The 71,034-nt window shown below is 46.3% G+C and overlaps 3 protein-coding genes across 3 annotated transcripts; all 3 read right to left on the reverse strand.

Annotated features, from left to right (window-relative positions):
• Positions 1-375: 375 nt before the first annotated feature.
• Positions 376-32,172, reverse strand: Ccl5 (C-C motif chemokine ligand 5). Its single transcript, XM_051158710.1, has 6 exons — positions 32,122-32,172; positions 31,946-32,021; positions 5,096-5,188; positions 4,842-4,873; positions 3,819-3,958; positions 376-713 (listed from the first exon to the last, which is right to left on the reverse strand). Exons 1-6 carry the CDS (start codon positions 32,170-32,172, stop codon positions 626-628), a joined length of 480 nt encoding a protein of 159 aa, XP_051014667.1. The 3' UTR covers positions 376-625.
• An 8,078-nt stretch (positions 32,173-40,250) lies between these two features.
• On the reverse strand, positions 40,251-43,526 carry Ccl15 (C-C motif chemokine ligand 15). The gene is given in 3 exon segments (XM_051158725.1): positions 40,251-40,453; positions 40,882-40,990; positions 43,451-43,526. Coding segments are annotated over 3 exon segments (297 nt in total). The 3' UTR covers positions 40,251-40,341.
• Positions 43,527-47,666: 4,140 nt separating this feature from the next.
• Positions 47,667-51,480, reverse strand: LOC127200081 (C-C motif chemokine 6-like). Its single transcript, XM_051158153.1, has 4 exons — positions 51,262-51,480; positions 48,970-49,017; positions 48,537-48,645; positions 47,667-48,203 (listed from the first exon to the last, which is right to left on the reverse strand). The coding sequence occupies exons 1-4, from the start codon at positions 51,335-51,337 to the stop codon at positions 48,089-48,091; spliced, it is 348 nt and encodes a 115-aa protein (XP_051014110.1). The 5' UTR covers positions 51,338-51,480; the 3' UTR covers positions 47,667-48,088.
• Positions 51,481-71,034: the final 19,554 nt, after the last annotated feature.

The following is a 71,034-nucleotide window of genomic DNA, read 5'->3' on the forward strand; positions in this document are numbered from 1 at the left end:
GCATCACGATGCTTAGACTCCAGCCTTAGTAGACAAGTCTCTAGCTACCTTACCAGCTTTGCCTGTCTATGCTCAGTTTTCAGAGGGCGTCTGCTCCCAGCCCTGCTAACGGCACAGGCCGTACCTCCTAAATCCGGTGTTGACGCCAGCAGTGTGCCTGGTATCTGCATGTTTGATACTCGCGGGGAAGGGGTGCTTCTTAGGAAGAAGTCGAACCAGGAGCCAGCTTTGTCCTTGCATCAGAAATTTTAATGAAACATCGATTTCTTGGCTTAGGCGTGCAGAGCCTGTGAGGGCCTGAGATATGAACATTTGCATATGGGATTTCCATTTTCCTTCTTTCCTTGAGAGACACATAGCCTTCTTTATTGCTCCCAAAACCATGGCCTGGTTGAGGAGCCTGAAGCTCGGAGTCTGAAGACTTCCTGTTGGCATGGCAGGGCCTCAGGACACCCCCGGGCTTTAGGAGAGGCCTCTGGTACAATCTCTATGGAATGACAGCATCTAGGGCACCCCAGGAATGAGCGCGTGTGGGGGTTGCTGAGCGACGTCCCCAAGCTGGTTAGCACTAGGGCAGGCAGCGACAGGTAACCTATACAGGGTCGGTATCAAGGGACCCTTTACTCTACTTCATCTCCAAATAGTTGATGTATTTCCGAACCCACTTCTTCTCTGGGTTGGCACACACTTGACGGTTCCTTCGAGTGACAAAGCTGTAGAAGAGAGAGAGAAAAAAAAAAATGAACACTGGGGCAGCTTTTGGTGTGAGGGGACTGAGAAGCGCGAAGGGAAATGGCTGAGAGTTGGGTAGGGCATTTTTGTAGCTCTGTGCTGTTTCTTCCTTTCAGAAGACATTTCTTCTCCTTTGGAACTAAAGGCACCGAGACAAAGGCCGAATTTCATTCGTGTTAATTCACTACAGACACACACACAGATCTGGAAGCAGCACTGAGCAGGCCAAGCTCTGGCCTCCTCTTGGCCCCTTTCTTTGCTCCAGGCCTTATTCTCAGTGATGAATTTACAGAAGTTGAGTATTGATTGTATTTACATCAGAACCTGAGTTGAAGAAACTAAGAGGGAACCCTCAGGCCGGCTAGTCGCTCTTCTCGGCACTCTCCGCATGTCGCCAGGGAGTCAGGATACCAGCTCCAGCTATCAAGGTTGCTCCGGCCTTCATTTCCCCCTCCTTTATATAGTATGTGACACCAAAGGACAAGTTCCCCCTTCCTAAGCCTTCCCTTCCTTCCTCCATTTTTGGGGCCCTCTGCTCATCTGGCTTCCCTTTCCACCTGTCTCTTAAGAGCAGGTGTCCTCAGAGTCACTGACCCATTTGAGTTCTTGTCTTTCTAGGCTCTGGCCCCAGGCCTCCATATAGTTGATGCCTGGTGAACATTAATTGAATTGCACTCATTCATAACATGCTTGTGAGCACACATGCACGCATACACACGCACACAAACACGCGTGTGCACACACACATTTAAATAATGATAATAATAGGCTGATACTTCTTTATACCCATTATGTGCCAGAAGACTGTCTAAATACTTATTATTCTCTCTGTGACCTAGTGAAAGAAGGGCCTTAATCACCCTCTTTTGGAACTACTTCAGGGAGGCCGAGGGACCCTAGTTTACCAGATGACATAACTAGGATTCTAACACAGCAGACCAGCTTCGGAGCCAGGGATGGCCAAGACAATGTGGCCCAGCGTCCTTATACTGACAGTCTCTGGACTCTCTCCTCAGCCCTTTGCTTCCACTCCATCTGGCACCTCTGTGAATCTCGCTGGACCTTTGCTTGGTTTGCACTCCAGACCTGCATCCCTCTCAGCATCATCTGTGTCTCTTCTATCCTTTTTGATCCTGCCTGACTCACTCTCAAAGCTCCCAACTCTTGTTTCTCCTTGCCTCTAGGTACCACTCAGCCAGCAACATGACACACATGGGTGACTTCGACAGCCTCTTGTCCAGACCCCTTCTTCCTTGGCTTTTCCTGTTCCAGGCCGTTTTACTCTCGCCAGCTCTGTTTTTCTTCAGTTTTCTGACACTCAAGGAAAGCTCTCTGCTTTCCTACAAGTGTCTTTACAAACTGAAATAGAAGCCTGTGAGCGTGTTCTCGCACTTTTCTCTACTCCTAATTGCTCCACAAATAGCATCTCTTACAGTGATCACCACTGAATTGCCCTCTCACCCCTGGAGCTAAACATGGCCCCTCCTCTCCTTTGGTAACATTTTCTAGAGCGCTCTAGTCATTCTCTTACTAGATAAACTCTCCAGAGCCAAGGGTGGTAATTTTATTCATCTCTGCCCGCTCATGATATGTGCTCAAGTACTCTTCTAGAGCTAAACTTAGTAATGCTAAATATTAATGTTCCACTTTCAGCTATTCCCCAGGACCCAAGTCCGTCTTTGCCAGGGTTACAGAAATCTTTGGGCTAAAACTCTTGAACTTTTTATTGGCAACTTCATGATTACCCTGCTTTCTTCTTTTTCGTTTGTAGATTATTGTGTATGCATAGCCAGCTGCATGTGTGTTTGTGCACCATATGTGTGCCTGGCACCTGAGGAGGTCAGAAGAGGGTATCAGATGCTCTGGAACTGGAACTGCAGATAATTTTGAGCCATCACGTGGGTGCCGGCAATTGAACCTGGATCCCCCGCAAGAGCAACAAGTGCACTTGACCTCTGAGCCATCTGTCCGGCTCTCTGTTTTCATTCTGTAAATTATTATCTTCTTAAACCTCTTAAGCCTGTTGTCACTAATGACTTTTATTTATTTATTTAGTTAGTTTTATGAGACAGGGTTTCTCTGGGTAGCCTTGGCTGTCCTGGACCAGGCTGGCCTTAAACTCACAGAGATCTGCCTGCCTCTGCCTTCCTGAGTGCTGGGATTACAGGTGTGCACCACTGCACCCGGCCTTGACTTTGTTTCATAACAGGAAGAGGGAACCCCAGAGACAGACCCCCATCCCTCACTGACTGTGCAGCTTTGAGTAAGTCAGCAAGAGCCACGGAGTCTCAATTCTCATTAATTACGTGGAGAGGATTGTGCAAACTGGCCATGGCTATGTGTGAGATGGAGACCATGCACATAGAATGACATGCCACTAAGCACCCCTGTGTGGTGGGAATTATTATAGTTTCCCAAGTCTATACACATGCACACTTAAAGCCGAATCTCATTATAACGTCTTAAATAGATAGGTTTTTTAGATTTCATTTACTTGGTTGAAATTAGGGCCCTGACCTTGACCCATCCTCCCTAGTTCCTCAGAGAATTAGCTGAGCTGGGTTGGGCGTGAAATACAGAAGCTTTGGACTCTTAACTGGAGAGGGGTGACCGAGTGGATGATCTTTCAGCCTGTGCTCAAATAAAAGCTGAACCAGCAAAAGTTGGTGCCCTAGGAACCGTATCTGTCAGTGTACGCTAAGGTCCTAATGAGACCTTTCTAATGCTGTGACCCATACAATTTGTCACGTTGTGGTGACCCCCCAGCGATACAATTATATTGTTATTGCTACTTTGCAACTACAATGTTGTTACTATTGTAAATTGTAATGTAAATATTTTTGGAGATAGAGATTTGCAAAAGGAGTTGGACCCACAAGTTGGGAAGCGCTGCTCTAAGGTGCGGGCGTGGGGGCGGGGGCTAGACTCTAAGCTGGAGATGAGGAGCCAGGGCTATTAGAGGAGCCTAGAGGGTGACTGCGCAAGGGAGAGGAGGCACCTCTTTCCTGGAGGAAGGATAATGGCAGGGCTGTAGTCAGGGTGTGGGAGGGGCTCCCCAAAGAGGAGCCCAAGGGCCTGAGACTCACACGACTGCAAGGTTGGAACACTTGCTGCTGGTGTAGAAATACTCCTTGACGTGGTCACGAGGCAGCACACGGGAGTGGTAGGCAAAGCAGCACGGTGTGGTGTCCGAGCCATCTGGGAGAAGGAAGAGACGAAGGAGACCCTATTATGCACTGCCAGTTACACCGGGCACTGCTGGGCCCTTTACAGGGCTCATCTTGGAAGCACTGTGTGTTGTCTACCTCGGCAGAAATGGAGGCTCAGAGGACACAGCTGCCACAGTAGAGATTTCTACAGAAGCCTGGAAGGATCTGTCCAAACCATATATGGTCTGTGAGGCAAGCCTGTACTTTGTCCTCTGTACCATAACCCCAGGTTGGTATCTTTCTCCTCAGCTCTTCACCTGCCTCTAGCCTTGTTCTTTCAGTTCCCCTAGTAGGTTCAAAGCTTGGTTTCTCTGAGGTTCAGGATATGTTCCGGGAAGCATCCAATCTGAGGCTCCCTAACTTAGTGAGGCTCTTAAGTGGGGCCTGAAAGTGCACATAGCATTCTGGGACCTGGCTGGCCTGCAGCGAAGGGCTCTGAACAGAGAAACTTAGTGGTCGGTTAATTCAAGATGCTACTGAGTGGCACAGTTGTCTCCCATAGCAGAGCTGTGGTGCTTATCTTCCCAGCCATATGGGGCTTGTTGGAATACCAGTTTTCACACACTCTAGCAGTGTGCACGCTTACACATGGATCTCTGTGTCCTTGGGCCTCAGTTTCCCACTGTAAGCCAAGAACAACCACTGAAAGACCAGTTGCATTAAATTGAATGGCACATGTAAAGGAGCGTGCATGGTACCCGACCCATAGCAGGCACTTGGTTCACTTCGTTTTTTGTTTTTTGTTTTTGCCAGCCCCATTTCTTTTCTATCTATGAAATGGGAGACTATCAAACCTCAGACACTTTAAACAGTATTACACATTTCTTAGAAACCGTGCTGGTGACAGATATGAGTAAGTCACTTCAAAGTCAGCTTGGTATGGCCAGCACCAGTCCTCACTTGAGGCGTGCCTGTAGAGTTCATAGTAAAGTCTTAGAAGACACAAAAAAAGTTCACCATGGGGTCCTACCGTAATATGGCTTAGAGATCTAACAGGGGTGACAGGATAGCTGTATCGATGACACATAAGAAAGTACATAATGGGGTTGGGGCAGCATACATGCTATGACTGAAAACTGGGGAAGGTCTGGGGTGGCAGGATGGGGTGGGCATCTAGGCAGAGTGGGCTGAGGTGGTGAGAGCTCTGAACTTACACGGGGAGGCAGATGCCGGAGTGCAGATGGCGGCAGCAGTGACGATGACAGCAAGGGCAGCTACGGAGATCTTCATGGTACCCGAGGCAGAGGCTGTGGGAGACAGATGCGTTGTCTCAGGATCCTCAGCAGGGATGCTCTGCAGCTCAGCCCGACCTTTTATAGGGAGTCAGGGCAGCAGCAGCGTCAGCAGCGCCCCTCCCTCCCCCCCCCCCCACTGGGGGAGTTTCCACAGCAGACACCAAACACTGGCTGCTGTCACAAATGAAAATAGACAAAATGGAAAAGAAAACTGAAATCATCTTTGCAAGTATGACTCTGCCTCTCACTGCCCTCCGGTCCAGATGACTTATCAGCTCCCTCTCTGGCCAAGCACAGTAGTGGGAGGGGATATCTTCCTCCTCAGCATCCTCAGATCTGCCTTCCCAAGCAAGCACGCCCCAGGTAGCAGGGACCTGCTGCCTTTAGGCAAGTGTGGGGGGGGTCAGTTAAGTTATCATCAAGCCATTGATTTTCACTTGGTAACTTCTTAAATTCTAGCCCAGATTTGATTTTCGTCTTCTCGTTTTCTCCTTGGACGGGTGTATGCCATGAACACACTATCTCAGAAACAGAGAGCACATGTGTCATCAGACTTTATGGATAACAAGTTAACAAGGTATGGTGGATTTGCTGACAGCAATTGGCCGAGTAATCCTGATCCCCTTGATAGTCAAATAGATGTAGACATGTTTATGTGTGATGTGTGATCTGAGAGGTACTAGTAATTAAGATAGGAATAAAAGAACTGGGTCCTGTCTGTCCATCTATTATATATCATATGTGTATCACTTATCTATCTGTCTGTCTGTCTATCTATCTATCTATCTACCTACCTACCTAGGGCTGAGGGCTTCAAAAGAGTCTCTGTGTGGGAATAAAGATAAACAACTGTTGCAATCTACTGGAGGGCAAGCAGATGCTGCAGAATCTGCAAGACTCAGGGATACAGTAAGAACATGGATGCTGCAGAGGGGAAAGGGAGGACTGGGGCCAGATGGACAGTGGGCAAGCAAATGGATGGTAGGTCCAGGTGGACAAACTAGCAGATGGTAAACGGATTTGAGCTCAGGTTTCTAGGACAGGCTGGAATTCTCTGCCTGTCAGTCCTTACACACACACACACACACACACACACACACACACACACACACACACACACACACAATGTGGCCAGATGACAAGCTGGTGGAGGCTATTACCACTGTGATGTCAAGTGTTCTCTTTATGGGGTCCAGGTGAGAGTGTCGTACTCTTTCTTCAGTCTGATGTTTAGTAAGTTCTTGGCTCTGTTTGTTTGTCTTTAAGACACACTTATGTGCTCATATTGTTCCAGTTTTCTTTGATAAATTTATGGGCTGTCAGCCATGTATACCTTTAGGAATAAGTTACTTGCCATCTGTGCCCATGCTGGTGCCAGACAGATGGTAGTGCTTGTGTGCCCACCAAGGTGCAGAGTCATGCCATCTCTACGTTTGCACTCAAAATGTAGTCAAAAGCCCGTAAAAAGGAGTCTCTTAGGGAAAGGCACAGCTTGTAGAACTATTGTTTTACATGATCAACTTAGCTAAAATAGGGCATAGTCTGAGTCAACAGTGATATTTATTAGAGGATTTATTTATTTTGTTGTTTTTTGGTTTTTCGAGACAGGGTTTCTCTGCGTAGCCTTCGCTGTCCTGGACTCGCTTTGTAGACCAGGCTGGCCTCGAACTCACAGCAATCCACCTGCCTCTGCCTCCCAAGTGCTGGGATTAAAGGTGTGCGCCACCACACCTGGTTATGAGAGGATTTATTGAGGGGGGTCCTTTAGACATATAGACTCTGAAGGAGGTGGGAGCGCCCACTCTGTGATAGGGCAGTGCATCTGAGCTGGACCCTGGGGAGGCCTGGGTGACTCCTCTAGGGAGTGCTCCTTGTTTTCATCATGACTGTGATATCACTGTGAAATCATCCCACTCACCTGCCAATTCATCTCTGCAGCCTTGTGCACACAGGCTATGGAAGACGGAAACTGTAAGGGGCATCAGCAAATTATCCCTGTGTCCTGTCCAGGCATGACAGTGGAGTCCCGTCCCTCTGCTGCAGAGGGAGAAACTGAGGCCCAGAGAGGAGTAACTTGCTAAGAGCACATTGTAGATGGATGAAAGGATTGGGACCGGAAGCCAGCTGTTGTGCGTCTCATATTGGTCCCCATCTATTAAATATAGCTGGATATTAAAGGATAGGGACTCCTCAGACCACAGGGTTAGAGATGGGAGCCTCCATCCCAAAGGATTACTTACGTCATCAATTCAGAATTACTGACAGTTTTGGCCAGGGGATAGGGGATGAAACTGGTTTCTGAGTAAGAGATAAACATTTAAACAAAACTGGACATTGGAAAGAGTAATCACATACTAAACACACTGCTTGTTTCATCTTTCTTTTTCAGGCAGACAGGTTCTTTCTGTGTAACCATGGTTGGACTGAACTTTTTATATGGACCAGGCTGGGCTTGCACTTGTAGCAATCCTTCTGCCTGGGTCCTTGGATACCAGGATTTACAAATGTGTACTATCACATCTCAACACTTGGAAGGATCCTGAGTTGGAGTCTTTAAGGCAGTCGGTTCAAGTTTAGAGCAGTTGAGTTCATAGCTTATGCCTACAACTTGCAATGGTAGACTTCACTGAATTAGGGATCACTTCATGTTTCTAGAAAAAACGAGCTAACTCTTGTTAAGGCTTTGGGATAAAGTGGGAGAAGATAGACAGACACACAAGTAAATAAATGCTCCTTAATGGTGTGCCACTGTTTCACTGGCCTGGCCTCTTGCCTTCTGTGTTGGGACAAGGCTCACCCTGTGACCCATGTTGGTCTTAAACTTATTTCCTCATTCTCTGTGGTGCTGGCTTTACAGACCACAGAGTCTCTTAACTCTGTGAGCATAGCATCCTTCACAATTTTATTTATTCATTTATTTTTGTTTATGTATATGTGTGTGCACCTGCTCGCCAGTATGTGTATCATGTGTGCTCAGTGCTCTTGGAGGCTGAAAGAGGGCATATTGACTAAGTATGTGGGCTCCCTAGAGTGGAAAATCTGGCTGGGTGTGGTGGTGCATGCTTTGAACCCCAGCACTCGGGAGGCATAGGCAGGTGGATCGATGTGAGTTCGAGGCCAGCCTGGCCTACAAAGAGAGTCCAGAACAGCCAAGGATACACAGAGAAACCCTGTCTTGAAAAAACCAAACCAAACCAAAAAACAAAACAAAACAAAACAAAAACAAAACAAACAAACGAACAAAAAAACTAACAACAACAACAAAAAGAAAATCTGGATCTATTATTTATTTTCTATTTTTGTTTTGTTTTGTTTTTTGAGACAGGGTTTCTCTGTGTAGCCTTGGCTGTCCTGGACTTGCTTTGTAGACCAGGCTGGCCTTGAACTCACGGTGATCTGCCTGCCTCTGCCTCACCTCCAGAGTGCTGGGATTACAGGCATGTGCCACTACATCCAGCTTATTTTTATTTTTTTTTAAAAAAATAAAACAATATATATTTACAGTATATCATGAAGTTTTGGCATAGTGACATGTTTACAGCAGACAGATGTACAGATGTACAGGAGACGCTTGTTTCCTTATATAGCCTCCACTTTGTATTTATGTGGTGTGAGCATCTGAAATCTCTCAGCAGATTTCCGGTATCAGACACAGTGTGACTAACTGCAGTCCCCATGTTGTGTTTTAGATTTGCAGATTTTTCCATCCTGGACTGGTGCAGCTTTGTGTACCCTTGGGCCAGCATCTCTCCATGCCCCTGCCTCCCTGCCCCTCCTCTTATAATGGCAGATTTATTTGCTGCTGTTGCTCTTCCTCCTCTTCCTCTTCCTCCTCCTCCTTTTTGGTTTTTCGAGACAGGGTTTCTCTGTGTATCCTTGGCTGTCCTGCTGTGAGCCCATGCTGGCCTCGAATTCACCAAGATCTGTCTGCCTGCCTCTGCCTCCCGAGTGCTGGGATTACAGGTGTGTTCCACCGAGCCGGCTCTACTCCTTGCTTCTTAAGATTGCACATAATCGTGAGGTCACGCAGTGGCAGTTTTCCCAGTCTGATCTCTGCTGCTTGCTAGTGACTTGGGCAACTTGCTCATTTCCCTCTGTCCTAAGTTGCGTCCTCTGTAAATCAGACCCTGCATAGAATCCGAGTGCGTTAATCAAGCCAGTGAAGATATGATGAAAGCTGTGAAATTTTTTGACTAATTTTTCGAGAACTGGATAGGCACACTTGTCATTTTGTGTATAGAGAGCCCACAAGCCTGGCAGGTTCAGTGGGCTTCTGAGTTTCCGCCCACCAGCTCTCATCAACCCTCATGCCTGTGGTGCATGTTTACCTAAGCCTCACATCCAGTCAGCCTCGTGCTACCCGTTTCCCTATCTTGTCCTGGCTTCGTCATTGTTTTGTTTTCCTTCTCTCATTGACTCTTTTTCCTAAGCTGAGCTGGCTCCCAGCCCAGTCACTCTATGCTGTTAAGAAGCCAGTTGCAGCCAAAGAAACCGAAACCCCGTTTCACACGGATTCCAGTGTTTTAGTCAGACACGGGGTTTCCCCATGACTGTGTGGGTCAGCTCTGGCTCTTCTGGCTACTCCTGTCAAAGGGTCCGATGCGGGGAAAGTCCACAGTCTCTAGGCATCTGGGCTCCCAGGAAAAGCCAAAAGTAAAGGCATTTCCTTCCATGCCTTTAGCGTTTCCCATATGCAAATTGAGCATGCTTCTTAATTGGAAGCGGAGGGCCTGTTGGACAAGGCACTCGAGGGGTGCTGGCATTAGAGCCACAACTCTTGTCTCTGATGCTGCTCTCATAAACGTTCCAACCACATTCGGCCTAGAGACTTGCAGCCCAGCCTCCGCCAGCTCCTCTCACCTTCACCACACAGGACAGTGGCTGAGCACACCCATTTGCTTTCTGCAGCTGGAGACCGCATGTGGTGTGTTTGTTGATGAGAATTGTGCTTGGGTCACCAGGGAGCCCCCACAAAGTGGTTATGGGAGAGAGGCTCAGGAGGAAGCATGCGTTTTACAATTGCTTGTTCACAGATAACTTTAGACCCCCCCCATCTTTCATGAGAGGAATGCATTTTTATTTTCTTCTTCATATGGGCTTGAGGATTATTTTTTGCTTGTTTGTTTGTTTCTTTTGGTATTTTTGTTTTGTTTTATATCCCTCATGAATTTTTTTCTCCTTACTTTTTAGGAAAACTTATTGACAGAGCATGGCTCCTCGGTTCTGCAGTTTCTCCCCTGTAGTCTCTGTGCCTTTGAACAGATCTTTAAATCTCTTCTGGGCTGGGTACACCCAGTTCTAGGACACCCAAGATGACCAAATGGAGGTGATCAGGAAGTGACCTATTTCTGGCTCTAAGTAGATACTTAGAAGACAGCACCCCAAATTCCCAAGCTCCAGCATTCCTTTCCTTACCAATAAAGAGTTCATCGCAGCTGGGCATGGTGGCACACGCCTTTAATCCCAGCACTAGGGAGGCAGAGACAGGCAGATCTCTGTGAGTTTGAGGCCAGCCTGGTCTACAAAGAGAGTCCAGGACAACCAAGGACACACAGAGAAACCTTGTCTTGAAAAACCAAAATAAACAAAACAAAAAGAAAAACAAACAAACAAAACAACAACAACAAAAACAAAAAAAGAGTTCATCGCAGTCAAGACTTTGGAGGCATAGGGTGAGATGTGGTAAAGCTGACAGTGATGTCCCATCAGCCCCCAGTGTCAGGCAGACCCTTGAGAGATTGTTCTACATAGGAAGATACCAGTCACAACTCAAACCAGCCCGGGATACTCCGCCAACCATGACTCTTCTTCCTTCCTGGCACCCCCACAGGCCAGCGCACAGACTCCTTTGAGAGGATTTTGACAGACAGGCTTATAAAGGAAGTGATCAAAGTTTCTGGGTTCTGTCCCTTTTTTGATCTGGCCCCAAAGAGTCCCTTGGTTCCTTAGTACTTTCATCCAGTCTCAGAGATGGGGGTCTCTGATGCCTTGTCTTTCTATGCTGCCTGCCCTTCCTCCACTGCCCACCCCTCAGCCCCTCAGCCTGCAGAGCCCCTCTACCTTCAAAATCTCCCTAGGTCCTTAATGTTAAGAATGCCAGGGTGGGTAGGGAAGTCCCCTGGGGAATTTTGTCAGGGTGAAGAGTGGAAATTCTGCATCTTAGTCATTCCTTCTAAAGCCAGCTCTTGGTTATGAAGAGGGCAAAGGACCCGGATGAATTGGGCATAGATCCTAGTCCCAGTCGAGGGCTAAACCTAGCTGTGAGAAGCTGTGAGATTTTAGCAAACCTCTTGTGACTCTCAGTTTCTTCAAGAGGGAAGTAGAGGTGTAATCGTTATGCCTCGAGGCCCTTTCCTTCTCATTTAAAAGATAAAATAGTAGGTGATTTCTAGTACATTGAAGAGATTTGGAAATGGATTCTCGTTTTCCCTAAAATAGGCCCATGGTGCTCCTCCTGTGGGTAAGGCTGAAAGGTCTTTCTGGGGCCTGGGACTCACTCTCCCACTTGGCTCATGAGCTCCTTCCTTAGGCAGTTCTGTGTCCCTTCATTTACACACTGTGCCATCCTGTCACTCATCCCAGCCTCCACCCATTGGTCCTTTCATCTCTGCATCTCCTGTCCGCTGACAGGCACTGCTGATGTTAAAGCAGCCTTTGCTGACTCAGTCAGGAAGGTGAGGCATTGGGGGCGATGTGCCACAGCTCACAGAAAGGTCAGAACATGGGAGAAGCCGGCTCAGAAGAGGACCAGCTGTCACGGTGCTGTTGTTTAACTGGATGCCCTCTGAGGACTCCCGAGTCTAAGAGAGGAGGTGTGACCTCCCAGCTTTGTCACCTGCTTGCCGGGAGAAGCCATCTGATGTGTAGGACCACTGAGAACAAGTACCTTGGGATGAGGGATGGTTCTACGGAAGGGTGTCAGGGTGAGGGTGAGACCGAAGCATGCATGCTGGGTAGGAAAACTAGACAGATAAACTTACCAATACTCCACTCACTCATCACCCCTGTATCCATCTGCTTGCCACCATCTATTCATCTGCTTGCTTAGCCAAGCTGTATTCTTTTATTGAGCGCCCAGCATGTTCTACAAAACAAGCTAAGCCCTTAGATACAGCGAGTTTGCTCTCTGTTGCCGTGATAAACACCACAACCAAAGCGAGTTGGGGAGGAGATAGTTTATTTCATCTGACAGCTTACAAACCACCACGAAGGGAATTTAGGGCAGGAACTCAAGGCAGGAACCAAAACCTCAGTTTGTTTTCTTATACGACGCAGGGCAACTTTGCCTAGGGGTAACAGCACCCCAGGCCTCCAGTGGAAGATCCGAGGGTTTCTTCATAAGGGATTCATCAGCAGAGCTAAGCCAGAGGTGAGGGCATAGGGAAAGGAGCCTATAGACATGCATCTGTGCACTCGGAGGGGCTGCGTAAAAGCACGCGGTTGGAGACGAAGCCACTTCATTCCAGGTACGGGACGGTAAGAGATGACCGTCTCGTACCACCAGAAGGTTGCTTATCCCAGGGAAGTGAAGAACGAACCTAAGATTTGGCACACAGTAGACAACGTGTGCCTCAGTTTCCTCACCCATAAAATGGGAAGAATCTCTTGTCTCCCCTTAAGCAATGCTGTGGAGTCACTTTCCAAGTGCCCAAAGGAGGAACTGAGTCACCATGGTTACCCACATCCCCAGAGTGCGGTTCCTGTGTTGCTGACTTTTGACACACTCACTGCCCACCACCCAACCGTCACCCTGGAGAGGGTTCGCGAAGTGCTTCTGATCCTACCGCCTCAGAGAAGTGGATGAGCAAGGCTCCAGGGGCCTCAGGTGGGCTGGGGGCAGCAGCTGGGTAAGGATGCAGGTGTGGGATGGGCCTTGGCTTCTTGTGGATTAGAATGGCCTCAATGATTTTGAACTCTGAACCTTGTGTGTGTGTGTTGGGGGGGGGGTGTCTCGAACTATTTCAACTCATAATAGGAAGGAGCTGGGTTCTCCAAGTTGTAGCCAAGTCAACATAGGAGCTGCCATGGACAGGCCTGATAAAGTAGCTGTGAATGAACTCACCAAGACAGGAGGAGGCAAAAGTAGAGTTTGCTAGACACAGTGCAATGCACTGGGCAAAGCAATAGAGGGAAGCTCCTGGCACAGAGGGATTCCTGAGGGCTATTTGTATTTTATTAAAAAATTAAAGGTACACCCTCTCAGTGTAGCCTTGGCTGCCCTGGAGCTTGGTCTGTAGGCCAGGCTAGTCTCAAACTCGCAGAGATCTACCTGCCTCTGCCTCCTGAGTGCTGGGATTAAAGACTTGTATCACTGCACCTGGCTGCTCTTATGGTGTGGTAGGGGAGGTTCTACAAGAGCCATTAGGCAGCATTTCAACATGTCAGTGTTCTGGAATAATTGCAGCTGGACTCTATCACAATTAGCAATCAACCACAGCCTGGGCGGGAGAAAACCAGAGGGCTGTCTTACATCTGAAATGGCTCAGCATTACCACGGGTCCCAGCATGACAGTCATGCTGTGCAGCTAGGGCTTGCTATGATTAGCTTTCTGATGAGAAAACACCTGTTCACACACACCAATGGTCTTGCCCTGAGACAGACTGCTCCTGCAGCAAAGGCAGCCTCCTTCTGAGGCTTGTGAAGCTCCCCACAGCTGCCTGTCCCAGAACAGCAGAAGGCCACTATTTGAGGGGGTGGGGTGGGGTGGGGAGTGAGCATAGTTTCTTAGAGGAATTCTTTTTGGACTTGCAGGACTCCAGCCCTTGACCTTGAGTAAGGCTGTTCACTTCTCTGAACCTCAGTTCTCCCCTCTGTGAAATGGGCAGTTAGATTGTGGTGAACATCCTACTGATGGCCCTGGGTCATCTTCACTAGTTCTCCGATGGGTTTCTTGGCCCAGCCCAAGCCTGCCTGGCCCTACTTAGCTAATTTTGTCCAGCTAATCATCTTGTTTTCCTAGGTAAAGCATTCCCTTGGCAGCCTGTCATTGGTGGTGAGCTGTACATTGATTGCTACAACTTGTGTGGAATTTGGCACAATCTGCTAAAAACTTGGAAAGACCATATTAGTAAGCTCTAGAAATCCTACTTTCAGGGATTCATCTCACAGTTTATTCACATGCCTTCAACTTACTCTTTACAGGATGTCATGGCTTGTGTTAATGAAGAGTGGGATGGGGGGAGCTTAATTGGGCTAATGGAATAACTCTGGCACTCCCATATGGTGGTATGACAGAGCCCACATACAGACACAGAGTGGTCTGTAGGACGCTGTAAGTTTAAGGGTGAAGCACTTGCCGTGGAGGCAAGAATACTTGAGCTCAGGTCCCAGAACCCACATCGAATAGCTGTGTGTGAGTTGGAATGAATCTGTACATGCGCTGGGGAGGCAAAGATGAGCTGGTCCTTGAGGCTTTCTGCCCAGTCAGCCTAGGCTAGCCCACAAGCTCCAGGCTGACAAAAAGACTTTGCCTCAAACAAACACACAAACAACAAAACCACACACACACCAAAAAAAAGCCCCCCTCCCAAACAAAACAAAAACAAAACAAAAAACAAAAAGCAAAAACAAACAAACAAAACAACCCCCCCCAAACAAAGCAAAAAAACAAAAAACCCAAAAAACAAAAACAAACAAACAAACAAAACCAAGGTGGACAGTATCTGAAGAAAGACACCTAGGGTTGATTTTTGGCCTCTATGTACATGCGAGCACACATGTACCCATGCACACGCACACACAAACATGCATGCATGCACATGCACAAACTGAAAATGAGAGGGGAGGGAGAGGAGGAGAGAGGGACCAAATCATCTCTCATTAGAAACGCATGGACTGCCTTCTGGAGTTGGCTAAAAAATCTAGCAAAGGTTACCTTCCTGGGTAGGTAGCGCGGGCCATGGGTAGGAGATTCCCTTCCCTTATATAGCGTTTTGTTCCTTTAGAGCTTCCATCATCTGAAACTGTTGGTGCAAACCTGTGGGCTGGGTGGGAGGATCATGAGCTGAGGCTAGCTTGAGCCTCACACTGAAGAGCCTGTCCCCAAAACCAGCAATAAAAAAGAGAACACCTCCTCTCCCCTCCAAGCTCCCCAAACAAACAAACAAACAAACAAACACAAAAAGCTTCATACCATGTGAGTGTTTGAATGTCTGATGGCTTTAAGAAGTGTTAAAGGAAGAAAGAACTTCAACTTGCAGCTTTACTCAGGCTTCGGAGCTCACGGAATCCTCTGGCCAGAGTGACCTGGATCCTCTCAGTAAAGGCTCTCTGAGGTGACTTGACTCATGCAGGGTTCCTCCATATCCCAGCTCTCTCACTCCACCCCTCACCTCAGCCTTCACTGCATCAGGGAAGTGGGCTTTTAGAACCATGCTTAAAATAAGATGACCTAGCTCTGTGCCTTCCCCTCAAAGAGAAGAGTCAGGATGGGAGGGAGGGGGCATAACTTTCTCTGACTGCATAGTGGAGGGAACAGTTCCCAGAGCTGCATGAAGGCTGGGCGTGGTGGCACAGGCCTTTAACTCCATCACTCGGGAGGCAGAGGCAGGCAGATTGCTGCGAGTTCGAGGGCAGCCTGGTCTACAAAGCAAGTCCAGGACAGCCAAGGCTAAACAGAGAAACCCTGTCTTGGAAAAAAACAAAAACAAAAGAAAAAAGAAAAACCAGAGTTGCAGGAACCTTGGCTCTGATTCTGGTCTCGGCTTTTGAAGCTTCCAAAACTCAAGAAAGTACTGCATTCCTGCTAGACAGTCTTTCATCTGTAAAATGGGCTTGTTCTTCCTTGGTGCCCGGGAAAAGAAATGGTCATTTTATGTGACACTTGGCACACAGTAAGTGTTTAATAGACAAATGCACTTGGGCTCTGTAGCTTCTGTAATACCAGTAGGAGAATTCCCACGGAGCTTCCATGAGAGAGCCAGCTGCTCTCAGCAGAGGCATTCTGAGGTGATGCGACACACAGTGGCTCCTCCCCGATCCAGCCCCTCACCCCAGACCTCACCTACTCTCCCCTGTACTAGGTAATGCAACATCTGAGCACTTCCCTTTCAATCCGCACGTTTAACAGCAGGCAGTATTATTTTCCCTATGTCACAGGCATGCACCCTGGCTTAGTTGGTGCAGCTGCTGAGTCAGCAGCCCGATGTCAGTTTCAGTTTCCGACTGCCCTCTGGGCAGGGACAGGGCTGCTAGGTGAGAAATAGGGACAGAAGGTGACAGGAAGAACCACAGGCTAGAAGAGGGAAAGGAGGTGCAGAGGGGGCTTGGATGATTAAAGATTTTTCACAAGCATGTCCCTGCTGTTGCGAGGCATCCACAGGCAAAACTCAGGCAAACCTGAGGGCATTCTGGAACTTGCCTGGAGGGGAAAGCCTCCTTTTGAAAGGAGGCTGACAGGAACGGGGAGGGGGGTATAATAGAGCAGTGAGACACAGAAGAGGCAGGTGGCCCTCCAGCCAGTCCTGTCACAGCAGCCACAGCAGGGAGAAGAGCAGCAGGCTAGGGAGAAGGTACAGTGGAAGTACCTTAGCTGGCACTTGCCTTCCTTTGTGGGCCTCCCCATCCATGGTCACAGGGTAACAATGACAATGGTGACAACAGCAAATGACAGGCAAGAAAGTGCAAGCTTACACAGAGATTCAGTGAAAAAGATACAAACTATATTTCTTACAATGATTTGGGGGGATATAATGAAAGGGCTGGTGCTGAAGAGCTGACTCAATTGGATGTGTGTGTGTGTGTGTGTGTGTATGTGTGTGTGTGTATGTGTGTGTGTGTATGTGTGTGTGTGCTTATTTCCATGGTGTTTTGAGGGCATGGAAGGACATTCATGTTAGCCTTTCTGGCCCATGTCCAGGCATATGGGGGCTTATGTATGTGTCCAGAGGTTCTTGTTGAGCTATCCTTCCTATGATAAGCATGTCTGTGAGTCTGTCTCCTGGCTTTCTGGTAGCCAGAGCCTCCCTTTGAGAAAGGACATGGCTCATTAGTCTGGGACATCCCTGCAGCCCTTCCTATCTGGGCCTCACATAACAGCTTACTTCATTCCCAGGGGACCCAGTACCCTCTTCTGGCTTCCGCAGGCACCTGGCATGCATGAGGTACACAGACATATGCACATCTGGGAGTTGCAGGTGGTTGGGAGCCATTGAGGACCATATGAGCCATAGAGACAGGGTTTCTCTATGAGACACACTGGCTGTCCTGGAGCTTGCTATGTAGACCAGGCTGGCCTTGAACTCACAGAAATATTCCTGCCTCTGCCTCCTGAGGGCTGGGGTTAAAGGAGTGCATCATCACAGCCAGCTCCATCTGGGGGAGATTCTTCTTGGCCTGTGGATGAGAGGGGGGGGGGGGGAGCAGGCTGTGCAAGTCATGAAAAGCAAGGTAGTATGCAGTACTCCTCCATGGCCTCTGCATCACGTTTGTCCCCAGCGGCTGCCCGACTTCCCTCAGTGATGGAGTGTGACCTGAGAGTTGTAAGTTGAAATGTGGCTTTAAGCTAATGCTTCTCAGTAGGTTTTCTGGTTTAGAGAAAAGCCCACATTAGGTCGAGTTTCTCTTGTGCAGATGTGAATTCCACTTACAAAAGGCTACTTTGACCAGACCACAAGCTTACGTTCGAACTGCAAACCATCAAGGACAGCAATTCAGATCTCAGTTTAGTTCTTTAGCTGCGGAACGCTTTTACCCTAACCAGAGTTTGTGTGGTTCAAGCCAACTGAAGCTGTGCCAAGAATTTGGGGTTCCCCCCGGTTGGCCTGTCTCTTTTCTGTGGTTCCCCTCTATTCTCTAGCGGTTGCTGTTTTCCCAGGCTCCTTCTCTGGCCCACTGTCCAGAAATACCACATAGTTCCTATTAAGGTTTCAATGAACTATATCTGCCCTTCATGGTGGCTTCAGTTGACCTCAAGGAACTAGAGATTTTTTTTAAAGGTCAAAGTTTGGGTGCTGGCCACCCCAACAAGCTCTCAAGGTACCCACTAAAGAGGCAACTCATTTGACTAAGCATGGCTCACAGGGGCTCATAGAGACTCAAGTGACAATTATGGAGCTTGCATGGGTCTGCACTAGGTCCTCTGCATATACGATGTGGTTGTTAACTTGGTGTCTTTGTGGGACCCCTAACAATGGGAGTGGGGGTGTCTCTGACTCTTTCACCTGCTCTTAGGACCTTTTCCTCCTACGGTTGTCTCACCCACCTTAATAGGTCTGTGCCTAGATTACTGCATCTTTTTATGCTGTGTTTGGTGGATATTCCCGGGAGACCTGCCCTTTTCTGAAGGGCAGGAGGAGGAGGAGATCTGGGGGAGAGGGGAGGAAAAGTGGAGGTCGGTGGGAAGAACATCTGTTGTCAGAATTTTTGTTTTGTTTTGTTTTGTTTTGTTTTTAAGAGGCAGGTCATAGTGAAAAGTAGAGAAAAGAGAAAAGGCCACCCTGGGAAAAGGTCAGATAAAGAGACCAGTGACAACCCCTTTCCAAGTCCTTCTTTGGGGGTACTGACGCATGGTTTAGATTTGAGGTTCGGGCAACAGGCATTGGTAGCTAAGCAAGCCTGGTCAGCGTGTGACCTGGCCCATCCCTGGTCCATCACTGGCTCCTGTCTGACCTGCAGCATGGCCTGACAAGTTCTCAGAACTGTATGAAGTCTTTTCAGGGGGACAAAAATTCCTCCTCTGGCAGCACCAACCCTCAGATTCCTCTCCCGGCTGCCTCAGATGCCTGGGGAAATTCCAGTTCTTCATTATTTCTGTAACCTGACAGCCAAAGGAAGGAGTTCTAGCGCACTTCCTTGTTGCTGTGAATAAACACCCTGGCAACAGCGCTTGGGGAGGGCAAGTCTTATGGTAGTTTACAGGCCACCGCCAATCACCAAGGGAGCCACCGCAGACACTCCGGCAGGAGCTTGAAGCAGAAACCAGCGGGGGTAGCTGCTCCCTTCGGTTTCCAATGCCCCTCCAAAGTCTAACTGCTTCCTCAGTTGTTTTCAAAACTGCTCTTCAGATTTTATTGCCTTTCCTCAGGGAGTGATCAGTTAGTTACACACTCTAGGTGCTCGGGCCTCTGGGCGGGACACCTAGTCCAGGGTGATTGGTGAAGCCGAACCTTAATACGGCCCTACTTACGGTACGTTTCTTGCAACCCTGGAATTCTTTTTTTGTTTTGTTTTGTTTTTCAAGACAGGGTTTCTCTGTGTAGCCTTGGCTGTCTTGGGCTCCCTTTGTAGACCAGGCTGGACTCGAACTCACAGAGATCCTCCTGCTTCTGTCTCCTGGAGTGCTGGGATTACAGGCTTGCACCACAGCTCCCGGCGACCTTGGAATTTTTCTCAGGTGGCACAAAAGCATCCTTTTGCAATGTTCACTGACACTCTCATTCTGTCTTAAGGAAGCCGATCCGTACGCATGTTCACTCGAAGGTAAGCGCTATGAGAGCAAAGTTCAATCTCCGTGTCCCCAGGTTAGACCGAAAGCCTCAGTCCTCTGATGAGAAGAGAAGGCAGGGAGAGGAGCGAAGATGCAGGTAAGAAGGGGCTTAGTACTGGACGTTCGGACACACAGATTTGCGAGCCCTTTAAAAAGAAACTAGCCATTATAGCTTTTAACCACTAGATGGCACCAGCCATCTATTTTCCCAGGATTAAATCAGTCCGTGTTCCCCAGGATTGCGTTAGTCCTAAATTAGCTCCAAATCCTTCCCATCCTCCAGGACACAACTTAAACATGCTTGTAGTGACACATCTGGACCCTGACCCCTGGGATGCAGCCCAAATGGCTTTATGACAGTGACTTCTATGTCCCACCCCCAAGTTTTGTGTGACTTGCGATAGTTGTGAGGCTTGCCAAATACCAAGGGCCTTGGCTAGGAACAGTCAAAATGAAAAGAAACAGTTTGTCCCACCTAAGGGAGCCAGGTAGCTGAGTTCCGCCGGCTTGAGTCATGCATTGAATGCAACAAATAGATTCACTTCTCTCCTGTGCACCTAAGAATGGGGACAGGCTATGCATCGTCCTTAGACTAACTGGGAAAGCTGTCTCTCAAATTTCCTGTGCTGGGTGGTGCACAGGAGAAACCTCATGTTTAGGGTCCAGAGGCAGAGACTCCGGTGGTCCCCAGGAGGAGTCAAATTCTGAGTGTGTGTTCAGCGGACAAGGGTGTGTGCTGTTCATAGCACGACTCCTTTTCCACCAACTTACTTCTCTGTTGTCCTAAGCAGTGTGGGAACCGTAAGCTATCCCTTGTGTTCCCTTACCGGGGAGTACCTACCTGCTGGATAAGCTGTCTTTCTCTAGGAAGGGCGCCTGTGAGTATAGACTCCGCTGTGAGTGTGGCACGTAGTAGGCGCTTCACACAGTGAGTCAGTTCCATTCTCCATAAACCTGCTCCACTTCCCAGCAACGCCCCCTGAAGCCTAGAGAGGCCAAGTACGTCACGAGTCAATTTCCATGCATGCTCTCCATCCCCACATCTTTAAAATCCCCCCTGAGCCTAAGTATGGTGCACCGAGCCAGCAATTCTAGCATTCAGAAGGCTGAATGAGGCAGGAGGGCCACCAAGGCCAGCCTGGGCTGGGTAGCAAAAGTCTATCTCAGAAACCAAAACCAAAAGAAACATCCTTCCTCGGAGCCTACATAGGCTTCTGGCTCTTGCCTGAGGTCTCGCTTCATTTCGTAAAAACATCTTAGTGCTGTCATAGTGCCGGCCCAGCTTCCACAGCCCTGTTCTCTTTCCCACTCCTTTGGGCTTCTGTCAACACTCCGCTGAAGCATCTTTTGTCAAGGTCACCGGTGAACTTCGAGTCACTCCTAATGACCACGTCTTCTCTTCTCCCATGTGTCATGGCAGTGCCCATGAGACCCCAAGGTCCCGTGCGTCCTGCCACCCCTCCCTGGCACCCAGGTCACCATACTCTCCTTATACTCTGGATTCCATGTCCTCTTGTCTGTTCTGTTCTTGTGTTGTCCCCGCTGTCCTCCACCACTGCTGGTTCAGATGCTCCCGGGGGGAGGGGGGGTCTGTCACCCACGGCACATCCTTCTTCGTTGTCCCCGGCACTCCCAAACTCTCTTATTCCAGCTTGACTCCTTCCCGGTCCTGTAGGATCACATAGATCGCTCTGTGCTCAATGTACCTGCAGGCACGAGCAAGCACTTTCAAGCTAACCCTGCTTAGACAAAGTTCCTAAGCCCACCCCCTAAAGGGGGTTCCCCTCGTTTCTGTAAATCGCCCCGACACGCACCTAGTTATCGAGGCCCAAGTCTTCCTCAGAGCGCGTTCCCAGTTGTGCCCCTCAGCTGCTTCCCTAATTTGCTCACACTCTCCTACATCACCTCATCCCTCTTTGGTTCAAGCCGCCTTCGTCTGTAGCCTGGATTTCTACAGCAGTCTCCTAACTGGTCTCCAGGGCCCTCATCAAGCCATCTCTGCATGGCTGCCAGTGCTGCGCTGGATATGTTTATCAGTGGATACGCCAGTGGCTTTCCACCATGCCAGAGGTCAGTTACTCACTCCTTGCTCCCACTCAGAAAGCTCCATCTCACCTGCCTTTGGCCTCCTCAGTACTCATGGCGCTGCTGTCCTTCCTGCCCTATGCATTGTGCTCCTAGGTACCAAGTTAATATTCCTGCCTCAGGGCCTTTGCACTGGCTTGACTCTTTTCCAGGAAAGCCCTTTCTTCCTCTGGTTCTCCCACACCTATTACCCTCCTCCCATTTAGCCCTTAGGTTAAAGGTCATCTCCCTAGGAGAGGCTTTTGTTATGAAGTTAGCCAATCACATCGCTGGCTTTTAGGGCCGGTTTGTGATTCTTTTCATTTTCCCGGTTGTAGACCCCAGAGCTTCCACACGATGTCTGCCGGTCCGCAAGGACTTGCATGCATCGCGCTGTCTGATTCCTTGCCTTGGGCTCCCGCTGTGTCTCAAATCATGTGATGCTGGATGCAGGAGTTCTCTCCCCTCTCTCTTTCCTCTATGGCATCTCTGAGGGACCCAGGGAGCAAGGTGTCCTTGCTGTCACTCCACAGCCCCCAGTTTCTTCCCTTGGTCTTTTCACTCACTCCCCTTAGGTCCCAGGGGCTGACAGTCTCCTCAGTTTACTCAGAGATCCGTTTTCTGGTTGCTGCTGCAGTCTAGACCCACACCTTGGGAGGGGAGCTTCTTGTCCTAAGTGTGGTTGCCTACGCGTTTTCTTGACAGGGCTGGTTTCACCCATGGGATCGTGTTTTGGTTTTAGCAGAATGGTAGTGCTTTCCATTTGCTTATGATGCTTGCTCCAGACCCTCTGTGGGTCACAGCACTGCCCTAGGCCCTCTGTGGGTCACAACACCTCTGCGATGGCTCAGCTTTGCGTCTTAGATATGGAAACCTAGCTCAGAGCTTAAGGCCATTGCTGATAAATGCCTGCTCTGGGGGAGAATTGAAAGTTTTTCTTTTCTTGCATTTTTGCCCTTTGCTTCTTCAAAGCCTTTCAGCAGGAATTGGGAACTAGCCGAGCAGAGGCCGCTCCCCAGGCAGCCCACACCACAGGACAGGAGGCCCTGGGCTCAAACTCCATGTGTCCCTTAGTCAGATTCATCCCGTCTCCTTCAAACTCTGAGGAGGCTCAGGTGCGCATAAATCCGAGATTTCTTCTGTTTAAAATATGCTCTCAGGGGCTGGAGAGCTGGCTCAGCAGTTAAGAGCACTGACTGCTCCTCTAGAGAACCTGAGTTTAGTTCCCAGCAACTACATGGTGGCTCACAGCTGTCTATAATGGGATCTGATGTCCTCTTCTGGTGTGTAGCTGTACGTGCAGACAAAACACCCATAGGGTACATAAATAAATCTAAAAAATAAAATAAAATATGCTCTCAGAGTCAGAGGAGGATGAGGGCTGATATCAAACACTCCATATATATATGTAGGGAATTCTCAAAGAATGAATTTTTTAAAATGTCCACAGTCGTTGGGTGTGGTGGCACATGCCTTTGATCCCAGCACTTGGGAGGCAGAAACAGGCAGATCACTGTGAGTTCGAGACCAGCCTGATCTACAAAGTGAGTCTAGGACAGCTAAGGCTACACAGAGAAACCCTGTCTCGAAAAAAGCAAAAAACAAAACAAAACAAAAAAGGTCCACAGTCTTAGTGTCAGATTTACTGTGGTGGTTTGAATGAGGTGCTCCCCATAAGTCTCGGGCATTTAAATATTTGGTCCCCAGTTCTTGGTGCTGTTTGTGGAAGCTAAGGAGATGTGGCCTTTATTGGAGGAAGTGTGTCGCTGGTCGTGGGCTTTAAGGTTTCAAAAGCTACACAGCACTGCTGGTTCTCTCCACTTCTTGTTTGTGGTTCCAGATGTGAGCTCTCAGCTGGGGGCAGCCCTGCTACCTCCACTAGACCATCGTGGGCCCTCTGCAACCACAAGCCCCCAAATGAAACCCTTCTTTCTGTGAGTTGCATCTGTCGTGTTTTTTTTTTTTTGTTTTGTTTTGTTTTTATCACAGCAATAATACTTACACCAATGACTTACAGTGTGTCCTTGATCAGGGGTCTGTCTTCTCTTTCTCAGTGAGAGAAACACTCCTCCTGGCTGTCTTAGCTTCTTTCCTTGCTGCTGATAAAATACTCAGACAAAAGCAATCTACAGATGGAAGGGTTTTGTTTTCGCCCACAGCTCAGGCACAGTCAGTCAAGGCAGGGAAAGTCAGGATGGCAGGAGGCAGAAGCAGCTGGTCACATCCCAGCCACCACCGGGAAGCAGGGAAGAAGCTGCACAGAAAGTTGCAGAGCTGGGATTTGGATCTGGATTTGCCTATGGGAGTTTAGAGCCAATGATTTTAATTGATTTATATTTCTTTACTATTTTATTTTATGCGTATGGATGTTTGGCCTCCATTCCGTGTCTGTGTACCATATGTATGCTTACTGTTCACAGAGGCTGGAAGGGAGTATTTGGATCCTCTGGGCCTGAGGTGTAGGCTCAATTTTTTTAACCAATATATTTTATTAACAACTTAGTGACTGAGCATTCGTCACTTATAACCCGACTAACCAAAACAATAGGAAATGAGGATTAATGGACACAATAACAAAACCGTAAGGATATCAGTTCCGAGGAATGATTCTCTTGGTGCAATCTGCAGGATTTCTTCTTCTGGAACCTAGAGTAACCAGAACCCAGAACCTCAGCAGGAGCCGGAGCCCTGAAGCCTTCCCTTGAGCTGTTCTCTTTAGGAGCATCTTGAAGTGCAGCGATGAACAGTCAAAACTATCCCAGGACTCTAAAAAGTCCCGCCTCCAGTTCTAGGCTCATTTATATATCTCCTCCCAGAGTCTGTTCACGGGATCCTTTTAGCTGGCAACAATCAAGCTCCCGCACGAGGTGGTCGGTCTTCTAGTGGATTAACCTCACCTGTTCTCTCACAAGACCATTCCAATCCTGCACTTGGGATCCTAAAAAACAGGTTTATCTCTCCTTCACTGGGGCCATCTTCTGGATCCTGGGAATTGAACCTACAACCTCTGGAAGAGTAACCAGTGTTCTTAACCACTGAGCTACCACTCCAGCCCCTAGAGGCAGTGATCTTAAACCATGCACCTCAAGTCCAGCTCTGGCTACTGACAGTAGTTGGTCTCATGTGTAAGTGTGTGTGTGTGTGTGTACCTGGACTCTCCTCAGAACGAAACGTGTGTTCACCTGACATCTCTGAAGGCTACTAACATTTGTAAAGCTATCCCTTAAGATATTAGGTTATGAGCCCACATCTTCATGGTGGCAGAGAGGGGACATGTGACCAGAAAATTCTTTGTATTGTCCAGAGTTACTTTCCGTCCTAATTTATTTTCCTTGTTTCTATACACGACTTTCCCTCATTTGGGGGGTCAATCTCTCGTGCCACACAAGAGTAGAAAAAGAAAATCAACAAACAAAAAACATGTGTATTCTACTCCCTGCCATCTGGCCACCTGTTTTCCACAAAGGCGGTAGCTGTGTAAGCCGCTTGCAAATAGGTTTAGGTGTGTGAGGTCTTTAGGATGGTCAGGGCTTGAATGACCCTGGGTATAGGAATGAGGAAGTGTGCCTGTTGAAAACACTAGGAACAATTCTCTTCAAACAGACATAAGGAAGCACAGTCCTCCTGGGCCAGGAGCTCCTGGAAAACTTTGTATTCTGTGCGGGGTGGGGATTTCCCCTTGTAGATACACCATCTTAATTAGGTCACACCATGTTGACTGCTAACCTAGAGTTCCTTCAATGAGCAAGGTTGGGGGGGAGACAATACCATTTCATTTCCTATCTGCCAGTCATGGCCCTGTGCTTCCTGGTTTCAGGGCTTTGAGCCTCAGTTCCCTGCCTTTGGACCTTGTATTGGCTAAGGTTTCCGGTACTTTTTTCTGTCACGGGTGCATACTCTCATATTGGCCCCTGTGTCGATCTACTCTCTACCACTGCGCCCCCCCTCGTCCCAACTCCACAAATAAACAGACAGGCTGGACTGTATTGATTTTTTTTTTTTTTTTTTGGTGAGTCTGTGACTGCCAGGCTGTGAACGGGAGGCAGATGCTGGTTGGTCTGAGAGAGTGTAGGGCAGAACATGATACAGGAGCTCACATCTCAGGGAGGGATGAAAGCAGTCAGTGCTGGTCCCTAGTAAAGGGCCGAGGGTAGAGTCATCATCCATTTTACCTGCTTTTCTGCTTCCTGCCTCCTCCCCACCCTGTAGTGGTGACTGATGATGGGCCATTGTACATGCTAAGATGCTTTTGGTACAAATGCTAGAAGCTAAGACTCACTGATTATGAGTGTCATAAAAAGAGGGATGCTGCGGGCCCATTGATGGACAGGCTGGAGACGACGCACACCAAAGAGTAGTTTCAGCTTTAAAAGAGAGTGGTGTTCCTCCTTCATTGCTGGTGGGAATGCAAATAGTACAGCCACTTTGGAAATCTATCTGGTGCTATCTCAGAAAACTGGGAATAGGGCTTCCTCAAGACCCAGCTATTCCACTCCTTGGAATATACCCAGAAGATGCTCCAGCACACAACAAGAAAATGTGCTCAACCATGTTCATAGCAGCCTTATTCATAATAGCCAGAACATGGAAACAGCCTAAGTGTCCATCAGTAGAAGAATGGATAAAGAAACTGTGGTACATATACACTATGGAATACTACTCGGCTATTAAAAACAAGGAATTCCTGAAATTTGTGGACAAATGGATTGAGCTAGAAATGATCATAATGAGTGAGTTAACCTAGAAGCAGAAAGACTCAAATGGTATATACTCACTTATATCTGCATACTAGCCCAAGGGGCATGTCTCACGAAAGCCCTCACTTACCAGGAAACTGGGACAGAGGGGAGGAGACATCCTATTGGGACTCTAGATGAGAGAAGGATGGGAGAATAGCAAAGTAGAAGGATCCAGAGGGTCCTAGAAACCTACAAGTAGAACATTATGATAGGCAGATTTGGGTCCAGGGGTCCCGCTCAAACTAAGGCACCAGCCAAGGACAATACAGGCGGTAAACTTTAAAACCCTACCCAGATCTAGCCAATGGGCAGAACATTCTCCACAATTGAGTGGAGATTGGGGTATGACTTTCACACATACTCTGGTGCCTCATATTTGACCATGTCCCCTGGAGGAGGAGATCTGGTGGCACTCAGAGGAAGGATAGCAGGTTATCAAGAAGAGATTTGATACCCTATGAGCATATACAGGGGGAGAAAATCCCCCTCAGAAACAGTCATAGGGGAGGGGAGTAAGGGGGAAATGGGAAGGAGGGAAGAATGGGAGGATACAAGGGATGGGATAACCATTGAGATGTATGGGGAGACCTGGTGGCACTCAGAGGAAGGATAGCTAGTTACCAAGAAGAGACTTGATATTCTGAGAGCATATATAGGGGGAGGAGGTCTCCCTCGGTCACGGACATAGGGGAGGGGAGAAGGGGAGAAATGGGAGGGAGGGAAGAATGGGAAGAAACGGGAAGGGCTAACAATCGAGATGTAATATGAATAAATTAATAAAAAAAAGATTAAAAAAAAGAGTCCCCAGCAAAATAAATAAATAAATAAATAAATAAAGCAAAAAAAAAAAAACAGAGAGAGGTGTTCTGATGAATGCGACAACACGGACGGACCTTGAAGCTGGCCTATTGCATGAAATAAGGCAGTCATAAAAGGAGAAATACTGTGTAAATCCACTTGTATGATGAGTCTGGGAATAATGGAGTTCACAGTGACATGGACATTTACCAGGCCTGGGGAGGCAAGATGGGGAATTGGTAATTAATGGGTACAGAGCCTCAGAATAAGATGATGCGAAAATTCTGGCATGGGTAGAAGTGCAAACCATGTGAATTTACTGAACTGCACATATAAAAATGGTTAACGTAGATAATCGTATATGTTTTTGTATACACTTGCATAACCAGCCTAAACCAGTCAACAGATTATTCCAGAGGTACAAAATGCCACCATAGCCTCACAGGGTTCTTTTCTTTTCTTTTCTTTTCTTTTTTTCTTTTCTATGTCAGGATAACTGTTAAGATGCTGGGGAATCTCATGGAACTAAAAGAGAAGCTGGAGCAAGCTCCGGAGGCAGGACAGTTTGGGGACCCCTGGGCAGGAATTCATGGGCTCTTCCTGTGATGTCTCCAGCAACCACTCAGTGTTTCTAGAGTCTAAATTTCCGTTCTTTCTGAGAGAGTCTGATTGGCCGGCTGGGTTAGGTGGATGAGCTTGGGTTATCCTGGGAGGCAGGCTGAGTCTTCCGGGTCTGCCCCGAGAGACAGTTCAACAGTTCTTAGAATGATCGCTTCACCATGTTTGTTTGTTTGTTTGTTTTAAGATTTATTTATTTATTACTTATACAGTGTTCTGCCTGCATTGTTGAGCTTGCACACCAGAAGTAGGCACCAGATCTCAGTATAGGTGGTTGTGAACCACCATGTGGTTCCTGGGAATTGAACTCAGGACCTTTGGAAGAACAGACAGGGCTCTTAACCACTGAGCCATCTCTCCAGCCCCTTTTTTCTTTTTCTTTTGGTTTTTGGAGACAGGGTTTCTCTGTGTAGCCTTGGCTGTTCTGGACTTGCTTTGTAGACCAGTCTGGCCTCGAACTCACAGAGATCCACCTGCCTCTGCCTCCCAGAGTGTTGGGATTAAGGCGTGAGCTACCATGCTCAGCATATTTATTTGTTTCTTAATCCTCTAACTTTCACCTATGTGTTTTGTTTGCCCTCGCTGCAACATTCTAGGGGATGTTGAATTCTGTCGGAGTTCCCCATTGATGAACTGAAGACAGCTGAGTAGAGAGAAAAGGAAAGCTGGTGTTTGTGTCTGTCCTTATGTTATGTAACTCTCTAGCCTTTGACATTGACAAAAGTATTAAGGCAATGTAAAGAAACCTCTAGGGGGGAAAAAAGAGATTATTTCTCTTGTGCTAGCAAAAATGTTAAGAATCAAATCAATTGAGGACATTTATTGTAAGATTGAAGTCTTTCTCCCCAACCTAACCTAATGCACTTTTTCTGTCCTCCATTGGCTGGAAGGTGGGTTTATGCCTATTCTTTGAGTCTGGCATTCTCTGTGTGCATTCCACCCCAAGGAGGAGTAGGTAGGGAGAGTACAGCAAAGCTTCCACAGTGGTTAAAAACTGCTGTGTGAGTAAGCTCATCCTAGTCTGCTGAAATAAAGGGGTTTCTTTTTGTTTCGTTTTGTTTTTAATGCAAGAATAATAAGGGCTGGAGAGATGGTCCAGTGGCTAAAAATACTTGCTGCTCTTGCAAAGGACCCAGGTTCAGTTCTCAACACCTACATGGTGGCTCACAACCATCCATAGTTCCTGTTTCAGGGGATCCAAGGCTTTCTTTTGACCTCCTTGGACCACCACACACACATATACATGCAAGCAGAACTCTCATACACATTAAATAAATAAGTCTAAGATCAAAAACAAACAACAAATAATATTGGCAGGACGGCGAGACGGCTCAGAGGTTAAGAGCACTAACTGTTCATCCCGAGGTCCTGGGTTCAATTCCCAGCAACCACATGGTGGCTCATAACCATCTATAAGGTGATCTAATGCCCTCTTCTGGCATGCAGGTGTACATGCAGGCAGAGCACTATATATGTGATAATAAATAAATAAATCTTTACAAAAAAATAATATTGGGACAAAACAGATTCAGGACATTAAATAAGATGGATGGAAAATTCAAGAGTTCTAGGAAGCTTTTAATGGGTCAAAATACAGAGGCCAGAGTAAGGCAGAGGAGTGATGAGGATGATGTCCCATCTCTGGGCCTACACACACACACACACACACACACACACACACACACACACACACACACACCTGGAAAAAAAGGGATTAAAAGATTATGTTTTAGCTAGGTAGGGGGACACACATCTGTGATCCCAGCCTTTGGGAGGCCAAAGTAGGAGGTTACTGTGTTTGGGGACAATATGGGCTATATAGGGACTTGAAGGCCAGCCTAGGATCTATACATAGGAAAATCCTGTCTGAGAGAAAGACAGACACTCAGACACACACACAAACAGATGGACAGACAGATGGACAGACAGATACACAGACACATAGACACACAGACTTGGGGAGGCAGGTAGGGGACTCTGTCTACTTCCTCTAACTTTGATATTTCCTTTCAGGACTGAGGCAATTCAAAGCACTGCTCTTTATTTTGGCCACCGGCCTGCTCCTCTGCCCCTGGTTGTTACACTGGGGCTGGCCACTCACTTGGGTTGGTGCAGACTTCTTGGTTCTTCTTGGTGATAAAGCTGTGGAGGCAGAGTTACACTGTCATGGCTGTGGAACAGGATGAGGTATACAGTTGGCATGCTCCTGCAACTCACATAGCTCGTGTTTTCTAGAACCTTCTTTTGGCTTCCCTGTATAGGTCTCCTAAAGCTTGTGTGGGCCTCCAGCCTTGACCATCCCTTCTCTCAGGTCCTTACCCACTTAGACTGGACACTGGGTTTTATAATGGTAGTAATTTATTGGGCAGCACAATTTTAAGTGGCAAATCAAGGATTAACCCTAGGCCCCCGAGAGCCAAAGCCACAACCCAAACTATTTCAGAATAGAGATTTCTTTCTTGTGCATCTCGTTCCTGCTCCAGTCTCCCCCCACCCCCCATACCCCCCTCCCCGTCATCTCCACAGAAATATCTGCAGGGAAATGCATACATGATCTTTGGCAGGTGGCAGCTGAGGGCCTCTTTGTATCCTGCTACCAGTTTCTTCGGCAGTACTTTCTCAAAGCCCTGAAGGCAGCAGCAGTTGGGGCAGAGGTTTCACAGACTCAGGGGTTCCCGAAGGAGCTGCATTGTGAGTTGAGTCAGGGAGCAGGAAGGGAGAGCATGGTGCTCGCCTCCCTCTTCTGTCAATCACATGCCACTCCTATGAGAGTGAAAATGTCCAGTAGACTGAGGACAGTGTGATGGGTGATGGAGAAACTGCAAGGGACATGTGTGCAAGGACGTGCACATGGCACCTTTAGCCTCTGAACTGCGTGTTATCAAGTGCAGCAAACAACTCAGACATTCACAGTTGCCAGGAGGAGCTGGTTCTCTGCTGCTTCCTGGTGACTAGGTTAAGCAAGTAGGAAGTGACCTTGTGTTCCTATGGACTCCATGAGGTTAAAACATGAGGAGGTGGCAAATTGCAGCCAACGAAATGGATACAGCTTGTTATTTAACTGATTCTGATATTGTGGAAAGACACAAGTACACCCACCCGTATCATTCTTTGATGCTATAGACTGGAGGAAGTGGAGGGTAAAGGTAAAACATTAACAGTACAACTGCATGAGGTCCACTAAAGAACAGATGGGCACGAGAAGCCATGGAAACAGAGTGAGGGCACCCAACCCAATGTGAGAGTCCAGCAGGAAGTCGCAGAGCAGGTGGGGGCGGGGGCCCTAAGTGGGTTCCTGGAGGATGAATAGGAGCTAGACCAAGGGTTTGTAGAATCTGGAAGAGAGTGATGGGTGAAGCTCACTCTTGTCTAGTGAGTGCTGAGCAGCGGGGTAGCTAGAATACAGGAAAGAAAGGAGTGAGAAAAGATGAAATTGGGGCATGGGAGAAGATGTGTCACACTCCAGCCAAGCGATGGTGGAATCTGGGCTCCATCCTATAAGCGGTAGAGAGCCTGAGGTCTGAGAGAGAGAGAGAGAGAGAGAGAGAGAGAGAGAGAGAGAGAGAGAGAGAGAGAGAGAGAGAGAGAGAGAGAGAGAGAGAGAGAAGACAGAACATGAATCACAGCAGGAGGAGAGCACGTGACCCGGGGTTCAGATCAGCTGGGGTCGGAATCTTCAATAAAGGATTTTACTTTAGTAGATTTGCTTTCTCGAGACAGGGTTTCTCTGTGTAGCCCTGGCTGTCCTGGACCTCACTCTGTAGACCAGGCTGGCCTTGAACTCACAGAGATCTACCTGCCTCTGCCTCCCAAGTGCTGGAATTAAAGGCGTGCGCCATCACTGCCTGGCTGAATATAAAGGCTTTTAATCGCGGGCAATTTCTTAATTTATCTAGGTTCTAGCTACATCATCCCTCAGATGGGTGTAAAAAGATATTTATATCTTAGAATCATTTGAGACGGTGCCTGAAATACAGACAAACGCAATCCATGATTAGTATAAAATTGAGGAGAAAATGGTGACGACATGTTCCTTGCAGGGAAGCGGCCGGTTCCCTTCTCCGCAAGGCTGCCTGGTCATGGCTGGTTGCTGTTGTTGTTCGTGCTGCTCCGGATCCACTCACCTAGGAAGTCCGGCTGGAGGCCCATCCCTTGCACCCACAGTGTGAACACAAATCTCTTTGTAGTCCGGCCTCGTGCCTGTGGTTGGTGACACGAGAGCCCCATGGAGCCCAAGCTCTGAGATGACCGACTTCCCCAAATGCCACAATACCCGTTCCCAACCACGACACACACACACCCACAATTCCTGCATAGACGGCTGCACGAAGTTCTCCTCGGCAATCCCCATGGCTCCGACTTGTCAAAGCAAGGTTTACAAAGCCGGGGTCATCCTGAGAGGGTGGACACACTGCACGCCGCCCCTGGACTTTGTCCCTCTAAGTGTTTACACAGGTGGAGCTGGGCAGAGGCCACAGTTAGGGCAACCTTAAAGGGGGAAAGTTAAGGCTATGGCAGCCTAGTGCGGTATGTGCATAGAAGGGCTTAGTAGTCTTGTGCCTCCTTTGTTACCAGACGCCCATCAGTGATGACAAGGACAAGGGGCAGGGAGTGGCCAAATGCTCTTCTCCATAGCTCCTAATCCCCTCACTCCATGGTTCCACAGCTAGCCAACTCCTTTCTTGTTTCCTGCAGACTTCACTTAGTCTTAGGTGGGGAGAGAGGGAGGGATGGAGAAGAGAGTCACAGGTCCTCAAGCGCCATACTTGTTCGCTCCTTTGGGACCCGGTTGGTTTGTCCCATAACTCTAGCAATCTATGCCAGCACTGAGGATGGGGCATCTAGGTTCAGACGTCTCTTTTCCACGCTGAGACCCCAGGGGGCAGCTTTGACTCTCCTCGCTCCCTTGCATTATATGCCTGTACTGTGATTTCTCTAATGATCCCTTCATTTCCCTCCCAAATGGGGTCCTTCTGATTGGAAGATCCCCTAAGGCAGGGGTTCTCAACCTGTGGGTCGAGGCTTCTTTCTGTGTGTGTGTAGGGGGGGGGGGTTGTTGAATGGTTCTTTCACAGGGGTTTGCCTAAGACTACCAGAAAGCATAGATATTTACATTATGATTTGTAACAGTAGCAACATTACAGTTATGAAGTAGCAACAAAAATAATTTATGGTTGGGGGGCATCACTACAACGTGAAGAACTGCATTAAGGGGTGGTCGCCAGCCTTAGGGAGGTTGAGAGCCTCACTTCTGAGGAGCTGTGGCTTGGCTTCCTAGACTCACCCAACTTTAGAATCTCCGGTGTGGACCAAGTCCAGCTCTACTTACAAGGAGAAATGGAGGGCAGTGGCTGGGCGTGAAGGGGCTCCGGTGGTGATGCGACTAGAGACCTGACACTGCCTTTGGCATTGCCTGTCTGCCAGCTACGTGTCCCCGCTTCTCACCGCTGGCTAACAGGGGCATGTGACTCACTCTGCCGGTTGTAGGAAGTAGATGCTATGCTGAGGATGGTGAGGAGGAGGAAGAGCAGGGAGACTAAGGAGACCATCATCTTCTTGGTTGGTAGTGCAGCTCCAGGGCAGCACTGAAAGGAGATGCCCACTCTGCTATAGGCCGTCCTCACTCAGATTTCTCAGACCTCTGGACTCTGACCACTTCAGAACTGGTGGCAGAGAAGGAGAAACCACAGGCCAGGCTGAAAGACAGAGTGGTGGAGGCCCAGGCCTGGTGCACAAGGGCCATAGAAGTGTGTCAGCAGGTGAGTGGAGGTCTGTGTGGCGAGGCTGTTCCGTGAGCTACCTCGCCCTTCCGAGGTTAGTAGTTTGGTAGTATGACCACCCACTGAGGCCATGGACACTTGAGGGGGCGGGGCGTAGTAAGCAACTTGTCAAGGGCCCTAGTAGTCGGAGACAGACAGGCTGTGCAGAGAACAGAGCCGTTGGCTTTCACTGTGTTTGCTGCCACCATCTCTGTTGAGGCGATGAAGGGAAGGCCTCAGTTTCCCCTCAGTGATTGGCCTTTAGGGGAGGGTATAAAGTAAGGTTAGAGAGTGTGAAGATTGAGACCAGGGCAGGGTCTAGTGGCCAGCGAAGAGAGTGTCCCCCATCTCCAGTCTAAGAACACTGAAATGAATTTAAACTCTCCCGTGGCACAGATCCCAGGGACCTCATTTGTGTGTGTGTGTGTGTGTGTGTGTGTGTGTGTGTGTGTGTGTGTGTGTGTGTGTGTCTGCAGAGGCCAGACAAAGGCACTGGATCCCAGGAGCAAGATTCAGGGCATTGGAATCTTCCCAATGTGGGTGCTGTGATCCCAATGTGGGTGCTGGGTCCTCTAGAAAAGCAGGAAACAGTTAACTGTTCAGCCATATCTCCCACTTCAGCAGCAGTTTGACCTGAAACTAGCTAGTGCCTCCTGAATGCTGCAAGCACACACACACTCATCCAGCTGCATGGCTGTGGCCAATTGTGCCCACAGAGGACACTATCTAACATGATGCATCTGGCATCCAGCTTATGAGGTCCAGCAGTTGCCTTTTGCTCCTCTGGCCTGCCGATGATCTCTACAGCATCTTTGCTCTTTTTACTGTCCCAGGATCCAGTTCCATGTTGAAGACAGCATCCAGAGAAGAGGTGAATACACGGCAGGCAATTTTGCCACGAATGGACTGTGGGGTTTAGAGCCACAGGCAAGTGTATCAGGAGATGAGCAGCAGGAAGCAGGGGTCGGATTGGGATTTGTAGACCCTTAAGGGGTTTATGTGAGACCAAAACAGGACCAATATACCTTGCAAGTTAGTGGGAGCTCAAAACAGGAAAAATATACCTTGCAGGTTAAGGTTTCTGTTCACAGTCAAGACAGCTGAGAATAAGTTCCTAGGCCGGGTGTGGTGGTGCACACCTTTAATCCCAGCACTCCGGAGGCAGAGGCATGTGGATCTCTGTGAGTTCGAGGCCAGCCTGGTCTACAAAGTGAGTCCAGGACAGCCAAGGCTACACAAAGAAACCCTGTCTCAAAAAACAAAAAACAAATAAACAACAACAAAAAAAGCTCCTATTTATCCTGTGCAGGTTAAAATTTTTGTTTGTAGTTAAAGAGTAAGTTCTGTTTTTTCGTGTGTTAAATCCTTGCAAGTTAAGCTTCCGTTTGTAATGAAAAAGTTCCTGTTTCTTAGATCTGATGTAAACTGCAAAAGCAACTTACAGCCAATCACTGAGCAGGGGAAAGAATAGGGCTGGACTTCCTGCTCTCCAGGGGAGGAGGAGTTAGAGGGAGGAAGTAGGGAATTCATCCACAGTGGGCAGAGGTGCAGAACACATCAGGTGAGACTAGGGCTGGACTTCCTGCCGGGCAGGAGAGGAGGAGTTATGAGAGTAAGGAACTGGTGATTGCGCTACCAGCAGAGGCCCAGAAGACATCAGGTGATTCAGCTCAGCAGGGAAAGCCATAAAGTGCAAGCGTCTCTGGGATTTAGCCTGGGGGGAAGCCAGACTAGTTTAGAGGGTTAAAATTGAATGATAACTGTTCAGTTGTTGTGCTGTAAAGCTTGTTAAACAAATATAATAGTCCTGTCTCAATTATTTTAATGCTAGCTAGAGAAAGAGAGAAACTGAGAAACAAACACAATGTTATAAAAATAATGTTAGCACGGAACATGCGAGAGCTCCATAGATTTGAAGAACAAACCTGCAGATTATAAGCACTGGAGAAGGGGAAGAGTTCTATGTCAGAGCCATAGAAAACATTTTCAGTAAAACTATAAAAGAAAAATTTCCCAAATACTAGGAAGAAGCTTGCCCAGGTACAAGAGACATACAAAACACTAAATAGACAAACAGAGAAAAGAAAATCCCCACATTCTGTCATAGCTAAAACACTAAATATACAAAACAAAGAAAGCATATTGAAAGCCACAAGAAAAAAATTCATATGGAAGCATAAAAGACCCTGGCTAGCAAAAAGCATAATGCTGGAGTTATTACTGTATCCAATTTCAAATATAGTACAGAGCCACAGGGGAAAAAAAAAAAGCTTCAAAAATATACATGCAAAAAATACACATTGGAGAGAAGACAGCATCTTTAACAAATGGTACTTGAAAAACTGATATCTGCGTATAGAAGAATAAAACAAAGTCCTCTGAGCCAGGCATAGTAGCGCACACCTGTAATCCCAGTACTCAAGGAGGCAGAGGCAGGTGGATCTCTGTGAGTTCTAGGCCAGCCTGGTCTACAAAGAGAATCCAGGACAGCCAGGGCTACACAGAGAAACTCTGTCTCAAAAAAACAAAAACCAACCAACCAACCAAACCAAACCAACCAACCAAACAACCAACCAAACAAAAACTAGTTCCTCATCTCTTACCTTGCACAAAAATCAGCCCTAAATGGTTCAAAGACCTTAATACAGACATGAGACTACTAGAAGAAATATGGGGTACACTTAAAGGAACAGGGATTGGTAAAGACTTTCTGATTAGGACTCTAGTGGCTCAGGAAATAAGGCTGATTTATTGACAAATGGGACCTCACACAAAAGAAATATAAAATAAGAAATAAATTCATGGTAGCAGGAAGGAGTAAAAAAAAAAAAAAATGAAATCAGGTCGAGGATGTAGCTTCCTTGCAGAGTACTTATCACACATGAAGTCCCGGCTTTGATCACTAGCATTGCACATACCACATGTGGTGGCACATGCCTGTTATCCCGGCACTGGGGAGGTGAGGGCAGGAGGCTCGGGAGTTCATGACTATTTTGCCTTTCCATGACTTGGCTTCTTTCTTACCGCCCACTTGGCTTTCCCTATTGCTGCAGTGGCTGATTCCTTCACTGATGGCAGAACCCAGTGTTCCCAAAAGGACAAGTGGCTCTCCAGGATTCTTCTAGCACTGGATTTGGAGTAGTAAGGTCCCCACCTTGTGGACTGAGTAACCGCTCTTGTCCCCAAGAATGAGACAGCTCTTGTGGAACTACTTTGACTGTCACCCAACTTCAAGGATTGAGGAATTACCAGGCTCGCAGCATCTCAGGTGTATTTAGCCGTTGTTACTGCCCACCACCCACTAGACAGGGTTTTCTCTGTTTAGCCGGACTGGCCTCCAACTCAGAGACCCACCTGCCCTTGCTACCTGAGTGCTAGCTTCATTGTTACTCTTTTAAAGCTCACTTGAAAAACTCACACACACACACACACACACACACACACACACACACACACACACACACACACATACTTCAAGGATAATTACCCAATCTCTCCAAATTTCTGAAATGTCTAAAAATGTTTTTTAAGAGGAATTTTAAAAATCAATTGGCTTTGCAATTTGGGCCTTGTATTAGATGCTAGACCATAACTACAGATGCCTGCAATATTCTAAGAGGTCGGAATGTAGACTTTTATATTCTGCCAAATCCTTCTTCAAATTTAAACAGAAACAGCTAACTTCCAAGTCTTACAAAGCTTATTCTTTGTAGTTCTTTCGATGCCAAGCGGTGGAAACCACCTCTGGTTAATTTAAACAGGAAGAAGTCATTTAGAAGAGTTGGGGGTCATGCCCAGAATTGTCAGGAAGGCTCAAGAGGGGCGTAGAAATCTACAAAGATCAGTCCCAATGCAGCAGTATGACTTAGCCCTGCTGTTGTGGGTGCTACCCCCTCTGCTGGGCACTGTAATTAGAAGTGCCAGTCCTGGGTGTGTGAGCTGCCTAGTCTGGGTGCTGGTGCCTTCATCTCTGACACAGAGTAAGTCTTTTCTTTTTGTACCTGCCTGTCATCCTGGTGTTGGGCTTGAAGTTCTAGAAGAAAGTATAAGCACAGCCAGCCAGGGAATCAAATGTTCCTGGCTTGCATCCCGCAGGGGCAAAGGAGAGCTTTTGCCTTTGTCATCCTATACAGAAGGAGGAAGTTCAAGGGTCTGTTCTAGAAAAAAGAAAAGTGAGCTCAAGGAAGGGAGAAGCTGTGGGCAGCCCATCATGGGGGAGTGAGCTTTGGCAGTAATAAGGAGGCATTCCAGTATGACAGGCTTTGGTTTCAGCAGGTCCAGCATAATTTCTCTGAACTGAATGAAAAGTTAGGAGGTCCTGGGAGAGCTTTTCCTAGAATGAAGTAGTTACCGTGAAGTCTGTGGTGTGACTGGAGACACGGGATAATAGCAAAACAGAACCCAAGATTCTCTGTTTGTTAGTAAAAAAAAAAAAAAAAAAACACAAAACAAAAAAAAAACAAACAAAAAAAAAAACCAGGCAAACCAAAATCTATAGGAGATTTTTGATGGGTCAAGTAGGCATCAAGCCACAACAGTGTGATTTAAGCAAATGAGGGCTTAAAAAAAAAATCAGTTTTTTTTTTTTTTTTGCCAGCATGATGCTATCTTTATTATATGGCTTTGTACATGATCATCCTTTTAGCAGTGTTTCTGTTTTCTGAAATCATAAAGAGCTACACCCCAGACGTTCAACATAAATAAATCAATACATGTAAATCAATACATGTAATCCACTGTATACATGATACATGGACTCAATGAGAGAAACAGTATGATCATCTCAGTAGATGCGGAAAAGGCCCGTAACAAAAATCCAACAGGTCTTCATGATTAAAGCCCCGAAGACACTAGAAATACAGGGGATATATCTAAATGTAATAAAGAATGTAAATGTTGTTAAAACAAACAAACAACAAGCCTGTGGCCAACGTCATGCTGACTGGAGACACACTAGAAGCATGTCTACTAAAGTTAGGAAAATGATGTGGATATGGGCTCCCTCTACTTCTTTTCAGGATAATGCTTGAAGTTTTTGCTACAGCAGTAAAGGTAAGAGTGGGGCACAAAATGGATATAAACAAGAAAGGAAAAAGCCAAAACTATCTTTAATTACAGGTGTATGCTATACATATCTTACCAAATTATAGGTATGTATGAGGTAGTAGGATGTAGAGTGATGTATGATGGGATGTAGACAGAGCTGGGCCTGTACAAAAGACCCAAAGACACACTAGGAAAACGCTCAAGCTGATACTTTCAGCAAAGTGGCAGGATTCAACATGAACATACAAAATTCAGTAGCCTTCCTATTTGCAAATGAAATCAGGGGGAAATCCCACTCACAATAACCACAAAAATTATCTTAGAATAAACCTAACCCTTGTTGGCAAAAGGCCTGTACAATGAAAACTTTAAAAGACTGAAGAAAGAAGTTAAAGAAGACCCCAGAAGATCTTCCATGCTCACAGTCTCGTGGGCTTAATGTCATGACATTGGCCATCCTACCAAAAAACGATCTACAGATTCAATGCAATCCTCATCAAAATTCCAATGCAATGCTTCACAAAATTTGAAAATAACAATTTTAAAATTCATATGGAAACACAAAAGATCTTAGATAGCCCAAACATCCCTGGACAATAGAAACACCGCTGAAGGGACTATCATGTGCAGAGCCACAGTAATAACAATAGCTAGTATAAAAACAAACTGATAATGGAATAGAACTGAGGGCCCCATCCACCAGGGACAACCACCAAGGATTTTTATATCACTTCAATGGTCCCTCAGTAGTGGGTAAAATCCATCTTTGATATGAAGTGTACACTGGAATATGCTGTGTTCTTAGAAACATAAAAATCATACCATGATGTCTTTTGTTTTGAAGAAAATATCCAAAGTTACATGGTTGACTCTTTTTTTTTTTCCCTCTCCACTACAGATTCAAGGTGGGCGAATGAGATACTTTCTCCCCAAACAGCCCAATTTCAGCCAGGGTCCTATAAAACTGAAGAAAAAGGCAGACAGACCTGTGGCTGCATGGATGCACTTTATTAGCAGGCTTACAATCTAGGGGTAGCGAGAACATCAGCTGGGTCTTCACAAAGACAGGCATACATATGGGCTAAGGCGGAATTGATTTCATCCTAGTTGAATGTACCCTGCTTGCCTCAGCGAATATGAGAACCAGACACATTCCAAACCCCCACAGACAATTCTCATCATTTATCCACTAACAATCTGCTGAGAAGCTGTGCAGGAAAACTTAAGAGTTATTCTGAGGTGATCATGATGGTTACAGCTCAAGATGGCTCTAATCATGTCAAGCTAATTAATAAAAATACTGTAAATACTATTAATTAAAGAACAGAATAAGGCACCAATTCACCCTGGAATTGGAGTTACAGATAGTTTAAGCTGCCATGTGATTAGGAATTGAACCCAGGTCCTCTGGAAGAGCAGCAAGTGCTCTTAACCGTTGAGGCATCTCTCCAGCCCTTGCCCTTTGATCTTAATCAAATGTTATGTGCAGTCACTGGGGTCAGCTTTAGGCCTTTCATGCCTTTCTCAGTTTTCAGATAACTGGGGTTGGCACAGACAAGTTTCCCCTCGGTGACAAAGCTAGCTGCATTGCTTTAAGGCAGAACAGAAAAAAAAATCAATGTATATGTATAAAGACAAACACTTAGAGCTCCCTCGGTGGTTACTGGGGAAGACAGAAGGAAATGGCTGGCATATTCCCTTCTTCTCAACAAATGTTACTCTTTGCAGGTCTGTGGTCATGAGTTTTGCCTCAGGCTTCTAATGCACTTCCGAACTCTCGGATCACTGGGGTTGGCACAGACCGGCTTCCCATTCTTGGTGACAAAGCTGAAGAAAAAAGAAAGAAAGAAAGAAAGAAAGAAAGAAAGAAAGAAAGAAAGAAAGAAAGAAAGAAAGAAAGAAAGAAAGAAAGAAGACGAAACATTACCAACAGAAGTCTCTAGTAAGTAGGGAAGGGACCCCCATCTTCTGGACCCTCTGATTTTCCTTGAACAAGCCTGTTCATTCCAGGAGGTAGCTCAGCACCATCCCCGCTCTGGGTCCTCTCCAGTCCTGTAAGATTCTCTAACGACTGATGGGGTGACTCGGGCAGACTTCTGCCTGCTGTCTCTCTTCTCTACACCCTGAAAAGTACCCTCTCCTTCATCTGGTGCGATCCAAGGATGGGCCTTTTCTAGAAGCCTGTCTACCAGGTCATCTAAGATCCTGGAGGCTCCTCCTCCCCCTAACACACAACGGGTGAGTTTGACACTTACATGATGCCCGGCTTGATGCACCCACCACTGGTTGAAAAATAATACATAAACTTTGAACACTGGATCTGTTTGACATAGGAGAAACAGCAGTCTGAAGATTCGTCAAAGCCTGTAGGAAGACACAGAGCCACTCAAGGGTCAGGTCATGACTTTCAAGAATGCCTGGGGCGGGTTCTGTGGGGACGGGGGTGAGAAGGCCTGGACTCAAGGGATGCTCCCTCCTTAGCCTGTACTCGCTGTCATCTCCTTTCACACCCTTGAGTGGGCCTACAGTAGGGATGGGAGCTGGTCCATAGAAGGGAAGGCATGCATAGTCGCCTATGGGCAGCATCTGCTGCAAGTGAGTAGACTCGGTGCACAGAGAAGGCATCTCTGGAAGGAGAATTCATGGCCCATCCTGATCCTCCTGGAGTTGTTGCTGGAAATTCCTTAACATCCCTAGTGATTCCTGGAGAATATCCTCAACCACCCTCGTGGCCCCACTCTGGTGCTTCTCAAAACAAGCCGTAATGAAATATTTACCCATGGGAAACACTTGAGATTCAAGTCCTTGCTTTGCCTTCAGGACTTCTTTTGTCTCTGTTGCTGGAAGAAACAGAGCGCAAAGAGCAGCGTCATTGTCTCAGCATCTCCAGTCACCACCCCCTCCCCCATTCTCCAATAGTGTACCACCCCCAGCCACTTGGCTTCTAAGGCCTGTCTCTAGGCCCATTTGTCCCCTTTGGTGATGTTGAGATTTTTTTTTTTCTGGGATCTTTTAAAAATCATTCTGCTGACTCTGAAGCACAAACTCCTTTGGTGACACAAAGTTCTTGGAAGCGAAATGAGGCTTCTAGTAGCCTAAGTTTATATCAGTGTCTGATTGAAGGGTACACTGCAGAAATCATCAGGGATGTTAAATAATGTCCAGCAATGTATCACTTTTTAAAATCAAGGGTAGCCCTGCATCCCTAAATATAGCTGAGCCCAAAGATTGTTGCTAAAAAAGATTGGGAATTCGCATTGTATTGAGAAAAGACAATTAGCCCTTTCTATCATCTCTTCAATAGTTGCTTATGAATTGTGTGTAGTGAGGTATGTGGCTGTTTTATTAACATGCTTGATGTGAAGTGGGTGACTTCCAAAGTCAATCTTAAATAGCATCGCCTTTCCTTAGACGTGTCATTACTAATTTTACCCTTTACTACTCGTGTAGTCTTAAGTCATTGAAGGCTTCTCTGTTTCAGTTTCTGGCTTATAAAAATGAGTACAGCAATAATATACAAAGCTATGCAAAATTGCTTGTCTTCTAACTTCTTTTTTTTTTTTTTTTGCAAGAATGGTGAACTTCCACTTGTCTGACCCCCTCAGGGAAGTCTGAGGAAGAATGAATCAACATCTACAGGGCTGAACAGCAGCTGCCTTGCACATAGCGGGAGGTAGATAAATTCTTGTGGGGTAAATAGAATGGCTAGGTGACTCTCTCTACTAATCATATTTTGTTTTCTACATCTTATGGTATTCTGACACAATTAAAATCTTGACAGCAAGGAGAGGTTAAGTGCCTCTGAGCAAAGGGTTCAAACCAACTCATGCCGAGCCCTGTGCCTAGGCACCGCCTTTATCTCTCAATCAAACACCATGCTCGTATTTCCCCTAACTCTTCTTAGAGCTAGGTCCTGGGTGATTAGAGACCATCCGTGTATCCACAGCATTTAGACTTCTTCAGTTTGGAAAGCCTCAGCTGTACCCAGCACCATGCCCTGCCTCTTTCCCAGTATCTCCAATAAAGAATCCAACACAAGTTTCTCTATTTCTATTGCTCCTACCTCCTGACCCAAGTCTGATATTCTTCTTGGCTCTGTTGGGGGGGGGGGATAGTGTACCTCTCTTTCTTAGAAAAGTTAAGGAATACATTCTTTAATTTCACAGGACCTCTCCGTGTTGAGCTCTAGGCACCTCCAGAAACTAAAATAGCGTTGCTTCAGATGAGACAGAGACCTTGGGTGAGCCATTTGCCTGGCTGCTTCCAATGCAATGGCTCCATACTAACTGGTATCTGACAGTTCTAGCATCACGGAGCCTTGCGTTCATGTCTACAAATTTACTCTTTAATTATAGCTCTTTTGATCCAGCTAGGATTAGCTAGGAGAAGTTATCAACTAATTCTAGCTGGGAAAAAGGAAAAGCATTGCTTCTACAAACAGAAGCAAGCCATCTGTGTACCAAGAGCCAGAGAAGTGATCCTCAACCTTCCTAACGCTGCAGCCCTTTAACATAGCTCCTCGTGTTGTGCTGACCCCCAACCACACAATTACCTCATTGCTACTTCATAACTGTAATTTGCTACTGTTATGAATTGTGATATAAATACATGTGTCTTCCATGGTCTTAGGTGACACCTGTGAAAAGGCAAGTTGATTGCCCCAAAAAGAGTCATGACCCATAGGTTGAGAACCACCAGTTCAGAGGCTGCAGACAGAGGCAGGTCTGTACTAAGTGAATTCCACAGCTCTGTCTTGCATGGAGAATATTCACAGTGTTCCACGCTGCCCCTCCGGGGCTTCTCCCCAGACTTTCATGGACTCACCCTGTATGATCTGAGCCTGGAATCCAAGAGCAGCTGCTAGAATGAGGAAGGAGAGGGCAGTAGTAAAAGGCTTCATTCTCCCTGTGGGCAGAACCCGCCGGCATTCAGACTGCTTGCTGCGCTGTTCCCTGCCCTGCCTTGCTATTTATAAAAGTGAGAGGACCAGGAAGTGCCAGGTTACAGCTCACGGTGCCATTGTTTGACTACTCGAGACTCAAGACGCTAGTTCTAAAAGAGGGAACAAGGCTCAGTGTATAATGGGAAGTAGAGGGCAAAGGTGACTTGGGGCTTTCCAAACTGTTCCAATTGATTCAGTCGGAGAGAGTGTAAATATTTCCAGAAGCATTTGTCCTTCGAGGAAATTCATTCAGTCTTTTAGCATTGACCATAGGGTGAGAGTGGGGAATCCTTCTAGACCTCCAGTTAACTTGGAGGAGACTGGCTTATGCTCAGTTCTGTACATATACATATAGATTATAAAAGTAAACTTAGATATCTAACTAGAGATATATAAAAATTGGTGTCACTCCTTTATTTTTCTTTAATTTTTAAAGGTTTATTTTATTTATATTCATGAGTGTTTCGCCTGCATGTGTGTATGTTTACCACATACATGCAGTGCCCATGGAGGTCAGAAGAGGGCGTTAGATCCCCTGGAACTGGAGTTACAGATGGCTGTGAGCCACCATGTGGGTGCTGAGAACTGAACCCAAGTTTTCCGCAAGAGCAGCAGGTGCTCTTAACCACTGAGCCCACTCTCCAGTCCCTTCAGATAGTTTTAATATCCTTTTACTTAAGAGGAAAAAAATCTCTTTAGAATGTCCATCAGGAGAAACATCTGAGGCTGGATAGGGTGGTGTTCACCTTTCACTTCAGCACGCGGGACCCAGAGGCAGGTATGTCTCTGTTAGTTCGAGGCCAGCCTGGTCTATTTAGTGAGTTATTTAATCTCCATGAGTTCCTAAATGTTTTGGCCTATTTGTAGGTTTATTCTGATATGGTCAAATAAAAGAGGAAGAGAGGTCTACAGAGACAGCTCATTGGTTTAGAGCGCTTGTTGCTTTTGCAGAAGACCTGGGTTCAGCCTTTTTGTGAGTTTCATAAGCGTGTTTCTATCATGGGAAGATGTTCTTTTCTCCTGAATTATGACAGAGTGCTTTGCTGGCAACGTTGCTCCGGGCTGGAGGTTAATGTCTTCCAAAGCTTGAAGAACACCTTTCCAAGCTCTCTAGCTCTTTACAACGTCTGTTGAAAACTCTGTGGTGGCCTGTCCTGACATATGACTTCGAGTTTCTCTCTCTCCATGCTTTTATACATTTGGTGTGACTATTTAGTGGTTTAAGAGAGAGGAAGGCCGTCTCTTCTATTTGGTGCTATTAGATGTTCCTTTGCCTAATTTAGGGAAACTTTCTGCTATGATTTGATTGGAAATGTTTTGTATGCGTTTGGAAAGGAATTCTTCACTCTCACATCTACGATCCTTAGGTTTTTATCTTCATCCTGCGTCCTCAATAGCTTCAAAGTCCAGCTCAGACCTTTTCATTCATTCACCTTTCTCCTTGAGATGTTCAGGTCCCTGTACCTTATCTCCAAGCTCAGGTACGCTGCCCTTCCCTTGACTGAGTTCTACTGCCAAGGCTTTCTGCGGAAATTTTAATTAGACTTAGCTACATTTCGGGTTTCCAGTAGCTCGCTATAGTTTTTCTTCAGTGGTTCTACTGAATTCCTCTTTCATGTCATGTACCAAGCTCCTTATTTAATTTGGATGTTTGTTTGTATTCTCTCGGGACCCTCCTTTATACACAGAGATGGGAGAGGACCCGCCGAGCTGTAGACTCTTGTGTTTCCTGTGGTCTGTGCTGGTACTGCCTGCCTTGGACAGGTGCGTGGCATCTGTCTGCCATATCTTCCCTTCCGCAGTCCCTATTCTTTGCATGACAGGGGTTCAGCAGGCCTCACGGGTTTCCTTCTGTGGTCTGGGCAGAATCTCTCACCCTTCTAAGACTTGCCAGATTGTAGCTTTATCCGGAGGGTATTTCCCAAGTGTGTTGGGAATGTGGAAGGAAACCACAGCCCTGAGGTTGGTTTAAGCAGAGGACCAATCTTCATACTTTCAAGACCTCTTGAGTATGAATCACCCGCTGGGGGAACACCACTGTGGGCACTGTGCTGGCTACTTTAACTGGAGACTTAATATAACCTCATCGGGGAGTCTTTTTTTTTTTCTCTCTCTCTTTGTTAAATTAATTTATTCAGATTACATCTCAGTTGTTATCCCATCACTTGTATCCTCCCATTCCTCCCTCCCATTTTCACCCTATTCCCCTCCCCTAGGTCTATGACTGAGGGGGGCCTCCTCCCCCACTTTATGGTCCTAGACTATCAAGTCTCATCTTGGTAGCCTGCTTATTCTTTCTTTGAGTGCCACCAGGCCTCCCCACCAAGAGGAGGTCATCAAATATGGGGCACCAGAGTTCATGTCAGAGTTACTCCCTGCTCTCCACCCAACTGTGGAAGATGTCCTGTTCATTGGCTAGATTAGCATAGGGGTTTGAAGTTTACTACTTGTAATATCCTTGGTTAGTGCAATAGTTTGAACAGACCCCCTTGGGCCCTGATCTTCCGGTTACGATGTTCTTTTTGTGGGTTTCTAAGATGAGGGATTATCTAGATAGGGCTGGTTTGCAGGTTTGTGTATGTCAAAGAGTGTCTTGCTTGGTAATTAGAGAGGGAAGATCCATCCCGAAAGTGGACGGTACTGTTTCCGGTGCTGGGCCCTGGGCTGAGTGAGAGTAAAGGAAGCTGGCTGAGCACTAAGCAAGCGAGGCGTGAGCACGCATGCATTTGGCCTTCTCCGTTCTTGGCCGTGGATGTGTGAACTCCTGCCACAGTGAGGTCCCTGCTCCGATGGACTGTAACTTGGATTGTGAGCTAAAAGAGATAATTTCCTCCCCCATGTTGCTTTTTTGTCAGCACTTGGAACTTCAGAGTTCTTGGGCCTTGTGGCAGTGAACAGCAGCTGCCTCTGGGATTTGATCCATCCATCAGGACTCTCAAATCCAGAGTTATTCTCAATTGAAAGTTCAGTTCCTGGTCACTGAGGGCAGGGCTGCCTCTCTTAGGCATGTCTCAGCCTGAGCTGACCTCCTGGGACTCGAACCTACAGCTTGTCCGTGGTCAACCCTCCAGCTCTCTACAGCTCACCCACTTCCCTCACCCAGAGGCTGTGACAAGCCAAATTATGACTCCCCAACCTGTAGATGTTCCATGGTCTCAGGCCCCCAGACATAGCTCAGTTTTGAATAATTGACTTTATCTCAAGGCAGCATCTGTCTGCTGCGTTCCCACTCATGTCCGTGAACAACGGTATTTCTTTTCACCACTGACCCATCCGAATGAGCAATGTCTGTCTCAGCAAAACCTGCAACTAGATTTGAGCCTTGTGAGAGGTGCAGGCTTGCCCTGTGGCTGGAAGCTATTCCCTTCCCTGCACTGGGTAACAACATGACCTAGGCTGTGTTCCTCAGTCACTTCTCTACACCGTGTGTGTGTGTGTGTGTGTGTGTGTGTGTGTGTGTGTGTGTGTGCGCGCTCGCGCGCGTATGTGTGCATGTGCGCTGTTTCTGGCCCCTCCCCCACCAGGTACCCTTTCACTTCTTTCCAGGAGTTCTGAAGCTCCTCTTGGTTTCGCTTCATGATAAACTCTATTCTTTTCCTTCTCTGGTCCTCCACTCAACTGGTTTATCTGGAGGTGGCCATTTTACCCTCAGGTGTGTATTTTATAAGAGCCTTATCTAGTGCATTAGAGCAATACAAAGAATACCAGAGCACTTAAAGTGCAAGCCTGAGTTCGTGGCTGACATCGCCTTTGTTCCTCAGCCTCTGAGAGATCACTGTCATTCCTTAACCCCACCAAAGAGGATCAGAAGCCAATGGCATCTTAGTTAATTTAATGGCTCCCTCAGTAGTGGATAAAATACATCTTTGATATGGAGTCTACATTGGAAAAAGCTGTGTTCTTAGAAATGTAAAAATTATATATGATGTCTTGTTTTGGATATCCAAAGTCACATGTGTCACCCCCCTGCCCCACCCCATCCCCCCATCTCCCATATTCAAGGTGAGTGAGCGAGATATTTTTTCCCTATCAGCCCAATATCAGACTGGCTCCGTAGTCCTATGAATCTGGAGAAAGAGAGACAAAGAGACCTGTGGCTACATGGACTGCACTTTATTGGGGGTGCTTACTGCTCTAGAGTGGCAGGAAAAACATGGACATATAGATGGGCTAGGGCAAATGCATTTCATATCAGCTGGATGTACCCGGCTTAAGATAGTATCAGAACCAGGCACATTCCAAAGCTCCAAAGACCACTCTAATAGTTCCCCCATTTATATAATCTGCCGATAAACTATGTAGGTCAATCCAATAGTCACTCAGAGACAAGCACAGTGGTTACAACTCAAGATGGCTTTAGTCATATCAAGCTGAATCCATACAAATGCTCTTGACCACATGGGCTGCTTTAAACCAGAATAGAAGAATAGATGCTTTAAATATTTAAATAAATGCTTAGAGCCTCCTAGTTGGTCACTGGGGAAGACAGATGAACGTGGCTGGCAATATAGTCTTCCTTTTCAAGCAATGGCTGTGTTCCCAGGTCTTGGGGCTTGTTTTAGGGTCTTTATGCAATCCTTAACTCTCGAATCACTGGGGTCAGCACAGATCTGGTTCTTCTTCCTGTTGATAAAGCTGGAGATAAAAAAGGAGAAGAAAGATTACAAACAGAAGTCTCTAGTAAGTAGGGAAGGAGACCCCCTCTTCTGGACCCTCTGATTTTCCTCTCAAGAGTCTGTTCATTCCAGGAGGTAGCTCAGCACCATCCCCTCTCTGGGGTCCTCTCCAGTCCTGTGAGATTCTCTAACGACTCTTGGGGTGACTTCTGCCTGCTGTCTCCTTCTTCTCTACACCCTGAAGTATCGTCCCCATCAACTGTTGGGATCCAAGGATGGGCCTTTTCTGGTCCTCTAAGATCCTGGAGGCTCCTCCTCCTCCTAACACACAGTGAATGAGTGTGGTCCTTACATGATGCCTGGCTTGCTGCACCCACCACTGGTTGGAAAATAATATATAAATTTTGAACACGGGATCCGTGAGGCATAGGAGAAGCAGCAGTCTGAAGAGTCTTGAAAGCCTGTAGGAAGACAAAGGGCCACTCAGTTGCCAAGCCGTTGCTCTCAAGAGTCCTGTGGTAGTGGGGGGGGGGAGGGAGGGGTCCCGTGGCAGCTGAAAAGGACTCGGACTCGAAGGATGCCCCTGCTCTAAGCAGGTGGACTCAGGGCACCTGGGCATGTATAGAGAAGCATCACTGGGGTGAGTGCCCATGCCACATCCTACTCTTTCCAGAGATGCTTGGCACCCCCAGGGCCTCTCCATCCTGTTCTGTCCTTAGGGAAAGTGATGCCACCATGCTGTACCCACCCCAGTCCCTTTAAACATGTCATATCTGGTTATTTACCTTGACTCACTACGGGAGGTTTAAAGTGATGGTCTTCGCTTTTGGTTTCTAGAAGAAACGGACGAGGTGGGGGAAAGAAATTCATGGTTGGCAGCATTAATATTAGACCCACCACCCGCCCCATATCTCACTCCCAGCTTTTGGTGAAGGAGGCAAGATCTTGTTGTGTAGCCCACAGTTCACATGGCCTTGGACCCTCCGTTCCGTAGCCTCAGCCTCTTGAGTGCTAAGAGCACTGTGTGTACCACCATGGCTGACTCCCCTTCTCCCAACTGAAGGCAGCCAGCCTCTCTTACTGGATCTCTGCTAACCCATCTGGATCAAAGGTCTGTCCCGGGCTAGGGTGTCTTGTTGCTATGAGCTTTTCTCCACCCTGGAACCTTTTGAAAAATATTTGAGAAATAAAAATATTCTGTAGATTCTGAAATACTAAAAGCCAGCTGCAAATCTAACGCACGTAAGTTACCTGAAAGCCCAGTGTGTGATAGGCCACAGTTGTGTCTACACATCTGGAGTCCATGAGACTCTAGAAACAAATTTCCCAGCAACCCATTTGGTTGTATGATGCCCTTTACAGTGTAGTGAAGTTTTGTTTCGTTTGGTTTACTATGTTTGTCCCATTAGTATAAAGATACACATATGTTCTAGGAATGCTACTTTGTTTGATTACAGTATAAAAAACCTGCCTTGTGATAATTAGGCAAGTGCAACTCAGCTAACCTTCCTCCCTCTCCCTCCCTGTCTCTCTCTCTCTCCCTCCCTTACTCTTTCCTTCCCTCTCTCTTCTTCTTTCTCCTTTCCTTTCTCCCTCCCTCCTTTCCCTCTTTTCTAACTGGAAGTTAGGGTATCACAGGCAAAAAGATAGCTCTAAAAGTTGATATTTAGTGGCTGGAGAGATGGCTCGGTGTTTAAAGTACTTGCTGTGTTTACAGAGGACCAGAGCTCAGTTCTCAGCACCCACATCAGGTGGGTCCTACTGCCTGTAACTGCAGCTCCAGGAGATCCAACACCTTCTACTGGCCTCTAAAGGTGTCTGCATACATGTGTGCATGCACACACACACACACACACACACACACAAATAAAAATAAAATAAATCTAATTAAAAATATCGGTATTCACTTCTTATAGCAAAGCATAAAGTAATGTTTTTTTGGCAGTAAGGATTAAGCTATCAGCTCATCCAGCAATTGCCTTTCATTGTTCTTGGCTTATTTTCTTTTTATAGAGTTGGTCTACCATGTGTGGAGCCGCCACATCTACAGAGTGCACCAAAGAAAAATGTCCTGAAATGCAGTTGAGACTCTAGAGACTTCTTGCCATCATTCCCTAGATAACAATATGCATGTTGACTGAATTTAAATTATTTTAAGCCTTACAAGCATCTAGAGTTTTTGACACCCTGATGAAGATGTGCATGGATTATGAATGGACGTGAAATCTGTGGATTTTGATATTCATATGGGTCTAGGCCCCCAGGACACCAAGAGATGGGGTAGGGAGCATGGCTTCCATTAAGGAGGCATGTAGACACGTTGTAACATGCCTCACGTGTTCTAGGAGGAGTGTGCAAAACCCAGGAAAGATCCTAAAATGCCCACATCTTTCTATACCCCTTCCAGGATAGCTCGTACCTTAATCTCACCACTCATTCGTCTTACTTTTAAGTCTTATGCCTTCTGGGGTTTAGTTTTCTCTTTTATAAAACGTTAGCAATCATACTAATAGGGAAAAACATGTAAAAATAACTGGTAGCCTACCATTTTCTCCTATTTAACATGACACCTACCCCACAGGGCTGTTAGGAGGCATCAATGTGCTAACAGCCATAAGACAAACAGAACAGTAGCTGTCCGGCACAGAAGGGCGAGCTAAGCATTCGCCAAATAAAACAATCTTGGGCTGAGTTGATTCCCCGCCCATCCCGCTTCTCCAAGGTGACAGCATTATTGGAGATGCTGTCTGACACTCCTATCGTCACGCACCGTGTAAATGGGCTTCCCTCACACTCCTGTTCTTTTGAGTTAACACTTAGCCCAGAGTTAGGTAAAGGATCAAACCTAATTGTTTGCCCCAACGGGAACCCGGCTTCTTTGTCTCGTTTCCTCCAGGGTCTAAAGGCTACAGACAGAGGCAGGCCTATAACCTGATGCTGCTATTCCTGAGTAAATTAATCCCATCACTGCGTCAAGGATGCGGAGTATTTCCAGGAGGGCAGTGGTCTCCATCCCTAGCTCCAGTTCTGCGGTTCCCATAGACTTGCCGGCTGGGTGAGGAGCTCAGGGAACTCACCGTGTATGAGCTTAGCCTGGCATCCAAGGACAGCCATGAGGATAAAGAATGAAATGGCAGTCCTGGAGTTGCTCATCTTTCTGGAGGGCAGTCCCAGCTGGTCTGAGGAGTTCTGCTCACTGCATCCTGATTCACTGGCCTGCCTTGGTATTTATAAGCTAGGAGGTTCAGGAAGTGCCAGGGTAGGAGCTCAGCATGCTGCCCCTGCCTGTTTAATACTCAACGTGCTAGTTCTGAAAGAGGGAACAAGACTGAAAACAGGAAGTGGAGGGCCAAGAATGCAACAGGAAATGAATGCAAGGGTCATGGTGGGCTAGAAAGGCAGGGGAAAGGAAGGGGGTGCGAGAGGGAAAGGAGCCCCTCACTCAGAGGTCTTCACCGAAGATCATAGCCTGCTTTGGACCAGACAGCTAGTGAGTGGTGGAATTAGGGTAGGAGCTAGCCTGGGAGTGAGAATGGAAAAACATGGCCATACGGAAGCTTCTCTGGTTTTCCTAACTTCCACCCAGAACAACATGTGAAGCACTTTACAAGCCAAGAGTCAAGAATTCCAGCATAATTAACAAAGAAAGGTTGGTTGCCCTACAGAGACATCATTCTTTTTATACAGAGATTTTTTTTTTTTTTAAGAGAACGTTAATACAGCGATGGACCGTGCTGCTTATGTATCTATTAAATAGCAATGAACTATGCTCAGTAATGTTTGATGTTTAACTATGGCCTGATTCCCTTCCCCAGATGTGAATGTGAAATTTTCTGAGAATCTTACAAATAAGATATATAATCAATTACATTATAGTGAAGAAAAAAAAAGTATATCAACTCCTTCCTTGTGGGATCCTCGTGACCTAGGGTGTTACCCTGTCAGCTGTAATCCTATCCAGAGCACCCAAAACAAAACAAACCTCCCCAAAAAACCACCCTATGATCTCATTTACCAGAGAGAGAGAGAGAGAGAGGAAATAAAGTTCTTAGTAGACCTTTGAGGTGTAATTTTAGAGGCCGCCGAAGTTACATATATGGCTGTTTCTATTCACACTCATGTTAAAGTTTATATTTTTAAAAAGTCTCTTCCTAATGAACTCCAGGGCAAGAGAGCCAGCTTAATGGTCAAGAACACAAACTGCTGTTGCAGAGGACCCGGGTTCTGTTCTCAGCACCCACAATGGGCAGCTTACCACTTCCCCTAACTCCAGCTGCAGAGGATTTGACTGGTGCGTCTGGCCCCTGTGGGCACTTGCACATGTACGTACACCGCTGCCCCCCCTCCACGCACAAAGAGACACACAAAATATACATAATTAAATATAGCACATAAATCTTTTTTTTTTTTTTTTTTTTTTAACTTTCCAGTACTGCTTCATGTTGCCTGCCCCTGACATTCCTCTATCCCATGCAGCAACCCGCTTCCCCTGTGCTATAAAGGACTCCAGAAAGAAGTCCCCAGGCCGGGGACAGGTAGAAGCATAGAGCCCAATTCACACCCTACTGCCTGCTGCTAGTGATGTCTTTCCTGGTGACCACAAAGGGACCATCTCCAGAGCTTCGGTGTTGAATCTCCTTGGTGGCTGCTTAGCTTTGCTCCTTTGCCTTATGGGTTCCTCTCATTTCTCTCTGTTTCTGGTCAGAGACTCACACGATGTTTGATGAGTGACCCTGACCCTGAAGACAGGAATCTCCTTGGAGCCACTCATGCCCTTTCAGATGTAACAATCGCGGTAGTCCAGACAGTTGCTACCGTAAAGACTGCCCCACTTACGCCACTTTTTTTTTTTTAACGTTCAGAATCTGTTTTATTATCTGAATTAACAAAGGTAGAAGATAAATATTAAGATGGAAATTTTAAAATATAGTTTTTAAATACACTACTGATTAGTCTTTCCAAATTCAGCAGTAAATGGAAGATCTAATATTCATCATATATTAGAATATAATTTTTTACTTTATTTTATTTTTTGCATATGCCTTTAAAACCACATTTATTTTATTACACATGTATTAAACAAACTACATACAGCAGGGAGAACCATGTGACAATCATGAGTTCTATAAATGTTACATTCATAGTGGTTTGGCTATTTGTATTTGTCCAGCTTGAAGTAAACGTCTTTCCTGCCTTGTTTCTTTTTTTTGTTGTTGTTGTTGTTTTTTGTTTGTTTTTGCCCCTGGGAGAGCCATCTGAAACCCTGTTGGTGTGAACAGACTCTGGTGTGACACTCAGAGTCTCGAGCCTCATTTCAGATCCAGTATGCGCTGGCTCCGAAACACGCTCAGAAAGGCTGTTGCCGTGTGTGGCACACTCCAGTCCCTCTCTCATTTCTAAAATCTTCCTACTGGTCCTTCCAGCTGTTCCTATTTGGTCTGCTTTCTGTGACCCATGTCGCCTCAGGTGCAGGGAACTCTCTGATTTCGTCAGCAGTGCAGGATTGCCAGCTTGCTTTTACAGCCAAAACTTTCTTCTGCTGGATTCCATGTTAACTCCGGAGTCTACCAGAAGGTGCTTTGAGGCTTCTTTGCTTGCCAATGGCCAAACAGGCAAATGCAGACTTCACATTTCTCATTTCCTGAGAAGGTTAAAGCCTCATCTGTTGAGTTCAGCAGTCTGTTTAAATGTGCAAAGAGACATAGTGCTGTACTCAGGGAAGGTCTCCAGGGAATCCTGGGAAGAAATTACTCATCCAAGCTGTAGTCAGTTAGTGACTGTGAGACTGCTCATTAGATTGTCCAGTCCAAGTTCAAAACCCGCTGTGCTTCCCCGAATCGTTTTCTTTTGGATACACAAGCAAACAAAAGGAACATAGTTTTGTCTCAGTGTAAGTTAAAAAGTGGAGAAATAGAGCTCAAAATAATATTTCAAGAAATTTTATCTTTGATGGCATCATCTCTCTCTCTCTCTCTCTCTCTCTCTCTCTCTCTCTCTCTCTGTCACTCAGTATTTAGAACAGGGAAAAAAAAAAACCATTAAGTAACTTTTGCACGAGCTTCGTATTTTAGCCTTCACTGCTGTCTGTGTGAGCCCTGTCAGCAATTATGCCTTTGAGATGCATTTTTACCTTTTGTTATTAAGGGTTGCTCCTTTAGAGGTATAAATTTTAGACTAAGGATTGTTTAGGGCTGTGGAGGAAACAATCAAATCAACACTATAACAAATAATAAACATAAAAACGACAGAATCTTTGGCCTAATCATGTGTGTCATCTGCCTGTGTGCTTGTATTTATATGTTATTTATGGCACCAAATTATCTTAGAAGATAAAATGATTGTTCATAGCCAGGCACAGTGCGGGCGGCGCACTCCTGTAATCCCAGCACTCTGAGAGACAGAGGCAGGCGGATCTCTGTGAATTCCAGACCAGCCTGGTCTACAAAGGGAGTTCAGGACAGCCAAGGCTGCACAGAGAAACTCTGTCTTGAACCTCCCCAAACAAAACAAATCAAAACAACCCCCCCCCGAAAGAAAGAAAAAAGAAAAGGATTGTTCGTGTAAACTGAAATGTTCAAGTGTTCAAGTAGCCCAAATTCTTTTTATCTCGTAGTATGACAAGAGTTATAGAACACAAGTCCTGGTTAAGCTTGCAGACTTTTCTCCTTTTACTAGTTAAAGAGATGAGCAATGGTGACAGTCAGAAAGGAGGAACTAACAGAGAGGCCCAGTGATCCCGGGGTTCATCTGGGGACTGATATGAAAGGACATAAAACAATAGACAAAAAAGCATTTGTAACTGGGCATCTCAGCCAAGGTGTGGTCTTGTTGATTTTCCTCTGTTCTGGTCCTACCATGTGGTTAAAATAATTCCTTATTGCTTGGAAGGACAGCTGGCCTTCAGGGGATGATGGTGCCTGTGCAGGGCGTGGCTCGCCTTCATGGACGGTTGATTGCTCTCCTCTGTAGCTGGGTCTGTTAGGGTCCGTGCTTCCTGAAACCCAGGGCTTTGGACAACAACTTCTCTTTGTGCTTCCAGTTTTTCTTGAGTGGTTAATATGCTTTACATAGATGATAGGAAGAAAAGGAGGCAGACACTAAGGCTTTATCCAGCCATGGAGTGCATTCTGGGTCCCCCAAAAATCTGATGCCTTTCGACAGAAGCAAGTCCTAAATACCTGCGGCAGCAGCATTGAGATCCCTAACCAATTCATTAACTTATATCTGGTAGAAAAACAGAACCAAGTGTCTTCAAACTATTAATACGTTCAGCCTGTGTTACACATGCAGTTTTGTGGGGTTCCATGAAAATATACTTATTCAGAAAGAAATGATTTCTCAATTTTGTAAAAAAAAAAAAAAAAAAAAAAAAAAAAAAAGACAGAAAGGAGTCATCGACTGGAGAGATGGCTCAGCGGCTAAGGGTGCCGTCTGCTCTTCCAGAGGTCCTGAGTTCAATTCCCAGCAACCACATGGTGGCTCACAACCATCTGTAGTGTGATCTGATGGCCTCTTCTGGCCTACAGGTGTACATGCAGGCAGAGCAGTGTATACATAATAAATAAATTAATTTAAAAAAAAAAAAGAAAGAAAGGAGTCATCAAACACGAAAGAGAGAGATGGAAGGTTATAGCTTAGACATGTGTGTTTGGTAGAGAAGCTTAAAAGAAAAAGAAATGTTTTAGATTACAAAACAAGAAAAAAGGATTTTAGGTGACAACTTTTGACTTAAAATGAGCGGATTGTTCCAAAACAAAATAGCAAGAACTGTGAACAAAAACAGAAAGCGGAAGCACACACAGAAGTAGGTTTAAGTAAGCTGTAAAGAAAGAATATTTAAGAAATAAAAATCATCAAAGGTCACATTCAGGTCATTTTGTCAGTTTCTCTGCAGTCAGACAATGGGACCTTAAATCATCTCTTAAATTTGTCATTTGAAGTTTTCAACTACAGAGAAAACTTTATTTGCACTTCAAAATGCCCAGGGGAAGCAATTACAGTCACAGGAAGATGGTCAGTTGCCCTTTAGCCCTGTGGAATAACATGGCGTTTCCCCAGGCAGATAAGAATCTCCCTCCTCAGAGAAACCTACGTGCCATGGAGTGCGCACACACACACACACACACACACACACACACACACACACACACACACACACACACACACGATGATGATGATGATGATGGTATAAAGTCCCAAATAAACGCTATATAGTAGCTGGGATGCTTACAAACTGTAAAAGCCTCACAATGCTTTGGAGGCCACACACGGGTTCTGAATCATTAAACAAAGAGACAGAGGAAAGCGGCTACTCCCTGAGGAGATGAGATCAACTTAACTAGAAATGGCTTGTGGGCTCACTCCGGAGAACAAGATCCGCTTGCTCTAAACAATCATTGAGAGACTTCATGACTCATGACACCTCAAAAGACAGTCATTAACTGCCCTACTTACTCACTTGTGCCATTGGGGAAAAGAACCAAAATTCCACAGTCCAAAAATACACAAGGGCCCGTTGCTTTCCTTCTTTGTAATACGGCAGGAGTGTAAGCCGCCTTTTCAGGTCCCAGGGAGGAGGGCAGGGGCCTTTCAAGGAAAAGGCTGGCAAACACATTTCACTCAAAGGCTCCCCTGTCAAGGAGCTAACTATTTCTGATGTTGGCTGGCACTTTTCTCTGGCCAAGCAGAGCTAAAAAGGCTGGCAAGGCTTCTTTCTCTGGGATCAAATCCATTCTGAGACTACACAGCCTGCAGAGTGTCTTGAAGATAAGGTTGGTTATGCCCGAAAACTGCCCAAGGAAGCTGAAAAAATTCTCCTTAAAGAGAAAAAGACATCTTAACCTCTTAAATACAGAGATTAAACCCATGGTAACTGTAGCCTTACTGGACGTTGGTTTTCTCCTAGGCCAGTGATTCTCAACCTTCCTAATCCTTTGACCCTTTAATACACTTCTTCATGCTGTGGTGAGCCTAAAGCATACAATTATTTCCATTGCTGCTTCATAACTGTAATTTTGCTAGTGTGGTGAATTGTAATGTACATATCTGTATTTTCTGAAGGTCTTACTTGATCTCTGTAAAAAGGTCGTTTGACCCAAGGGGGTCTCGACTCACAGGTTGATTACCACTGTCTTAGGAACTCTGTATATTCAGTGATTACAGCTTTACATGACTTTCCATTTTAATCAGTCCCAACACTGGGATTTCTTTCTGTAACTGCCTTCAGTGTTTTGCCACACTCTCAGTATATAGCCATCAGTAGGTTTTTTTTTTCCAACCCAAGGAGCCTCAGTCTTAAACTTAGAAGTTCAGATGACAAAAACAGTTGTGCTACGAGACCTGATAGCCTCCTGTTCTAACAACAGTCCAAGTGGAAACTTGTGCCATGGTTAGGGTGTGGTGCATACACATCGGATAACTGGGGCAAAGTGTGCTCACTCCTTCAAGACTTACACACCCAAGTTAAGTTTCTTCCACATTGTGCCTTAAATTTTTTACTTTCGGTGCATTGGTATCTTGCCTGTCTGTGTGAGGGTGTTAGATCTTGGAGTTACAGACTCATGTGAGCTACCATGTGGGGTGTTGGGATTTGAACCCGGGTCCTCTGGAAGAGCTGTCAGTGCTCTTAACCACTAAGCTATCTCTCCAGCCCTGTGCCTTAAGCGTTAAAGATGTACCGACTTCATAAGAAAAAGGCCCTGTCATTCTCAGTGCTAACTTCAGGATCAGGCACAGTACTTACTGTTTATATAGTTTGATGTCCTAATAAGGTCCTCTCTTCAGCTTTCCACAGAAAGACAACCCATATCTGTAAAACCAGGACCTTGTACTATTTTCCACTTTAGACCACATTGCCTGAGGCTTTTTAAAGAAGTGCGTGTGTGTGTGTGTGTGTGTGTGTGTGTGTGTGTGTGTGTGTGCGCGCGCGCGCGCGCACGTGCATGCACACTCATGTGGGTGCCCACAGAGGTCAGAAGAGAGCATTGTATCCCCCAGATCTGGAGTTACAGGTGGCTATGAGCTATCTCATGTGAGTGCTGAGAACCTAGCTCCCATCCTTTGGAAGAGCAGCGAGAACTCTTTTTTTTTTTTTTTTTTTTTTTTTAAGATTTACTTATGTACAGTATTCTGCCTGCATGTATGCATGTCAAAAGAGGGCACCAGATCACATTTTAGATGATTGTGAGCCACAATGAGCTGGGAACTGAACTCAGGACCTTTGAAAGAACAGACAGTGTTCTTAACCTCTGAGCCATCTCTTTAGCCCCAACGAGAACTCTTAACTGCTGATCTATCTCTCAGCCCCCTTGATAGGCAGGGTCCACATGCCTGTTTAGCAGTGAATAAGTTAAGAACATGGATTGTTGTCACCAACCGTTAAGATTAAAAGCTCAAAGTCTCGCAGGGGGAAACTGAGACAGGATAAGCAAGGGAAATTAAGGAGATACGGAAAAGGAAAAGAGCACCTCACTGTGGAGCCTGGTTGAGACTTTTGTCAGCAGAGAGGCAAAAATTTCAGCACCATTAAAATTTGTTGTGGCACCTACCTACATAGAGGCAGTATTCCTTGTGTATATTTCAAATAAAAATGTGTCTGTGACCCACTGCTTTACTTTATTAGGTGTCACCCTACCCAATGTCCCTCAGGAACTGACCCATGATCTCATCTGGTGTAAAAGGAGTTCCTTAGCAACACTTTGATATGTAACCAGGCCTTGTCATTGTAAGCCACGTAAGCCCAAGCCCAACCTGCTGGAGAAGTGCACGCCCACACTTGGACATGCACTATCCTTCCCCCACATGCCCATCTCCCATTAACAACTAGGTTCAAATCAATGTTAAACTTCTTTACTTTTCTCCATACTTTTTTAAAATTGAAAATAATTTATACAATTTATTTTGTTCATGTTTTCCCCTCCCCAGGTTCCTGCCAGATCCTATCCACCTCCCTACCCACTCAACCTTTTGTTCTTTTTCTCTCTTTCAAAATAAACTAAAAACAAAACTGAAAACAGCAGAAAAAAGCAAAGAGAGAAAGAAAGAAACACAAAAGCAAAAATAAATAAATAAAAATAAAAAATAAAATATCAATAAGACAGACTGCCAAAACAAAGCAAAATGAACGAAGTTCACACACACACACACACACTCATTGAATTCATAACACCTCCTATATAAACTCCAATTCTGCTTCTAGAATTTTCCCCTGAAGAGTCAAGAATGCCAGCCCCTCCAGACTGAATCAACATCTGAGAACTCAGGCTGTGTCTCTGGCTTCCACAGCTTCTGAGAAGATGACTTAGCGTCCTGTTTGGTGTTCTCCAACTGTCCTAATGGTACATGCAGAGTAAATACTTTAAGGAGGCTTTCCTTCCCGGAGGTTCGCTTAGCCTCTAGACTAGCTCTTCTCTTCTTTAAGACTGGACCAACTCCAAGTTCTCAGTAGCCAGTAGGCATAGGGAGCCCACCACAGAAAACTCTCTAATTGGTCGACCTGGCCATGTCATTCTTCTCACGATGTCTGCAGATTACATTTTTTTTTCATTTATCTTTATTCCACATCCGATTCATAAAGAAAATTCGACTCCACCTTCAAAAATATATCTTAAACTTTATTTCTCCTTGAAAAAAGGGAATCTTGTTTCTTTTCCTATAACTGGAAATGCCAGAGGGTGTAGCTTCCTGTCGTTTGCAGATTCCAATGAGGAGAGACAGAACTTAATTTTTAAAACTGTGCTTTATGGGGTTTGAGAGAAGACTCAACCGCTGACAGTGCCTGCTGGTTTTGCTGAGGACTGCAGTTTGTTCTCAGCACCTACGTTGGGTGGCTCACAGCTGCCTGTAACTCTAGCTCCAGGGGAGCTGACTCTCTCTGTGGCCTTCCACGGGTACTGCATACATGTGGATAACCCACACCACCACCCCCGCATACACACACACACAAACTAAAAAAAAAAAGAAAAGAAAACAAACAGACAAAACAAAACAAAACACAGCGCCTTATTCAGAGAGCTGACAATCTGAGAAGAGACATGGATTAACACCCTAAAAAAAAAAAATCTTGAAATATGTGTTCCTTATTGCTCACAGTACTATACTCCTCGGTCCTGCCTCTTCCTCTCTCAGGCATAAGCCACCCTTGTCTGTCACTAGGATTATAGCAAAAGTCCCTCAACTTGTCTCCTTCCCTTCTTTCACCTTTCTGATCAGCATTGTAGCCACAGCAATCCTGTTAAAGTCACAGACCCAATGACTCCTGAGTGAAACCTGCAGTGGATTTAAAAAACCAAAACCAAAAACCAAACCAGCATCAGTGTACACATCAGTGTACAGTGCAGTCCTCATGATGAGCTAGCATGCCCAGCGGTTCCTGTTCGGTCTGGTTTCACAGCCTGTTAACTCTTCTCTGTCTTCACGGTATCCCTGTCATGCAGGCTGGCTCCAGTCTGTTTTCCCTGGCTATATTGCTCAGTTTCCTCCCAAATATCCTCAGGCATTACCTGCTTGTCTCAACATTATTTTAGTAATTTGTTACTTAGCTAAGCTGTCTAAAATATCAGCTCCCCTACCCAGCTACCTGTTTTCCCCTATATATTCAACATTACCTAATGTGCTAAAATTTTTACACCTGAAGCCTTTAAGGCCTGCCTCTTCCACTTGGCTCACTTCGAGTCCCCCAGCTCTCTGCCCTCTAGGTTTCTGTGAAAATGGAGCACAATAGCTATTAGGTGCACTTACTCTATGTGGATAGTATCTCAGGGAACAGGGACGGAGGGCTGGACCAGTTAGGGGGAGTTGTGTCAGGCTGGCCTTGAACTTGATATCTTCCCAGATATCAGCCATCCAAGTGCTGGGATTCTACTTATGGGCCACCATGCCTAGCTGGATTTTAAAGAAAAGAAAAGAAAAGAAAAGAAAAGAAAAGGGGATTGTCAAGTTTCACCTGGGAGAGTGAAGGGAAAGCATTTATGATATTTTTTTTAAATCCATTTAGTACTTTAAAAACATAGTCTGGGTACTGGAGAGATGGCTTGGTAGGTAAGAGAGCATTCTGCTTTCCAGGGAGTCTCATGTGATTTCCAGCATCCACGTTGGGTGGTTCATAACTGCTTGTGACTCCAGCTTCAGGGAATCTGATGCCTCTGGTCTCCATGGGCACCTGCATTCACACACACACACACACAGAATTAAAAATAAATCAAATATTTAAAAAAAAAACTTTCAACATAGCTACAAATTCTTTGACACACATCTTGTTGAGCAATGGCATTTGTGGCTTTCCCCTTGGAACTGAGAAGAAAGACTTATGACCTGTTCAATCATCAGAGTATGTCACATGGCCCCTGAGGCACATTCATAGAAAGCCCTGCCACATCAGCCTCTCTCACTGGAATACTCAGTTTTGATGCCTTCACCTACCAGGCGAGGAGACTTGCCGAGCTTGAGGAAGTCGCATGACTGGTAGAAGGTAGTTCTAAATGAGCGCGGCCTTCAAGTCATCTCAACCTGTGTTCTAAAACTAGGAGTGAGAGAGACTCTACATTTACAGATCCAACATTTTGATGATGAACCTAATGTGGCTACCGAGCACTTTGAATGGTACAGTCTAGATTAAACTTCACTGAAAGTGTGGACTATAGACATACCGAAAGGTTGAAGATTTACTACCTCACATAAACACTCAATAATTTCGTACATTGATCATATACTGAAGTGGCAATATCTTGTATATGTTACATTAAATACAGTATTATTAAAATGAATTTCATGTTTCTTTTTACTTTTTAAGCTATAGCTACAAGAGGGCTGAGGATGCAGCCCAACTGGTAGGATGGTTGCCTATTATGTAGGAAGCGCTGGTTTGACACCTGGCACTCTAAAAACTGACACGGTGGTCCATGCTTGTAATGCCAGTCAGTGCCCAGGAGGTGGAGTTAGGAAGATCAAAAGTTCAAGGCTAGCCTCTGTTTATAGCAAGTTCCAGCCCAGCTGAGGATCCACGAGGCCTCGTCTCAAACAAAAACAACAACAGAGAACTACTAGAAAAATTGAAAAATTACGTGTGTCATTTGCCTTCAATTTTTACTGGTCTAGATGATTCCAGCTGTCAGGCATTTGAGTCATTTTTGCTATTTGCGTCTTGAATAGAGACCCAATAGTCATAATACAGAGACAAGGTCCATCCTAGTGTTCCCCACGGGAACTTCTTTCCCACCCAGTGAGGACCACGATAAAGCTATTGTTTGACACCGCTGCACTTTGGGCAGTCTGTTCCATGGAGAAGGATAACAGACTTCCCAGCTTAATTTCTCTCTCCTTCTGGTTTATTCACCCATGGCTGTTGGTTCTGTATCGCAGTATCAGAGAAGCCCTGTGCGACGCTGTTCTCAGCTGTCAACTTGACTATATCTGGAAGGAGCCACAATCCAGAAATGGCAGGGGTTGGGGGAGGGGGGCAGTGGCACACCTGTGAGCTGGATCTCGAGGCTGGAAGGCAACCTGCCTTTGATCTAGATCTTCAGAAGCTTTTAATTCAGGTCTTGCGGTGGAATGGCACTTGCTCTTAACCCAGATCGACACACACCTTTACTCCAGATCTTGAGGCACACCTTTAATCTGGGCCATACCTCTGCTGGTGGCCTATGTAAGGACAATGGGAGAAAGGGGGGTTTGTTCATTCTTCACCCACTTGCACTCACTGGAGCCTACTTCATTAGGATTCCAGCTTACACAGAAGACCAGCTGAAACACCCAGCCCTCCTGGCACTGAGCAACTACTAGACTCTTGGGCGTCCCATTCACAGCTGTCCGTTGTTGGGTTAGCTGGACTGCAGCCTGGAAGCCATTCCAATAAATTTCTTTTATACATATAGATTCATTCCATAAGTTCTGTATCTCTAGCACCCTGACCAATACACCCAGGGACAAGAAGTAAGAATTAGGAAGTACAGACTGAGGCAAGACATCTCTAGGATGGTCATCCGAGTCTAAGAAGGCTAATGACCGAGGCACTGGCTGTGGTATCAATGGGAGGCGAGTCATGCCTGCAATCCATCCTGCCTCCCTTTGACATGTTGCCATCTGTATTATGTCCAGACTTTCCCCAAAGCCTCCGCCAGGTTGAATGCGTCAGTTCTGTCAGGTGCAGGGGAGCCCAGATTGTGTACTTGTCTGTCCGCTGCCTCCTACCCAGCTCAGCAATCAAGACCTCTAATCCAATAGGGCCTAGTACCATGAGGATGAAAACCGCAGATAGACCACCGAGAAGAGAAGGGCTTATGCTGCGTCACTCTCGCTCCCCGTGTGTGCGAGCAGTTGCTGATATATATAACACAATACGCCAGCCTTTCTTCGGAGCAAGTACGGAATCCTGAACTACAAGCTCCCACTCTGAAACTCGTACTATTAGCTAAGTTACCAACACTCCATTGCAAGATACTACCCCCCCAGCCAAACTACCACCATCTTTATGAGCTCAGCTGTGCCTACTTACAAGATTTCATGATAGAGCCTGTGCACTGCTGTCATTCCTTCCTAGAAGGAGGAGGCAGGGAGTGTCACTGGACCCTCACCTGAGGACCCTAGCCATTTGTTTTCAGTTCTGTGGCCTAGGGGAAGGGAGATCCATCTATGAGGTTGTTGGAAGCTGTCATCCATACTGGGTGATGACTTTCCAGTGTGGCTGTTTTGGGGTCACCACACTCCTGTCAATAATCCCTTACCCGTGCTTTCTATGTAAGCCCAATAAATCCATTTTTTCCCCAGGGTAAAGGGGAGTAGAATTGGGCTTTGGTTTGTCATTGAGATCTTAGAAACTATGCCGTAGGCCTCATAGACATCACAGCGGTCCTGTGAGGGAGTTGTTTACTGTAATTGTTTCATAATGTCGCCTAGGGCACCCCACAACTTCTGCCTTTACAGAAACACCAAATATCCTGTCAACAACAGCCCTTACCACATCCCATGACATGAGTGTGCACAGAAAGCTACCTTATAACATTGCATGGGAGTTGAGGGCAAGGGTCAGAGCATGCCAGTGAAAATGTCCCCTCCTTTGGTAGCCCACTTTAATTCTCAGACCGGCAGTTAATCTAGAATTTTTTCTTCTATTATTATTTTTCTTTTTTCTTTTTTTTAAAGATTTATTTATGTGTGTGAGTGTTTTGCTTGTGTGTGTGTAAGGTGAATGATGCGTATGCCTGATGCCTGTGAAGGTCAGAAGGCATTAGACCCCTAGAAATGGAGTCACAGATGCTTGTGAGCCAATGTGTAGGTGCTAGGACCTGAACCCAGGTCCCTTGCAAGGACAACAAATGCTCTTAATTGCTGAGCCATCTCTCTAGCCCTTTCCATTATCATTTTCAAATTCACCTCTCATTCTTTTTTTTATTGGCTCGTATATTGGATGTCTGTGTCTCCGATTTGTCATCAAGATCCGGAATGGTTGTCACCAGTACAGCTCCCTGCAAAGGAAAGGAACTGGATGACACTGGGTCTTCCCTGTACATGGGGCCACCCCAGGTGCCTGAGCTCATTGGATGAATCAAGAATTACACAGTGGCCAAAGATGCCTGGGAAGGGTAGAGTAGGATGTAGGCTGAGCCAGATCCTCTGAGATGACATAGCAAGAGCTCTTCCTCTGGGCATTATCTGTATTAAATAGTGGCACTGTAGCCCAAACAACTCTTTTAGCTGTGAAGCCAAAAATCCTGGTGAGAAAAGTTCTTTTGGGTTCATATTGTTGTCTTAAGATAAGACAAAGAAGTCTCTTTCTTTCTTGGGCCATCATTACACTCTATGAGAAAGCGGCCCTCACAGATAGAAGGATTAGGCCTTTGTTCTTTCTAAGTACCTGTATTATAAGGCACTGGCCAAGGCCATGACTGTGCTCATTAGACAGGAACAATAGAGCATTGGCATCTATTTTTTTTTTTTTTTAGTGGCTAATAGTTGGCTACATAGATGGCCATGGGGCAGCCAGGTTCATTATTGAAGTTCATCCTCCTGTTTATTCTTTGTATGAGTGAAGTTCTGATATGTTCAGTGTCTCTATAAGCAACGTCTTTCTTGGCAATCCCATCAGCTGTAAATTATGCAGTGGGTAGACCTCCTGAGACTGCCTGAGACATCCAGGCACCATGCTTTAGGGAAGTCCTTCCATCACAAACATACTACTGGACATGACAACAAAGTATCAGAAAAGCAACAGTTGCATAGGTCTCAGCTCATGGTCAGCTGGCTCCATTGCTGTGAGTCTGTGCTGAGGTACACCCTCATGGCAGCTAAAGCATGTCCCAGAGGAGGCTCTTCAAGTCATGGAGGACTGGAGGTGGAGAGATTGAGAAATGGCCTGAGGACAAACTATGCTCCCCAAAGACATGTCCCCAGGACTCCCTCCCTCCACTTAAGCCCCACCCCCTAACCACCCATTAATGTATGAATCCTTTAATGACTAATGAGGTTAGTCCCCTCATGACCCAATAATTTTAATAGCATAACTAGCTGGAGACCAAGCTTTCAAGACATGAGCTTTGGCGGGGGAGGGGGAGGCAGGGTGTGGGGCCTTCTCAAATCCTACCACTGCCCATGCATGACGATTGTGTCAGGGAGCACAAAGGACTCAACACTTGGGGCTGTCACTTTGTGTATCTGTGTCCACACATCCATTCTTGGAATGACCAAGGAAGTACTGTTCGGCATCTCCTGCACCATGACCATCAAAGAAAACAGCTGGTGGCTGGCGGGAGGGGTTCTGGGTGCTAACAATGTACAGCCACACTTTGAACTGCAGGGAGGAGCTCAAGACCTGGAGTGGGAAGGCTGTTAAAAAGAAGCTGTCAAAATCTGCCAAAGGCGGGTACGCACTCTACATGCTGGAGACGTGGTCCCTTGGGTGCTCTCTGTTCATTCATCTTCTTTCTCTGTTCCAATCTATGCAGCAAAACTCTCTCTCTCTCTCACACACACACACACACACACAAAATCAGGGATGTACATGCAGTCTCTGCAATAGCAAGCATACCCTTTTGCTTTTAAGTTATGAGCTAACTTCATTGAACATGGGGACTTCCTTTTGGATTCTTGCCCTGGATCCTGTAGAGATGGGAACAGGCCTGGCCAGGACCTATAAAGATAAGATGGCTGGTGAAGAGAACCCTTGGGCCACACCGCTTCCAATCTGTCCTTACCGCAAAACCCAGTGATTGGAAACCGTCAAGTGCCTTTTCTTCCTTGCCTGTGATCAATCTTAAGTGACCTGGCCGTGGCATAAGAGAACTTTTCCTAAATAGTAAGGGGGAACCATGGAGCTAACCAAGCCATCTTCTTGATGTTCTTGCTATCTCTAAGTCTGGGCTCAGGCCAGACACATAACAAATGCAAGCAGACTCTCCTGACGAAGGCTCACCCTGGCTGAGCTGGCCCAGACAAGGAGAGCTAGCCACCTAATGCACAGAACTGCAAGGACTGTAGATGTCCGTTGCCTTTAAGCCTACCAGACTTCAGAGTAATTTATCCTGCAGCCACAGCAAATTGATCATCCCCTTATATGGCCACGGAAGATGGACTTGTCTTATCTGTAGCTTGGCAAAATTGATAGCTTCTCGTTCAAGAAGTTGCTCCCTGCCTTAAGTTCGTCAGGACTTGCTACAGGGCAACACATAAATGTTAGCAAAGATGCTTTCTTTGAGCTCAGGTGGAGACAGACGGAGAAGGAGGAAGTCTCTGCACCCAGAACCAGATAGCCTTTGTGCCCAATGACCTATGTGGGGCCTGTGTGTGTGTGTAAGTTTCCATTTGTCCAGGATAAATATTTAGGAGGCAACAGATACCTAACATGACCACAACTCTTTAAGAGCTGTTTTGTGATTGCTTGTTTCCTGAAGTAGTGGCCGTGCATCCATTTCTTCACATCCTCTTTATCTGGCTCTGGAGAGATGTGGTTCTCTCTCCTGAGGAAAGCTCTGCCCATGCCGTAATTATTTTCCAAAGGTCTCCAGCCAGCCACGCTTCCTGCTTCTTCTCTGTGGCATGGACTCACTTCCTGAACTGGATGGTAGCGGGCGCTTTGGGTGCAATTTTTTCAGATTGTCCTAAAGGGAGAGCAGCATTGCCCCCGAGAAGTGAAGGTTTGGTGACAGCAACCGTGTCTAGGTCAGCATCCAGGTGCACAAACGAGGCTGACCCCAGAGCTCTGTGGAGAGCTTGTCTTGAACTTCCGCCCCCTCCTCATGCCACCCCTGTCCTTCTCAGAGTATGAACCTATAAACGATTTTTCCCCTTAGTGCATTTTCAGGGTGCGTTTCTGGCATGTGAAATTAAAAGTCAAGGATCTCCCATATCCCACCCTTGAACTCCCTCCTGGTCCCTCCTCAGGGTTATGAGTCTTCTGTTGGTCCTGAGGCTCTGATGTTGAGTCTGTGCTGAGGCCTGGAGCCTCTATGACCTTCTTGGGCTCCAGACAGGTGGAAGTCAAAACACAACTCAGGTAAGAGCAGACAGAAAGATGTGTAGGGTAAAGCTCAGGGCAGGGAACCGCCCCCCCCCAGGTCCAACATAGGTAAGGGAGAGACGGGAGACTCAGTTTCCCCTCTTGCTGCATTCTAAGCTAGTGTTCCCAGCTGCGACGTAACTGGGATTTGAGCCGCGCGTGGCTGCACGTGAGCTGAGCAGCTACCCGAGGTCTGCTCTCAGTTTCACGAGGCCGCTATCCGTCCCTCTTGAAATTCTTAATATGTTTTGAAAAAGGGCTCCATGCTTTCATTTTTTCATCATGTCCTGCTACAGACCAGTGCGTAGCCATGGATACAGGCGCCTGCACTTTGGTCCCTTTGGGTAATGATGCTGAGGAATGAGAGAAGATTAGAAGTTGAACTCCATTCGGGTTCCCATACATACTGCTTACATCCTGGAACGTACTGCCCAGGTTGAGTCTCTTTGGAAGGGGCTGTTCCTCCCCCTCAGGACCCAGACACATCCGGTTCAGCATCCTCCTCTCTCTCCATCTCCCTTCCTCCCACTCATTCCAGCTCCCCTCTTCTCCATGCAGGCTTCTCCCAAGCTAAAAACCACCATGCCTCTCACTTTGTACACTTGACAGCTGTTCAGATGTTGGGACAGCCCCTTGGAAAGTACCCAGCATTCCCTGCCGTTCCCAGATCCTGTTGTCCCCTTATCTACTCCTGAGGTCAGCAGGTAAAGGCAAATTTGCCTCTCTCTGAAGCCTGCTGTTGTTCTGATATCGTATCTTGTTCTTGACATAGCAGTAATTGTCTTAAGAATAATTGCCATTTGTTAACTCCTCACTCTGAGCAGGTCAGAGCCAGGGTGTGCTGTGAATTAGTAGTGTTGGAGCGCTCAAAAAACAAAAATAAAAAATGAAATAAAGTCAACTTGGTAATCAGGATAAGCAATAGTCTATTTCAAAGCAGTAAGTAAATGCAAAAAAATTTTAAATATCAAAATTATTACAAATTCATGATGAACAAAATATTTAAATACTTTTTATGTCTTATTATTTAAATAAGGAACTTTGTATTATTTAAATAACAATAAAACAACTTAAACAATGGACAAAAATTTTAAAATAAAGGTGAATCACTGGTGGTGCCATCCTGAGCCATGTAAGAACTTGAGGCAAAGCGAAAAACCAATAAGAGCTTCCTGTTAGAATATTCATCCATTTTCTTTTTTTATCCATTTTCTTTTCCATCTATCCATGATCCATTCCATTTTCTACCCATCGATCCATCTATCCATCTATTCATCCATCCATCCATGCATCCACCCGCCGATCCATGGTCCATATAATTCACTGAAGGCTTACATGTTCTAGTCATCTTGTTTCGGGCCAAGTATACTATCTGGAGACTAAAAATTTTTTTAAAAGTTTCTTTTCTCATGACACAAAGATGAAATGATTCATGTGAACAAACACATGCTGACATAAGAACAGCATGTAATCTGAGACATAAAATAGACAACAGCTGAGTTGAGAAAATGAGGAAAAGGGAAATACGAGGGAGAGAAAGCATGTGTGCAAAGGTCCCGAGTCAGGAAGTTCTAGCACATGGCAAGAACTGGTCAGCATTATTGGAGAGCAACTAGGAAAAAAACCATGGGCTCTGCTTTGCATTTTACCCAGTAGCAGCAGAAGAATTAGTCCTCAGAATAACAAAAGACCCAGTGGAAGACTCAAACTCCAGAAGCTCTATGATTTATTTTCAGATCTGAGATCTGTGTGTGTCATGGGTCACCTGGCTCTCTTCCTAGCACCGTGAGCCTGTTGCTTACAAGTGTAAAGGCGGGCTGCAAGGTGGCCTTCTCTAGGGCTGACCCTAGACCTGTGCTGGTCCAGGAGTCCCTTCTGATGGTTTCAGGGTCTGTCTCTAAGGCAAAGCCAGACCAGCTTCAGGTCTTAGCATTACCCCTGTCAACTTTCTACCAATATTTTCTTCCCTGTCCCTTCTGTTGCCCTGATATTTGCAATATGCTCCATAGATCGGGGCCAAAAAGGAACAGAACAGTCTCTGATTGACCCAATGCATCCTTGCTCTGGCATTAGTCCTCCCTGATGGCATCAGTACCACTATGGCAGTAGCACAATTTAAAAGAAATAAACTGCCTCTGTTAAAAGACGTAACTACCAACCCACCCAAAATACCTTCAACCCAAAATCTGTCCTGCCTACAAGAAATGTAGGGATAAAGATGAAACTGAGATTGAGGGAATGGCAAAGCAATGGCTGGACCAACTTGAGACCCACTCCATGGGAGAGAGCAAACCCTTCTCACCATTAATGATACTCTGCTATGCTTACAGACAGGAGCCTAGCATAGCTGTCTTCTGAGAGGCTTCATCCAGCAATGGATGGAAACAGATACAGAGACCCACAGCTAAACAATAGGCTGAGCTCGGGGAGTTTTGTGGGAGAGTGGAAGGAAGGATAGAGAGAGCCAGAGGTGTCAAGGACAGCACAGGAAGACCTACAGAATCAACTAACCTGGGCCCATGGGGAATCAGAGAGGCTGAACCACCAACCAAAGAGCATGCATGGGTTGGACCTAGGCCCCCTACACATATGTAGCAGATGTGCTGCTTGGTCAACAGGTGAGATCCCTACCTATGGGAATAGAGGCTGTCTTTATTTGCCTGCCACTGGATCCGTTCCCCCTAATTGGGCTGCCTTGTCAGGTCTCAGTGGGAGAGGCTTCACTTGGTCTTGCTGTGGCTTGAGGTACCAGGGTGGGTTGATACCCCTTGGGGGCGCTCCCATTCTTTGAGGAGAGGGGGGAGTGAGGAGGGGGAGAAGGGGAGAGTGAGGGTATGACTGGGAGGAGAGTTGGGAGGGGGCTGGGACCAGGCAGTAAAGAGAGTAAATTTTAAAAAAAGCCAAAAGACACAACTAGATTATTGCTTCTGCTTTTCTCAAGGCCACAGAGGAAAAAAATAATTACCCAAGGGTTGGAGACTGAATTTTATGATCTGCATTTTTTGTTTTGTTCCCTGCTTTAGAGTATTCTTAGTTCCTGGGGAGTCTGGGTGCACAGAGAGGAACAGTGCACTCCCCTGGGCCTGGTTTAACTTCATCTGGGGGTTGGGCTTTGCAAGATGTCATATTAGGCAGCAAGAGACAGATGTCAAATGAACATCATCTTCCATCCTTTGGCACACCTGCACCCATCAATTAGTTGGTCCTTCGTAAAGACTGTATCTGTAGTCATCTTCTCCTCATTGCTATCACCTTACTGCAGGCTTTCTTTCACTTAGACTGCTGCAATGGTCTCCTACTCGGTCTCCCTACTTTCAGTCTTACTCCTCTCAAATCCATTCTCCATCCCGAAGCATGAGTG

This window comes from Acomys russatus, chromosome 16 (assembly GCF_903995435.1).
Source record: "Acomys russatus chromosome 16, mAcoRus1.1, whole genome shotgun sequence".
Lineage (NCBI taxonomy): Eukaryota > Metazoa > Chordata > Mammalia > Rodentia > Muridae > Acomys > Acomys russatus.

Bases quoted from the DNA above. Each gene is read 5' to 3' on its own strand.
- Ccl5 (XM_051158710.1), bottom strand. From the start codon at position 32,172: ATGGGGATTGCCGAGGAGAACTTCGTGCAGCCGTCTATGCAGGAATTG. The intron at 5,189-31,945 runs GTGAGTGGATCC...TGTCTCCCACAG, and splicing joins CCTCCAGCCGGACTTCCTAG to CCTCTGCCTCGGGTACCATG. The intron at 4,874-5,095 runs GTAAGTTCAGAG...GTGTCTTCTAAG, and splicing joins TCCGGCATCTGCCTCCCCGT to ACTTTACTATGAACTCTACA.
- LOC127200081 (XM_051158153.1), bottom strand. From the start codon at position 51,337: ATGAGCAACTCCAGGACTGCCATTTCATTCTTTATCCTCATGGCTGTC. The intron at 49,018-51,261 runs GTGAGTTCCCTG...CGTTTCTTCTAG, and splicing joins CCAGGCTAAGCTCATACACG to AAACCAAAAGCGAAGACCAT. The intron at 48,646-48,969 runs GTAAATAACCAG...GTCTTCCTACAG, and splicing joins ACCTCCCGTAGTGAGTCAAG to GCTTTCAAGACTCTTCAGAC.